Below are 72,089 nucleotides of genomic sequence, written 5' to 3'. Positions count from 1 at the left end.
GGCCATTACTGAGACAACATCTCCCATCCTCAACCATCCCCTCCTCCGCCCTCCACCTTTGAAAACCTCTTCAACGTGTACTCTTCAAGGGTTTTTCTTTATTTTTTACAATGTAAAATAATAGTGAAGACAAACTATCAAATAATACACATGGAATCATAAATATAATATATTTTAGATTCTTCAAAGTAGCCACCCTTTGCTTTGTTGACAGCTTTGCACACTCTGGCATTCTCTTAACCAGCTTCATGAGGTTGACACCTGGAATGCATTTCAATTAACAGGTGAGCCTTCTTAAAAAGTTAATTTGTGGAATTTCTTTCCTTCTTAATGCTTTTGAGCCAAACAGTTGTGTTGTGACAAGGTGGGGGGGAGGGGTAGGGGGGTGCTATAATGAAACTGGCTCTCATGAGGACCGCCACAGGAATAGAAGACCCAGAGTCACCTTTGCTGCAGAGGATAAGTTCATTAGAGTTAACTGCACCTCAGATTGCAGCCTAAATCAATCAATCAATCAAGTTTATTTTATATAGCCCTTCGTACATCAGCTAATATCTCGAAGTGCTGTACAGAAACCCAGCCTAAAACCCCAAACAGCAAGCAATGCAGGTGTAGAAGCACGGTGGCTAGGAAAAACTCCCTAGAACGGCCAAAACCTAGGAAGAAACCTAGAGAGGAACCAGGCTATGAGGGAATGCATTTCAATTAACAGGTGAGCCTGTTAAATGCTTCACAGAGTTCTACTAACAGACACATCTCAACATCAACTGTTCAGAAGAGACTGTGTGAATCAGGCCTTCATGGTCGAATTGCTGCAAAGAAACCACTACTAAAGGGCACCAATAAGAAGAAGAGACTTGCCAAGAAAAACAAGCAATGGACATTAGACCGGTGGAAATTCGTCCTTTGGTCTGGAGTCCAAATTGGAGATTTTTGGTTCCAACCGCTGTGTCTGTGAGACGCGGTGTGGGAGAACGGATGATCTCCGCATGTGTGGTTCCCAACCGTAAAGCATGGAGGAGGAGGTGTTGTGGTGTGGGGGTGCTTTTCTGGTGACACTGTCTGTGATTTATTTAGAATTCAAGGCACACTTAACCAGCATGGCTACCACAGCTTTCGGCAGTGATACGCCATCCCATCTGGTTTGCGCTTAGTGGGACTATCATTTGTTTTTCAACATGACCATGACCCAACACACCTCCAGGCTGTGTAAGGGCTATTTTACCAAGAAGGAGAGTGATGGAGTGCTGCATCAGATGACCTGGCCTTCACAACCCCCCAACCTCGACCAAATTGAGATGGTTTGGAATGAGTCAGACCGCAGAGTGAAGGAAAAGCAGCCAACAAGTGCTCAGCATATATGGGAAAAAGTGGCTACTTTGAAGAATCTTAACACTTTTTTGGTTACTACATGATTCCATATGTGTTATTTCATAGTTTTAATGTCTTCACTATTATTCGACAATGTAGAAAATAGTAAAACAAAATTTAAAAACTTGAATAAGTAGGTGTTGTAAAACCTTTGACCGGTAGTGTACACACACACACACACCTTTGGAATATAAATTGTGTGGCCTTTATTAACTGGTGACCCATCAGTTTAAAATGAATAAAAATGGCGCCGGAGAAGAAGGTAGACGTTTTACGTGCCCCCAACCGATTGTTTTTTTGTTTGTTTATTTGTGTTGTTTGTAACTTATTTTTATTTCTTATTCTTATCTGTCTTTTTTTTCAACTGCATTGTTGGTTAGGGGCTTGTAAGTAAGCATTTCACTGTAAGGTCTACACCTGTAGTATTCAGCGCATGTGACTGAACTGTCCATGTGACTTGTTCACTTCTGTTACTGTCATTTCACATCATCGATTGCTAACGAAAACAACAACAAACTTGTCTCTAATGTTCAAAGCAGCTGGACAAAGCTGGTCCTTATTTGGGGACAGCTAAGGAGGGTGTTAGCTACTTCAGTCTCACTATTACAACAGTTCAGTCTGGAAATCAGCACTCTCCCAAACATTGCCAATCTGTGTGCTGTCACAGCCTCGCTACCCGGCACCCAACTCTCTCTCAATTCAATTCAAGAGGCTTTATGGGCATGGGAAACATATGTTTACATTGCCAAAGCATGTGAAATGGAAAACAAAAGTGAAATAAATAATAAAAAGTTAACAGTAAATATTACCCTCACACAAGTTCCAAAATAATAAAGACGTTTAAAATGTCATATTATGTCTATATACAGTGTTGTAGCGAATAGTTAAGGGAAAAAATAAACATACAATGCCTTCGGAAAGTATTCAGACCCCTTGACTTGTTCCACATTTTGTTATGTTACAGCCTTATTTTAAAATGGTTTATATTGTTTTTTTCCATCAATCTACAGACAATAGCCCATAATGCCAAAACAATTTGTTTTTTGTTGAAATGTTTGCTAATTTATTACAAATGAAAATATCACATTTATATAAGTATTCAGACCCTTTACTCAGTACTTTGTTGAGTTAAGCACCTTTGGCAGCTATTACAGCCTCGTGTCTTCTTTGGTATGATGTTACAAGCTTGGCACACCTGTATTTGGGGAGTTTCTCCTATTCTTCTCTGCAGATCCTCTCAAGCTCTGTCAGGTTGGATGGGGAGCGTTGCTGCACAGCTATTTTCAAGCCTCTCCAGAGATGTCCAATCGGGTTTAAGTCTGGGCTCTGGCTGGGCCACTCAAGAACATTCAGAGACTTGTCCCGAAGCGTCTCCTGCATTGTCTTGGCTGTGTCCTTAGGGACATTGTCCTGTTGGTAGGTGAACCTTTATCCCAGTCTGAGGTCATGAGCACTCTGGAGCAGGTTTTCATCAAGGATCTCTCTGTACTTTGCTCCGTTCATCTCTGCCTTGATCACGACTAGTCACCCAGTCCCTGCCGCTGAATAATATCCCCACAGCATGATTCTGCCACCACCATGCTTCACCGTAGGGATGGTGACAGGTTTCCTCCAGACGTGACGCTTAACATTCAGGCCAAAGAGTTCCATCTTCGTTTCATCAGACCAAATAATCTTGTTTCTCATGGTCTGAGAGTCTTTAGCTGCCTTTTGGCAAACTCCAAGAGGGCTGTCATGTGCCCTTTACTGAGTGGCTTCTGTCTGGCCACTCTACCATAAAGGCCTGATTGGTGGAGTACTGTAGAGATGATTGTCCTTCTGGAAGTTTCTCTCAACGCCACAGAGGAACTGTGGAGCTCTGTCAGAGTCACCATTGGGTTCTTGGTCACCTCCCTGCCAAGGCCCTTCTCCTCCAATTGCTCAGTTTGGCCGTGTGGCCAGCTTTAGGAAGGGTATTGGGGGTTCCAAACTTCTTCCATTTAAGAATGATGGAGGCCACTGTGTTCTTGGGTACCTTCAATGCTGCAGAAATGTTTTGGTACCCTTCCCCAGATCTGTTCCTCGACACAATCCTATCTTGGCACTCTAAAGATAATTCCTTCAACCTCATAGCTTGGTTTTTGCTCTGAGATGCACTGTCAACTGTGGGACCTTATATAGACAGGTGTGTGCCTTTCCAAATCATATCTAATCAATTGAATTAACCATAGTTGGACTCCAATCAAGTTGTAAAACATCTCAAGGATGATCAATGGAATCAGGATGCACCGGAGTTCAATTTCGAGTCTCATAGCAAAGGGTCTGAATACTTATGTAAATAATATAACCTGTTTTCGCTTTATCATTATGGGGTATTGTTTGTAGAATGCTGCAGATTTTAAAAAATGGAATCCATTTTATAATAAGGCTGTAGCGTAACAAAATGTGAAAAAAGTCAAGGGGTCTGAATACTTTCCGAAGGCACTGTAAAAATGGGTTGTATTTACAATGGTGTTTGTTCTTCACTGGTTGCCCTTTTCTTGTGGCAACAGGTCACAAATCTTGCTGATGTGATGGCACACTGTGGTATTTCACCCAATAGATATGGGAGTTTATCAAAATTGGATTTGTTTTCGTATTCTTTGTGGGTCTGTGGAATCTGAGGGAAATATGTGTCTCTAATATGGTTATACATTTGGCAGGAGGTTAGGAAGTGCAGCTCAGTTTCCACCTCATTTTGTGGGCAGTATGCACATAGCCTGTCTTCTCTTGAGAGCCAGGTCTGCCTACGGTGGCCTTTCTGAATAGCAAGGCTATGCTCACCGAGTCTGTACATAGTCAAAGCTTTCCTTAAGTTTGGGTCAGTCACAGTGGTCAGGTATTCTGCCACTGTGAACTCTCTGTTTAGGGCCAAATAGCATTCTAGTTTGATCAGTTTTTTTGTTAATTCTTTCCAATGTGTCAAGTAATTATCTTTTTGTTTTCTCATGATTTGGTTGGGTCTAATTGTGTTGCTGTCCTGGGGCTCTGTGGGGTATGTTTGTGAACAGAGCCCCAGGACCAGCTTGCTTAGGGGACTCTTCTCCAGGTTCATCTCTCCGTAGGTGATGGCTTTGTTATGGAAGGTTTGGGAATCACTTCCTTTTAGGTGGTTGTGGAATTTAATGACTATTTTCTGGATTTTGATAATTAGCGGGTATCAGCCTAATTCTCCTCTGCATGCATTATTTGCTGTTTTACATTGTACACAGAGGATATTTTTGCAGAACTCTGCATGCAGATTCTCAATTTGGTGTTTGTAGCATTTTGTGAATTCTTGCTTGGTGAGTGGACCCCAGACCTCACAACCATAAAGGGCAATGGGTTCTATAACTGATTCAAGTATTTTTAGGCAGATCTTAATTGGTATGTCAAATTTGATGTTCCTTTTGATGGCATAGAAGGCCCTTCTTGCTTTGTCTCTCAGATCGTTCACAGCTTTGTGGAAGTTACATGTGGCGTTGATATTTAGGCTTAATTTTTTGTGTGCTCTAGGGCAACGGTGTCTAGATGGAATTTGTATTTGTGGTCCTGGCAACTGGACCTTTTTTGTTACACCATTATTTTTGTCTTACTGAGATTTACTGTCAGGGCCCAGGTCTGACATAATCTATGCAGAAGATCTAGTTGCTGCTGTAGGCCCTCCTTGGTTGGTGACAGAAGCACCAGATCATCATTGACTCCAGATTCTAGTAGGGTGAGGCATGGTGCAGCAGACTGTTCTCGTTCCCTCGCCAATTTGTTGATACAGTTGAAGTCGGAAGTTTACATACACCTTAGCCAAATACAATTAAACTCACTTTTTCACAATTCATGACATTTAATCGTAGTAAAAATTCCCTGTCTTAGGGCAGTTAAAATAAAGTGATGATCCTAAGAATGTGAAATGTCAGAATAATAGTAGAGAGAATGATTATTTCAGCTTTTATTTCTTTCATCACATTCCCAGTGGGTCAGAAGTTTACATACACTCAATTAGTATTTGGTAGCATTGCCTTAAACAATTTAAACCTGGGTCAAACGTTTCGGGTAGCCTTCCACAAGCTTCCCACAATAAGTTGGGTGAATTTTGGCCCATTCCTGACAGAGCTGGTGTAACTGAGTCAGGTTTGTTGGCCTCATTGCTCCCACACACTTTTTCAGTTCTGCCCACACATTTTTTATAGGATTGAGGTCAGGGCTTTGAGGTCAGGGCTTTGTGGTCAGGGCTTTGTGATGGCCACTCCAATACCTTGACTTTGTTGTCCTTAAGCCATTTTGCCACAACTTTGGAAGTATGCTTGGGGTCATTGTCCATTTGAAAGACCCATTTGCGACCAAGCTTTACTTCTTGACTGATGTCTTGAGATATTGCTTCAATATATCTACATAATTTTCCATCCTCATGATGCTATCTATTTTGGGAAGTGCACCAGTCCCTCCTGTAGCAAAGCATCCCCACAACATGATGCTGCCACCCCCGTGCTTCACGGTTGCGATGGTGTTCTTCGGCTTGCAAGCATCCCCCTTTTTCCTCCAAACATAACAATGGTCATTATGCCCAAACAGTTCTATTTTTGTTTCATCAGACCAGAGGAACTATCTCCAAAAAGTATGATCTTTGTCCCCATGTGCAGTTGCAAAGCGTAGTCTGGCTTTTTTATGGCGGTTTTGGAGCAGTGGCTTCTTCCTTGCTGAGCGGTTTTTCAGGTTATGTTGACATAGGACTCGTTTTACTATGGATATAGATACTTTTGTACCCGTTTCCTCCAGCATCTTCACAAGGTCCTTTGCTGTTGTTCTGGGATTGATTTGCACTTTTTGCACCAAAGTACTTTCATCTCTAGAAGGCAGAACGCGTCTCCTTCCTGAGCGGTATGACGGCTGCGTGGTCCCATGGTGTTTATACTTGCGCACTATTGTTTGTACAGATGAACGTGGTACCTTCATGTGTTTGGAAATTGCTCCCAAGGATGAACCAGATTTTTTTTCTGAGGTCTTGGCTGATTTCTTTTGATTTCCCAATGATGTCAAGCAAAGAGGCACTGAGTTTGAAGGTAGGCCTTGAAATACATCCAGAGGTACACCTCCAATTGACTCAAATTATGTCAATTAGCCTATCAGAAGCTTCTAAAGCCATGACATCATTTCTGGAATTTTCCAAGCTGTTTAAAGGCACAGTCAACTTAGTGTAAGTAAACTTCTGACCCACTGGAATTGTGATACAGTGAATTATAAGTGAAATAATCTGTCTGTAAACAATTGTTGGAAAAATTACTTGTGTCATGAACAAAGTAGATGTCCTAACCGACTTACCAAAACTATAGTTTGTTAACAAGAATTTGTGGAGTGGTTGAAAAACGAGTTTTAATGACTCCAACCTAAGTGTATGTAAACTTCTGACTTCAACTGTACGTACACTACCGTTTAAAAGTTTGTGGTCACTTCGAAATGTCCTTGTTTTTTAAAGAAAAGCACATTTTTTTGTCCATTATAATAACATAAATTTGATTAGAAATACAGTGTAGACATTGTTAATGTTGTAAATTAATTTTGTACCTGGAAATGGCAGAGTTTTAAGGGAATATCTACATAGGCGTAGAGGCCCATTATCAGCAACCAATGGCACGTTGTGTTAGCTAATCAATGTTTATAATTTTCAAAGGCTAATTGATCATTAGAAAACCCTTTTGCAATTATGTTAGCACAGCTGAAAACTGGTGTTCTGATTAAAGAAGCAATAAAACTGGCTTTCTTTATACTAGTTGAGTATCTAGAGCATCAGCATTTGTGGGTTCGATTACAGGCTCAAAATCGCCAGGAAAAAAAAAAAAAAATCTGAAACTCGTCAAACTTGGATTTGCTAACACAACGTGCCATTGGAACACAATCGTGATGGTTGCTGATAATGGGCCTTTGTACGCCTATGTAGATATTACATAAAAAATCTGCCGTTTCCAGCTACAATAGTCATTTACAACAATAACAATGTCTACACTGTATTTCTGATTAATTGGATGTTATTTTAATGGACAAAAAAGTGCTTTCCTTCAAAAACAAGGACATTTCTAAGTGACCCAAACTTTTGAACGGTAGTGTATGTTGAAGAGGGTGGAGCTTAAGCTGCATCCCTATCTCACACTCACACCTCTCCCCACACCTCACTCCACACCTCACTCCACACCTCACTCCACACCACACCCCACACCACACCCCTCACCTCACTCCACACCTCACTCCACACCACACCACACCTCACTCCACACCACACCACACCACACCTCACTCCACACCTCACTCACACCTCACTCCACACCTCACACCACACCTCACACCACACCACACCTCACACCACACCTCACACCACACCACACCTCACTCCACACCTCACACCACACCTCACACCACACCACACCTCACTCCACACCACACCACACCTCACTCCACACCACACCACACCTCACTCCTCACTCACACCTCACTCCACACCTCACTCCACACCTCACTCCACACCTCACACCACACCTCACTCACACCTCACTCCACACCTCTCCCCACACCTCACTCACACCTCACTCCACATCTCTCCCCACACCTCACGCACACCTCACTCCACACCTCTCCCCACACCTCTCCCCACACCTCACTCACACCTCACCCCCCACTCACACCTCACACCTCACTCACACCTCACCCCCCACTCACACCTCTCCCCACACCTCACCCCACACCTCTCCCCACACACCTCTCCCCACACCACACCACACCTCACCCCACACATCGCACTCCACACCTCACTCCACACCTCACTCCACACCACTCACACTTCTCCCCACACCTCTCCCCACACCTCACCCCACACCTCTCCCCACACACCTCTCCCCACACCACACCACACCTCACTCCACACCTCTCCCCACACCTCTCCCCACACCGTTTCCAGCTACAATAGTCATTTACAACAATAACAATGTCTACACTGTATTTCTGATTAATTGGATGTTATTTTAATGGACAAAAAAGTGCTTTCCTTCAAAAACAAGGACATTTCTAAGTGACCCAAACTTTTGAACGGTAGTGTATGTTGAAGAGGGTGGAGCTTAAGCTGCATCCCTATCTCACACTCACACCTCTCCCCACACCTCACTCCACACCTCACTCCACACCTCACTCCACACCTCACTCCACACCACACCCCACACCACACCTCACCTCACTCCACACCTCACTCCACACCTCACTCCACACCTCACACCACACCTCACACCACACCACACCTCACTCCACACCTCACTCCACACCACTCACACTTCTCCCCACACCTCTCCCCACACCACACCACACCTCACTCCACACCTCACTCACACCTCTCCCCACACCTCACTCCACACCTCTCCCCACACCTCTCCCCACACCTCACCTCTCCTCACCCCACACCTCACTCCAATTCTTACCCTGATTTCAGTCGATCACGTTGCAAAAGTCCCTCACCTTGTCTTCATTGATCTCCAGTGGCTTGTGCTCTATAAATGCAGATATCCACCTATCAGTCTATAGTAGTAGAGGAGGAGACGAGACATAGTTGGAGAGAGAGAGGGGTGACAGGGCTGGATTGATGAGCTATTGAAATCAAACCACAGTCCATTTCAGTCTATGTGAAGTTTACCTCTTTAAAATCCAGTTTCAAGCACAAACGCCTTGGCAGCAGCTAATGGGGATCCATAATAAATACAAATACAAATGGTAATAAGCCAGGGCCAAGCAAAGGGGGAAGGATCCTTCTCATCCAAACAGCACATGACATTTATTCACATTCGGAATACCAAAAATGTTCAATTGCACTACAAATCCTGTTTCTTTTTGCTACCAAAACAAATATACAATGAAATATACAAGCCCTGACATCGTCTTGTCTGTCATCCACATGCAATCTCTCTAAAGTAATGAGCATCCACTTCATCATCTATGAATGGCCTGGCCCTCTCTCAAAGTCCTCCTGCTACTGCCACCGCACTGCAGTCGGCGACCACACAAACACACACAAGTTCCCTGACAGCAGCACTCTGAAGGATCCTTTATTCTGTGCTAAACTGGCTTATCATGAGGTCTTGATCAAGCATTTGATTCACTACTATGTTATTGCAAAGTGTGCTGCACACTCAGAGGCGATTACTTATCATTATTCATTAGCTTTAGCAGAGAATAGGAATACTCCTGTATAAACAGCAGCTTCAGTACAGCTGAGCGGAGCTGACCAATGACAAAAGCTACAATCACTCACCTCTGATTTGTTGGCTATGATCTGAACGCTGAGATCATCAGCCTGCGACATGAGGCCATCACTTGCAACTTGCCCACCTCCTTTAGCTCTGGCCTGGTTGGCTGAGATGCAAGTAGAACGGGCTCAGAGTCTACGGTCATCTCCCCATCAGATGAGACTGTGGTAATCGTTTATTTCTTGTTGCCCTCTGATAGGTTGCTTTTTTGAAGATGTGGACTGGTCTTCTGCTTCCACCAGTACCCTCAGGTTGTCTGATACTGACAGTAAAGAGAGGAAACAGGATAAGAAATACGTTATGGGGAGTGGACGGTGAAGTCTCAATCAACATACACTTTCTACATCAATGAACTAATAGGACACAAAGAACAAAAAACGAAGAATACATAGAAATGCATGAACACCATTTAAAAAAAAAGATATATACACTGACAGAAGTGTTGCATTGGTACTTGCATCCTTAATTTTCGACACTTCAGATTTCACATCTGACAACACTGAAAGCCAGCATCCATTTGTGCACCTGTCAGCACATCGTTTTGAGACTGTGGTCTACCTGTAGTTTGAACATGTGCTGCTGAAGACAGGTGAGCACATGACGAGCAGCTTGAAGAGAAGTCCCATCCTCTGCTTCTATGCTGGTGTTGATTTTCAGAGCAGGTTCACCCACTTTCAGCTTGAAATTAAAAACATTGACAAAATAAATAATCACAAATCTGCTTGAAAATGGATAGCTATTTCCTTACTTCTCCCAAATTAATTCACACAATTTTTGCTGTAAGCTACTAAGGCTATAAACTGTATATTATTTTCAGGGCTAAAAAAACAAAAATAACAAGCAAAGGTAGTTAATACTACAATTAGCCTATTTGCTAAAATTACTATTATTTGTTACATTGCTGCATGAATTGTGACTTTGTTGCATTTAGCCTGCTAGATATAGGAAATCTATGTAAACACTGCTACAGCCAGCTAGTAGTCTATATGTAGACACTGCTACAGCCAACTAGTAGTCTATGTAGACACTGCTACAGCCAGCTAGTAGTCTATATGTAAACACTGCTAGTAGTCTATATGTAGACACTGCTACAGCCAACTAGTAGTCTATGTAGACACTGCTACAGCCAGCTAGTAGTCTATATGTAAACACTGCTACAACCAGCTAGTAATCTATATGTAGACACTGCTACAGCCAGATAGTAGTCTATATGTAGACACTGTTACAGCCAGCTAGTAGTCTATATGTAGACACTGCTACAGCCAACTAGTAGTCTATCTAGACACTGCTACAGCCAGCTAGTAGTCTATATGTAGACACTGCTACAGCCAGCTAGTAGTCTATATGTAAACACTGCTACAGCCAGCTAGTAGTCTATATGTGAACACTGCTACAGCCAGCTAGTAGTCTATATATAAACACTGCTACAGCCAGCTAGTAGTCTATATGTAAACACTGCTAGTAGTCTATATGTAGACACTGCTACAGCCAGCTAGTAGTCTATATGTAGACACTGCTACAGCCAGCTAGTAGTCTATATGTAAACACTGCTAGTAGTCTATATGTAGACACTGCTACAGCCAACTAGTAGTCTATGTAGACACTGCTACAGCCAGCTAGTAGTCTATATGTAAACACTGCTACAACCAGCTAGTAATCTATATGTAGACACTGCTACAGCCAGATAGTAGTCTATATGTAGACACTGTTACAGCCAGCTAGTAGTCTATATGTAGACACTGCTACAGCCAACTAGTAGTCTATCTAGACACTGCTACAGCCAGCTAGTAGTCTATATGTAGACACTGCTACAGCCAGCTAGTAGTCTATATGTAAACACTGCTACAGCCAGCTAGTAGTCTATATGTGAACACTGCTACAGCCAGCTAGTAGTCTATATATAAAACTGCTACAGCCAGCTAGTAGTCTATGTAGACACTGCTACAGCCAGCTAGTAGTCTATATGTAGACACAGCTAGTAGTCTATATATAAACACTGCTACAGCCAGCTAGTAGTCTATATGTAAACACTGCTACAGCCAGCTAGTAGTCTATATGTAAACACTGCTACAGCCAGCTAGTAGTCTATATGTGAACACTGCTACAGCCAGCTAGTAGTCTATATATAAACACTGCTACAGCCAGCTAGTAGTCTATATGTAAACACTGCTAGTAGTCTATATGTAAACACTGCTACAGCCAGCTAGTAGTCTATATGTAAACACTGCTAGTAGTCTATATGTAAACACTGCTACAGCCAGCTAGTAGTCTATATGTAAACATTGGCAGAAGATACCGGCCCTACCTTTAAGCTTGTATACACTGAGCTGCACTGGGGTCAGAACGCAATCATGGTTACATTAAGACACCGTGGAGCCGGCGCGAGATATGGACCGGAAAATGTACCTCGATGCAGGGATGGGATATGCCACTGTACTCCAAATTGTACCATTTTGGAATGGCACGTCATGTTGAACAACAAAGGTGCTGATTGTCTGACACTGCCATTCCAAAATGATGATAAAAAAGGCTGAGATGGCTACTGCTAGCTAGGATGAAGACAAAATGGCAGTTTCCAGAAGAAACTGGCAGTATTCCAATCTTCTCAATGGAGCCGTGTGGATAAAAGTACAATTTGGAGTACAGTGGCATATCCCATCCCTGCATTGAGGTACGTTTTCTGATCCATATCTCCCACCGTCTCCATGCAGTCTTTTAATGTAACCATGATTACGGTCCGACCGCAGTGCAGCTCAGTGTAAAGATGTGTAACAGTAGAGTCGTTATCTTCTGGCAAATGTAAACACTGCTAGTTAGTAGTAGCTAGCAGCCTACTGTCCTGCCGAGAAGCAAGCAAGATACAGTGAAACCATTCTTTGAACATTGTATAATTTAATATTTGACATATTTGACATTAATATATGCTGTACATCTCGTGGGCATCTCTCTTGCAGTGATCGACGCTACTGTAGCTGGATTAGATTGTGTGTAAAACCATTATTATACCAACCTCACTCCCGAAGTGTGTGAGCAGATTCAAAATCATGCAAATATTGTCTCTGTATCTTGATATCAATCAATATCAAGTTTATTTTATATAGCCCTTCGTACATCAGCTACTATCTCGAAGTGCTGTACAGGAACCCAGCCTAAAACCCCAAATAGCAAGCAATGCAGGTGTAGAAGCACGGTGGCTATGAAAACCTCCCTAGAAAGGCCAAAACCTAGGAAGAAACCTAGAGAGGAACTAGGCTATGAGGGGTGGCCAGTCCTCTTCTGGCTGTGCCGGGTGGAGATTATAACAGAACATGGCCAAGATGTTCAAATGTTCATAAATGACCAGCATGGTCAAATAATAATCAGGAGTAAATGTCAGTTGGCTTTTCATAGTCGATCATTAAGAGTATCTCTACCGCTCCTGCGGTCTCTAGAGAGTTGAAAACAGCAGGTCTGGGACAGGTAGCACGTCCGGTGGACAGGTCAGGGTTCCATAGCCGCAGGCAGAACAGTTGAAACTGGAACAGCAGCAAGGCCAGGCCATATGTCCTTGCTAGACGACGTTGTGCAAACATTTCCCATTTGTTTATCCCCTACAACGTTTTTTTCAATTAACTTCTTCCTGTCCGCCATTGTGCTGCCACGTCTCAATCATGGTGCTCATTGATTGGTTAACAGCGATCTCTTCAATACCGGAAGTTGTATTACGAAGCACCACAAAGCAGTAAAAGAAAGGGACATAATGATCATAAAACATTCAACAAGTTGGCATTAGTATAAACCTAAACTGAAAAAAAATCTATACTCAGCAACAACAAAAAAACGTCCCTATTTCAGGACGCTGTCTTTCAAAGATAATTCGTAAAAATCCAAATAACTTCACAGATCTTCATTGTAAAGGGTTTAAACACTGTTTCCCATGCTTGTTCAATGAACCATAAATAATTAATGAACATGTACCTGTGGAACGGTCGTTAAGACACTAACAGCTTACAATTAAGGTCACAGTTATGAAAACTTAGGACACTAAAGAGGCCTTTCTACTGACTCTGAAAAACACCAAAAGAAAGATGCCCAGGGTCCCTGCTCATCTGCGTGGACGTGCCTTAGGCATGCTGCAAGGAGGCATGAGGACTTCAGATGTGGCCAGGGCAATAAATTGCAAAGTCCGTACTGTGAGACGCGAGAAGCTGATCGTCCTCGCAATGGCAGACCACATGTAACACACCTGCACAGGATTGGTACATCCGAACATCACACCTGCGGGACAGGTAGAGGATGGCAACAACAACTGCCCAATTTACACCAGGAACATACAATCCCTCCATCAGTGCTCAGACTGTCCGCAATAGGCTGAAAGAGGCTGGACTGAGGACTTGTAGGCCTGTTGTAAGGCAGGTCCTCACCAAACATCACCGGCAACAGCGTTGTCTATGGGCACAAACCCACCGTCGCTGGACCAGACAGGACTGGCAAAAGGTGCTCTTCACTGACGAGTTGTGGTTTTGTATCACCAGGGGTGATAGTCGGATTCGTGTTTATCATTGAAGGAATGAGCATTTAACCGAGGCCTGTACTCTGGAGCCGGATCGATTTGGAGGTGGAGGGTCGTCATGGTCTGGGGCGGTGTGTCACTGCATCATCGGACTGAGCTTGTTGTCATTGCAGGCAATCTCAATGCTGTGCGTTACAGGGAAGACATCCTCCTCCCACATGTGGTACCCTTCCTGCAGGCTCATCCTGACATGACCATCCATCATGATAATGCCACCAGCCATACTGCTCGTTCTGTGCGTGATTTCCTGCAAGACAGGAATGTCAGTGTTCTGCCATGGCCAGCGAAGCGCCCGGATCTCAATCCCATTGAGCACGCCTGGAACCTGTTGGATTGGAGGGTGAGGGCTAGGGCCATTCCCCCCAGAAATGTCCGGGAACTTGCAAGTGACCTGGTGGAAGAGTGGGGTAACATCTCACAGCAAGAACTGGCAAATCTGGTGCAGTCCATGAGGAGGAGATGCACTGCAGTACTTAATGCAGCTGGTGGCCACACCAGATACTGACTGTTACTTTTGATTTTGACCCCCCCTTTGTTCAGGGACACATTATTCCATTTCTGTTAGTCACATGTCTGTGGAACTTGTTCAGTTTATGTCTCAGTTGTTGAATCTAGTTATGTTCATACAAATATTTACACATGTTAAGTTTGCTGAAAATAAACGCAGTTGACAGTGAGAGGATGTTTCTTTATTTGCTGAGTTTACATTATGTCCATTTAAAATCTATTCTCCACTATCTTTGTAGCGTAAATATAATCATTATGGAATAAATAGATAATAGACTATACATTTTAGAATAGCAGCAGGGACTCAAGATGATAGGTCAGAAACGCCTAACAAAGTGAACCAATGACTTGGTTAGTCAAACACTCTTCATATAATTAATTAAAATACCTTTATTTGTATGGCATGTTCAATAGAAACAAAGTTTAAAAACTCCTACGTGTTTCGTCTGCATGGCCTTCATCTAAATGCGTCAGAGGTTTTAATCTTTGTTTCCATTGAACATGCCATACAAATAAAGGCATTTTAATTAATTGTATGAAGAGTGCCTTGGTCCTCCTTTCTTTTTGATGACCAATTTACCCCTTTTACCAAAGAGCACATTCTGTCTAGCAAAATGTACTATTGTGTACATTAGCAATGCTTCCCTTCCTCCTTTTTTTCTACAGCTTATTGATTTAACATGCATCATATCTGAATCGGTACTCAGAACTAAAGTCCTAAATATTGACTAGACCACTTAAAGTTAACACTTAACTTTTATGTCCCACACTCAATGGGACATGTATTAGTAGCAAAGACCTGGTAATCAAATAATAGTCTCAGAATGTCTTTCTTGTATGAACAATAGTTTTTTGGGTTACACTTTATTTGACACCCATGTCATATGTCATAACAGCTGACATAACCTGTCATAATATGGTCATAACACTGTCCTGACCCATATATTTACACCTGTTATGACATATATTGTGTTATTTTATGACTGGTTGTGACAGAATGTCACATCCCACATTTATTCCAGTTCGTTTTGTCCCTGCCAAGAAGATTCCTTTCATTTGAACGTTTGTTTCTTAATAAGTCCTTTGTTGTTATTGTAATGAATTCTTTACAGTCATGTTTCTTTCATCATATTTTAAAAAACTTGTAGAAAACACACTTTATGACACTGTCATGAAGCATTATGACCATCCTTTGCAACTTTACTTGGACTAAGAAAATTCACTTTATGACACTGCCAAGAAGCGTTATGATCATCATAATCATATAAGCCAGATAGGCCTATCACGTACATGCCCATATATCAGTCATCAGTCAAAAAGAGGGTGTGTTGTCCTGCTCCTGAAATCTGCTCCTACATTCATCCCAGTCATCAGCAACAGAACATTGGGGTAGGTGCATGTCTGACATCAATGTGTGCACAATTACAATGATAATTTAACATGGTCAATATATTTATTTATTATATAACATAACATACTTAGCCTACTTACATACTTAGCCTAGGTGTAATGGAATATTTTGCCTCGTGTGGTAGGTTTTGTGGGTTTTGACACTCTTATGTAGGTGTCATAACCAGCCATAAAATAACACAATATGTCACAACAGGTATTAAATATGTGTCATGACAGTGTTATGACCGTATAATAAACAGGTTATGACACGTTATGTTAGCTGTTACGACATATTACGACATGATTGATGCTTTTTAAATGCATTAAAGCATCCGTTTTTTAAATTCTTTATAATCACAAGAGGTTACATACAGTGTTTTGCCCAGACAATTCCCCAGACGGGTTAATTTGGTTCATCCAAAGAAATTATATTATGCTGACATATTGCAGTATTTCTTATTATTGAAATGAGTTGTATTTGTGCATTTAACTATTCCAAGACAAATACAAATCACACTCAATTTTCCTAGTGTATACTAGAACCCTATGGGCTAAAATTATTCACAAGCATTGCACTATTTAGGGAATAGGGTGTCATTTGGGACACAGGTGGTATGATATAAAATACCAATTAAACACTGCAGTGTTACCTGAGTGAACGATCCATCAGTTTGACATAAAGTGAATGACTGGGGGTACTTACCCTGTTACCCGGACTATATTATTCACCATTTTACAATTTAGACACAAAGTGAAAGACTTGTCATTCAAGTGTGTGTGTGTGTGTGTGTGTGTGTGTGTGTGTGTGTGTGTGTGTGTGTGTGTGTGTGTGTGTGTGTGTGTGTGTGTGTGTGTGTGTGTGTGTGTGTGTGTGTGTGTGTGTGTGTGTGTGTGTGTGTGTGTGTGTGTCACACAAGGGATGGGAACCTGCCTGGCCTGGCCCACAATGGTGTATTTCTCTGTGTTGAGGGACTGTGGGAAAATCTCCTTCCCCTATTCAGGTCGACATTTTCCCCTCTTTTCATATAATGAGGGGAGACTAATGAAGGAAGGCAACAACAGAAAAAGAACAATTAACAGCAATAAGAAAGCAGTGAGTACTCAGAGCTGATCCACATAATGTCCTGGTGGAGGGGTTAATCATTTTAGGAAAGGGTTTAGAGACTAGCCTTTCACTTTAATTCATTTCTAGGGGGATTTTTCCTCTCCTTGCAGCAGGAAGGGAACTGTAACACTTGACATCTTTTGACATGCTGAGCTGTGGTTGTATATTCCCACGCCGAGAGGAGCTAGAAAATTAAATGCTGCTCATTTCATTTGTCTGATTTACTGACTGACTGACTGCATGTGTATGATTGACGAACAACTGACTTCCCTTAAATATAAAAAATACTAAATAAAATAAGAATATGATTCTAAATTTGATTCTGTGCTCAGCAAATATCTTAGAAATTGTGCTGTAAAACAAAATAAACAATCATTGAAATAACATGAAACAATCTTTGCACGAACCAGTGCACTTTAGGCTGCAATGTATTGTATGAAAGGTGCTAAACAAATACAAGTTTATTGTAATTATTAATTATTATGAACTGGATAACTTCATGGCTATGATCAATTATTTGAGCTTTATTTAGAAGAGGAATTTGGGGCATTTGCAGGTGTAAAGAGTTTGTGTTGGAGTCGGGAGGAGGCAGTCATGAGCTGGTGGTGGAGGGGTCTGAAGAGGGAGATCCTCTTGCTGCTCCACCATCAGCCACCTGCAGCACAGTAAAAAGCTGCTTATTTAGCCCATCTGTCTGGTCTCCACTAGCAGATGATCTTGACGGAGAAAGAGAAGAAACAGAAAAGGAGGGAGGGGGAGAGAGAAGGGGGAGAGAGAAGGGGGAGAGAGTGGCAGGAAATGAGAAAGACAAGCGGAGTTGGTTTCTGAAATGTTGTATTTTTGTTGGGGAATTTATGATATCCACTTTTTCCTGTTTCAGTTTGAGAGCAATATTCAGTACACGCCTATACTGGAGATGCCAGGGATATTTATGACCTTCAGCTTCTTTCCGTAGCTCAAAATAAGTGCTAGTTATACTTCACCTATTAAAAACTAAATCATGTCATTTCCTGTGTCTGGACTCATGTCAAACAACTACAATTTAACAGTTTTAAAAAAGATAAATGCAATACAGTAACAGTGTAAACTGTAAGTATTAATACCAGGCCCTATATTTCATGCCTACTAGATGCTCATCATCAGCGAGGTTTCTAAACATGCACTTGACTAATCAATGAGGGTGAACAAGCACTTAATGCAAACTGCTGTAAATATCACAGACTGAGCGTTTAATGCAAACTGCACAGCAGACAATCCATGATAGTATACTTCATTGTCTCATGGAAAATTAAATGCATATATATATATATTAGTATTTCAACAAAAAACATATTTAAAATATTTAAATCATTTTATTTTTACCTTTTCAAAAGAAGGACAGCACAAAATGTACACGAAATATGAACAGCAAACAACCAGACAGGCGAAGCAGGTGCAGGTAAATAGCCTTTAGCTTTTACATTATTTAAACAAAATTAAACAATTAGAATGGCAACGAAAATGACATGATTAAAATGCATTAACAAGCTACAACATCTGCTAAACACTTGTATGTGACCAATAAAATGTTGATTTGATTTGATTTAATCTGCTCATAAAAGTTACTTAAAAGGTGCTTCATGCTGTTGAGAGCATTAATAAGTAAACACAGAGTGACGATACTCATTAGGCTTTTAAAGCAGTCAGTTATAGTTCTGTTCTTATCCACCACCCCATCAATCAGCAGACGTAGAGGATGAAGCTAACATCAGAGCCCAGACTGTTCCGTGTTCAATTGCACCTCTTAATATAATAAAGATCCGGTTTCACATGCAGGCAGACATTCAAGAGCCTGACTGACGCTCAGACTGACTTCTCCTCCTTTTTTGTTGAGTAAAGTTTTCTTACTTAATCTACTTATTTAGCACATCTGTCTGATCTCCACTAGCAGATGATCTACTTAATAAAATAGCTATGGCAGAGCAGGGTTGCAATCAATGCCATTTCAATTTGGACCATTTTGTAATAAAACTGTCAGACCAATGAGAAAAATGTGAGTTTATATTGGTATTTTAGTGGAAAATGTTACTGTATTGACGTGAAATTGACCCCAGCCCTGTGACAGTGCTAGGTAAACACAAGTCCCTATGCCTATTGCCTAAACAAGGGAAGAAGAATCAGAAGAGGGGAGAGAAAGAAGCCCCCTCTCACCCGTCTCAGCTGTGACAGTAACCAGGGTCCTGGGGAGTCTAAAACTGGGATCAGGAGTGAAGTGCAGTGAATCGCAGAAGTGCTCCAATCACTCTGCAGGCAGACTTCCAGTGAGAGGGAGAGAGGGAGCATGTTGATGGTTATCTGGTTATTATATCCTCACAACTAGGAGCACTCCAGTCTGTCTGCCATAGATGGATATGTGATTATAAGGATATTGGATATTATTCATAGCTTAAATTATATTCAGTTGATGAAGAGATTGACAAATGCATAGACAAAGACATGTTTTTCGTTTTGACTCTAGTGGTAGCAAATAGCAATATCAACCATAATTTTTTGCCATTTGAGGTATCAATTTTAAGAAAAAACAATGTTTTCATAGAGGGAAAAAATGCTTTTGAACTTGTTTTAGTATTGTGGAATTTCAATACAATCCGACAAATTTCTCTCTTCCTCACTGAGTCGGTGGCCTTGCATGGCTTCTTACCAGCATACACCCCCCCACTCTCTCTCTCCCACTCCCCTCCCTGCCCCCACTTTGGGACGACTGCACCTGTCACCTGGGGGCCCCTGCCTGTCTGCCTCTGCTGCCTAGCCTCCACTACACTCAGGAACCATTTACATAACCTCATTTAGCAGTTCACAAATCAGGGCCATTAAGAGCAGCTACAGGAACCAAGGGTTCTAATTTAGCCTGCCTTTCACAGTGGGGAAATTGTGCGGCTCAGGCCTACAAATAAAGAGCCCGGGTCTTGGCTTTGATTGTTGATTGTGATGGTAAATGTACCGATGATTAGAGCAGATTTTCCCTTTTATTGATTTTCTGGCAAATCGCAGCGTGGGATTGGTCCTAGTCCTGTGGTGGGGTGGGAGGGGGGGGGTCAGGGAGAGCTAGTCAGGGGGGTTATGTGCAGTAGGTTTTAGTATTTGAACATTTATCAATGTCTCCTTTAGGATGAACTTCTATAAAGGTATGAAAAGAAACTCAATGATTCACATCTACCGGGTATTTATCAAGCTTCACTATATCATAAATGCTTTTTTTTATTTTTATTTACATCAATGTCAATGCATAACATAAATAAAAACCCAGGATTTGTTCATTCAAAACCTTTAAAAAAAATAGTAAATAGAAAAAAACACCATATTTCAATGAAGTCATTATTCCTCAACCTTGTTCATATGCGTCACAAATGACCATGCATAGAAATCATGTGAAGCATTTACTAAAGCCTAAACTGCTTTTATTTTTCATTAATATGACAGCAATAAACAAATCCAGTGTCAATGAATCGCACAAGTCAAGAGCTGTAAAATTATTTTCAATCAGCATTCAATTTGGCAAAGATGGGGGAGGGGGTCATAGAATAAGGGGCTTGAATGATTCAAATTTCCACTTGTTCACTGCCAAACCTGGAGGTGCCTGGCTACAGTGGTGGTTCGCTTTATGGGCCATTTTGAAGGGCCATTCTCAATTAGTCAACAAATCAGAACTTCTCTCAGTAGCCTATAGTGCCTAGACTTCACATATGTTTGCACTTCAAGCTGGAATATAGGGGGCGAGGTGGAGGCTCTGCATGCAAGAGATGTAACATAACATCAGCAAACCCACAGCTGGGATTATGTAAGAAAAACAACACCAGAAATGGACACACCAGGTGTATAAAATATAGTATATGACAACATCAGTTGGGTCAGGGGCATACCAATGGAGGCTGCTGAAGGGAGGATGGCTCATAAAAATGTCTAGAATGGCACAAATGGAATGGCATCAAACAAATGTCAACCATGTGTTTTATCTATTTGATACCATTCCACTAATTCCGCTCCAGCCATTACCACGAACCCATCCTCCCCAATTAAGGTGCCACTTCTGTGGGTCATACACAGTATAACGTTAAAATGTGTGTGTATGTGAGGTACGATTCACCAAAGTGTATGCCCCTGCCATGTCCAGCTTGATCAAGTTGCTCCAAATACCGATTGAGCTGTTTCACTTGAGGCTAATTTATGACAAGTGCACAGAGCAGGTTTGTGGGGGTGGGGATTTAGTAGAATGGTGCTTGAGAATGCTATAGCAACGGCATAGTCTAGGGGAGGTAGGCCTCTGGTACAACCACAGTAAAGTAGCTGCAGTAAGTCATGGTAACAGTGATAACACACTAAAATATATTACAAAATATATATGATGTAAGTGTGTCAAATTCAGCCCTGTTTGATCAAAATGAAAGCCCTTTAGTCACACCTGTTTCTTTCAAAGGTGATCAAAACATTATTTCTAAACAGAAAATCATGAAAAACACATTCAACATCTAGTTTTATTTTACATCTGGTTGAGTTAACAACTAACGTGAATTCAACATGAAAACATTACCCTGTAATTGGATTTAGATATAAAAAGTTGGGTGAAAAAAAGTCAATTCCCTCAGCTTGATGCCTTTCTCCAAATCCAATCAGTTGTCCACGTTGATTCACGTTGTGTTTAAAAAACAAATGAGGTGGAAACAACGTTGATTCAACTAGCTTTTGACCAGTGGGCTGCAATTGGTGGTACGTTATAGGCCTATGTTTTTAACTTCATGATGTTGTTTAGAATCCACACATGTATAAGGAGGTGGACTATAGTTTAAAAAATACAATCTGTAAACCACATGTTGTGACTTCAAGAGATTGTCAACTCATTGCCTACAAATCAAATTTTCCATCCTGGCATTCATGAATTCTTGTTAAAACGCTCTGGGGCTATAAACAACTGTTGTTTCTGTGTAGACCTAACGAAATTACATTTAATGAACAAGTAATTGCTACAGATAGAATGGACGGTTTGAAAGCGAACAGCCTAATTGATTTGCATTTTCCATTTTTTTGCCCTCGGGCTCCGCCCTTCGAACCCCAACCGGCATTGTCTGTGAGCTTCTATTGATTTGGCTGTGTGTGTATCCCTCCGCATGTGTTTCCCCTCATTAACGGATAACGGGGTCCTGATTACTCCCATCCCCGTGTTTAATGTTCCTTAATGTCTACTTTGTTCCCGTGTCATGTCGGAGGGCAGCGGGGATAATGAACGGGTGGGTGGGCCAGGATGGGATTGTGTTGGATGTGGGGTATTAAGGAGGATCAGCGGTTAGGTTAGAATATCAGCACCTTTGAGACAGACTGGGGCGCAGCATGTGGCCTGAATGCCGCCCCCCCCCCACCCGTTTCCGTTTTGGCACAAAAATGTCTTTAAATTATCTATAAATCAATAGAGAACATATGCCTTCACTGTGCACATCGTTGGCAGTATAATTAAAAAACAAAAACAAACAGTTATTTGAAAGAATAGCCTGATCGGAGTGCAGTCAATGTTACTTGAAACAAGTTTATATGACCATGGGGTGTAAAGTATTAAAGGTAAGCCTATTGAACTTGTAAACTTTGTTCTATAGGCATATTTAGCGCCTCCAAACACAGAGAGCTCCAACTGTCTCCATACGCCTAGACCTAGGCTACCACCGATTTTCGTTCCTTCAGATTTGGCTTATTACTGACCATGAAACAAATGGTAGGTACCGTGTTCATTGCATTCAACTGCTGGGCGGGAAATACAATACAAAGTAGAACTACCACGTTACATAGACCGAATTGCATGTTAGCTAATTGTTAATTTAAACGGCTCGCAACGGCTAATTATGTCTACACAGCCAAGGCTATTTGCATGATGGACTATCGCCACCTGCCTCCGCGCGAGGAGGCCCGCTGCCAGGGCAAACTATATAATTACAGAACAGTGGTGGGGCAATTTTTGACTGGCGTGCCTTTTGTGTCGCATGAATTCGTCATAATGGCATATTTCATTAGGGGGCCAATGGCACCCCTCCCGATTGGTTCTAGAACAAAACGAACGCCTTCCAACGTCTCAACAGGTTCTAATGCTATAGCCTAGCCATCTTCACACCGACCACTCCCAGTATTTTTCATTAGGCTGCAGTTATTCTGCTTATTTTGGTGTGAGTTAAATAGACGTGCTTTGCAATTCTCAGCCCCGACCATAGAATTGGTCAAACATATACTTAGGGGGATTATTTTTAGTCTGAAATCATGCTGTCATGTCATAGTAATTCTGAGGTTATTAGGGAATAAGGTGTCTTGATTGGATTGCTTGTTATTTTGGCTTGTTATCAATAGGCTAGTTATTTTAGTAACCTTTTTACCTCGTTTTGTTCACCCCTTTTAAAACACTCCCTCCGTTGGGCACTGTGGTTTGGCTATAGCCTACTTGTGCCTATCACTGTAAAACTTTCCCCTGTAAATTTACAGCATTATAATGGCAGCAGAGTTGCCTGCTAAATACTGTAACTCTTCTGACAGTAATGCTGTAAATGTACAGTACAGCATGTTACCGTAATACGTTTTATGGTACAAATACTCTTACTGTAATGTTTTATCTGCAATTGTAATGAATGGATGAATGAAATTCATTGATGGGAGGCAGGGTTTGTATTTCACAGTATTTTACTGTAATTGCATGGGATTACTGCATATCAAATATATATGTATATTTGGTCTTTAATATCACTGGCCTTAACAAAGGCTTCCAAACTTGCAGTGACTACAGGGAAAAACAGACGAGGACATGGCAAATACTCAACCATTAAAGGTTTGTGTTTTGCCGTCACTCCAATATACAAATTTAATTGTTACATACATATCAGTTAAATTTGTACAGCACTCCCACTCACTGGTGCAACAAATGTGGCCTCTTACAAAATACGTCAATGAGCCAGAAATAACAATACCATGCACCCACTACTGATCAAAAGATTTTTGGGCTTTAAAAATACAGTAGGGTACTGTATTATGTAGGGTGGAATTACAGTGCCATTTGAAATACAGTACTTATTTAGATCAATGTAATGTTAAACCAACAATGAATTGGAATTTATATGGTACATTGATGTTAGTTTTATTGTATACCTGTAATACTGTAAAGGATACTTTTTTTTTTTAACACCATCTATAGGGCTTGCAGAAAACTGCATTTTGGATATGTGGTATAAGGTTGCCATAATGCCTGCCAAATGGACAACTTATCAAGGCAAGTTGTAAAGTAGACTGAGATAAAGAGGTGGCATGGTTAAATGTCACTATTTTGACATTTAAAAATGACACAAAAATTTGATATTTAGCTGATAATAATTTCATTTAATAATTTCACCATACCAGATTTGAGTGCTTTTGAACACTCTGCTTTTTGCTAAATGTGTCATTGATCTCCCATGATATTTCGATATCCACGTTGGTCCTAATGAGGATTCTAACGGATGTTTTCTGTTGTTGCTGTTCCATGTCAATAGGAGCAACTGTCAAAACAACTTCTCTAACTTCCCGTCTACTTCCTGTTGTAAATCGCATAATGTTTTTGAATACGCACCAGGCTTATCATCAAATTCATGAAAACGTTGTCATTTAAGATATGTAAAAGTGTATTCTTATTCGTGGATTAAATTTACTTACTGATGCCTTTCGATTAAAACAAATACAAATAAAATAACGGCATCGAAAATCTTAATGAAAGGCATCAGCTAGAAATAAATTGATCCACGAATACGAATATAGTTTTACATATAATGACCAGGTTTTCATTAATTTCATGATATGCTTGAATCCCATTCAAAAACAGTACGGGACTTGAAACAGGAAGTAGGCGGGACTTTCATAGCGTATTGTTTAAATGATGCGCAAAATTGCCCAGTGCATCTTGGTTGGATCATTAATGCTGTATTAAAGCCGAATAACTCTTGTTTTCTCTGTTTGAATGTGGCAGGGGAGTGAGAGCATCCATTGCAACTCCTCTAAATACATTTATCCAGTTCACTAAACCCGTTGTGAAAGCAGACTGAAGCTCAGTAGGAGGCTTGCAATGTCCTCCAATTAAGTTCCATTATGTTAAACCTTTTGCCGTTTGAAATATAGCCGCAGCTATTTTAGTGGTGGATGGCGGGGTTCTTTTTTCCGCGCCACGCGCGCAGGCAATCAGTCTATATTAAAAGGTGCACGAGGAAGAAAACAAAGTTTGTCAGTGAGACAGGAGAAAGAGACGATTACATGCCAAAGACCTCATGTTAACACAGTTAGTAATGGCTCGGTGGCTACGAAAGGACACCCACTGGTACAGTAGCCTACAAGGCAACCTGGTCTCAGAGCAAAACATATTATATGTTACATGCCACTCGATTTTTTGTGTGATATGTTAAGTTACATTAGGTTACATTACATTGGCCAAACAATGTAATAGCAGTCATTCAATACAGTACGAATTGTAGGATGTATAGTAGCTTATGTTACGAATTCCAATTCGTATGATATGTTACGAATTTTAATTTGTACAAAATGTTATGAATTTGCAATACATATATGTTACGAAGTCCAACGTGTTGTTGCTAACATTAGCTCGGTGGCTAATGCTAACATTAGATAGGTCGTTAATAATGGGCTAGGGGTTAGGGTTAGGGATTATGGTTAAGGTAAAAAATCTAATTTTATTGGTCGCATACACATATTTTGCAGATGTTACCCCTGGTGCAGCGAAATGCTTGTCTTTGTAGCTCCAAAAGTGCAGTAATACCTAACAATACACACAAATCCCCAAAATAAAAAGAAAGGATTTAAGAAATATCAGGACAAGCAATATCAGAGTCCGGAATATAAATATATACAGTACCAGTCAAAAGTTTGGACAAACCTACTCATTCCATGGTTGTTAAAAAAAAAACTATTTTCTACATTGTAGAATAATAGTGGAGACATCAAAACTATGAAATAACACATATGGAATCAGGTAGTAACCAAAAAAGTGTTAACTTCTTATGGGCAGGTAGGATGGTAGCGTCCCACCTGGCCAATATCCGGTGAAATTGCAGAGCGTGAAATTCAAAAATACCAAATATTTAACATTCTTGAAAATATGTGTTATACATCAAAATAAAGCTTAACTTCTTGTTAATCCAGCCACTGTCCGATTTCAACCCAACCCTACCTTGTTGTGACAAGGTAGGGTTGGTATACAGAAGATAGCCCTATTTGGTAAAAGACCAAGTCCATGTTATGGCAAGAATAGCTCAAATATGCAAAGAGTAATGACAGTTCATCATTATGTTAAGACATGAAGATCAGTCAATCCAGAAAATGTCAAGAACTTGAAAGTGTCTTCAATGCAGTTGCAAAAACCATCAAGCGCTATGATGAAACTGTCTCTCATGAGGACCGCCACAGGAAAGGAAGACCCAGAGTTATCTCTGCTGCAGAGGATAAGTTCAGCCTCAGAAAATGCAGCCCAAATAAATGCTACAGAGTTCAACTAACAGACACATCTCACCATCAACTTTTCAGGGGAGACTGCATGAATCTGGCCTTCATGTTTCAATTGCTGCAAAGAAAGCACTACTAAAGGACACCAATAAGAAGAGGAGACTTGCTTGGGTCAAGAAACATGAGCAATGGTGATTAGACCGGTCCTTTGGTCTGATGAGTCCAAATTTGAGATTTTTGGTTCCAACCGCTGTGTCTTTGTGAGACGCAGAGTAGGCGAATGGATGATCTCCACATGTGTGGTTCCCACCGTGAAGCATGTAGGAGGAGGTGTGATGGTGTGAGGGTGCTTTGCTGGTGACATTTTCTGTGATTTATTTAGAATTCAAGGCACACTTAACCAGCATGGCTACCACAGCATTCTGCAGCGATACGCCATCCCATCTGGTTTGCGCTTAGTGGGACTATCATTTGTTTTTCAACAGGACAATGACCCAACACACCTCCAGGCTGTGTATGGTCTATTTGACCTGGTCTCCACAATCACCTGACCTCAACTCAAGAGATGGTTTGGGATGAGTTGGACCGCAGAGTGAAGGAAACGCAATAAACAAGTGCTCAGCATATGTGGGAACTCCTTCAATACTGTTGGAAAAGCATTCCAGGTGAAGCTGGTTGAGAGAATGTCAAGAATGTGTAAAGCTGTCATCAAGGCAAAGGGTGGCTCTTTGAAGAATCTAAAATATATTTTGATTTGATTAACACTTTTTTTGGTTACTACATGATTCCATATGTGTTATTTCATAGTTTTGATGTCTTCACTATCATTCTACAATGTAGAAAATAGTTTTAAAAAATCAAGTAAAACCTTTGAATGAGTCGGTGTGTCCAAAATGTTAACTGGACCTGTATGTATATGATGTTGTATATAGACATTATTGACAGTATATGAATAGAAAATGTGTGTACAGCAGTAGTTATATAGGATGAGCCTTGAACAGAATACAGTATATAGATATGAAGTGGGTAAAACAGCATGTAAACATTATTTAAATGACCATGAATATGTACATAAGGTAGCAGTCTCTAACGTGCAGGGTAGAGTACGGGGTAGTAATACTACTAATAGTGACCAAAGTTCAGGGCAGGGTACTGGGCTGAGGTTAGGTTGAAGGGTTGAGTTTAGAAGGGTTAGCTAACATCCTAAGAAGTAGCTAAAAAGTACTAAGTAGTTGCAATTGACGTGGCATGAATTGTAGGAACATAATGTTTTGCTCTGAGACCAGGCTGTACAACGCCATGCATGGCAACGCGCCTACTGCCAGTTTGAGCGGGCTGACGCACCTCTTTATTATTAAAAACATTCCCATACCGAGCAGCCAGTTTATACTTAGACTATGTCATCAAATTTAAAGCTATGCCAAAAGGATACTCCAAAATTAAACAAATGTAATAACAATTACAAGCGTACATTCCCCCAGCACCCCACCCCACTCTATACAACTTTAATGTCATTCCAATCTCAGCAGACCCCACCATGTGAGCCTCTTCAGAAGGAGGATGTGGAATGGAAGAGGGGCCTAGTCCCACATGGCATGCTGCTTCTCAGCTGTCTCAGAGCAGACTTTAGGTTAGCTCAGCCGGACTGCCGGTCCACAGAGAAATGTGGCTAATTAACGTATGTATCAATGAAAGCCTGTGATTGAGATTCTGCGCATGTCCACAGCCTCATTGACAGCCACGCCTGCCTGACCTGGACCTCGTGAAGAGCAGCAGTAGCTCGTGTCTGTTTGTAAAGCAAGTGATGTAGCTTTGCATTCGCAACGAACGAAAAATAAGTCCTATTTAACACTCTTGATGTTCACTATCAACGGAATACAACATCTTAAATGGTAATCAAAGCAAATTAAAATATTATTATAATAAAATAATGTTAAATATAGTATCTCCTAATATAAAGGCTACTTTATTCCTGATTTATTTAGAAAAGTATGTCCATGCAGGAAATCGAGTGCTTCGCTCCAACAATGACCCATGAAATCAGGGCCAATTCCCTGTACATGTTAATGGCCATTTGAAAATAAAACCATGAATTGTCAGTTGCGTGATAATGCATTTTCTAACCCATACAACAAAAAATGAAGACTTAACATTTCATGTCTCCTCTCCCTCCGCTCCTTGCCTCGCCCATTCAGGATTCTGACTGATTGCAGCTAGAGTAGCCTAGACTGTAGCCATTAAAAGAATAATGTTCACAGAAGAAACAAAACCAAAATGAAAAACAAAGGTATAAAAATGCGTGTTTTTGTTCCTGTCAGAGGGGGGGACGGGGGGGGGGGACTCTATTCAGCCGGGCTATAAAGGCGCTCTGCGATGCATTTCATTGCTGCAACAATTATGCTGAAAAGGTCAAGTACAGCATCTTGTATTCAGCTAGGCATGACAAGGGTCTTTCCCAATGGCACCCTTTTCCCTACATAGTGCAATACTCTTGACAAGAACGCTATGGGCCCTGGTGAAAGTAGTGCACTGTATAGGGAACAGGGTGCCATTTGGGACGTAATCAAGTTGTATTTCACTTCGCAATTGTCCCTCCCGTGCGTTGTTCACACAATTGCTTCAAAAACCAGATAAATGCAGGACAATTAAAGATTTTTTGCTACCAGTTTGACAATAAGATTTACCAGAGAGGAGGTGATTGCAGTTACAGTGTAATTGTCCTATTTGTCATGCACAGTAAGCAAGGAATGTTTGCTTGCTGTGATGTTAATTTAGAATAACTCTTAGCGAGGAGGCATGAATTAAGTCATTTTTACAAATCCTTCCTTATTCAGAATTACATTAAATGTACTGTGTAAAACTGTCTATCAGAATAGCAGACAAGCACAGCAGAGCAGAGCTACAAAACCGTCTTCAACAGCATTGCATTCATTAATCATCAGTCTGGCCTCACAATAACTCAGAGGCACATTAATAGGCCCATTAACTACATTATCTGTTTATCAGATCGGCATAAACCAGGGCTTTCCAACCCTGTTGATAGAGAGCTACGGTCCTGGTTTTCTCTCCATTCCTAATGTAGCACAACTGATTCTAATAATTAGCTGTTTGGTAAACTGAATCAGGTTAGTTAGAACTGGGGTTGGAGCAAAAACCTACTGGAGGATAGCTCCAGGAACAGGGTTGGAGCCTAAACCCTATAAAAAAGTGTCCACAAACCATTTTGCACATCGATTTCGTGCTGGTAAACAGTCAAATGTATTGACTTCAAAACACTGATTTGTTAAAAACCACATTAATCACTTGGGTCAGACCGATGTTTCCTTACGCCATGCAGACACCTATAGTCTACCTACAAATATAGTTTTAGTAGATTGACTTCATGATTTACTATAGCAGTTTGTTGTTTTCAGAACAGCACAATTTGCAGTAGACAGGATGTGCAGAATATTAGATCCTAATGAAAAGTTGAGTAGATTCTTCTCTGTGGAGTGACATAAAATATGCTTAGATTTTAAGTAGCATTCTGAAGGAGGATTGTCTTCATGGTTTTAATTAAATTAATGTTAATCATCACTGCACAGATATAGAAATACTTGAATGAGTATATACAGTACCAGTCAAAAGTTTGGACACACCTACTCATTCAAGGGTTTTTCTTTATTTTTACTATTTTCTACATTGTAGAATAATAGTGAAGTCATCAAAACTATGAAATAACACATATGGAATCATGTAGTAACCAAGAAAGTGTTAAACAAATCAAAATATATTTCATATTTTTGTTTCTTCAAAGTAGCCACCCTTTGCCTTGATAACAGCTTTGCACACTCTTGGCATTCTCTCAACCAGCTTCATGAGGAATGCTTTTCCAACAGTCGTGAAGGAGTTGTGACACATGCTGAAATTTTGATAATATGATGTAGGCTAAAATGTTAAATTATTTGTACACTGGGCTAACAAAGAGTTCATGTAGGCTACATGAGTAAAAGGCTATAACAAAACGTATTTTTTTTCAAAAAACGAGTAAGCTTATCTTTTGTTTAAATTGTCTTCAAAACAAACATTGTTCGGTGTCTAGCAAGATCTCACATATTATCTCATCAAATCTTTGATCTCTAAACAATCTAGATAGACATCGCCCAAGAAGTTGGGCGGCCGGTTGGGGTACCTGCACTCATTAGGGCCTACATCAACCCACTTGTTATTTACATCCTCCTCCTGATTGATTTATGAGCCAGCTTTGATTTTGAGCTTTTCTGAAGTCAAATGCGTAAAAATATAGAGCTTTAGGCCAAATAGTATATGGCACTTTCCAGAACATGTGAAAATTATGCTGGTTTGTTTTAAATGCCAGTTTGTTAAAGCTTTGTTTACCAAACATTTTTCTGTTCAACTTTCCCTAATTGTAAATGCGTGTGAAAATGGTCAAAAGTTGTGACACTTGACTTAATTATCGATTGAGGAGCAAAATTTGATGCGTTGGGGGACAATTATGGTTTTCCACTCAGAAGTTAACCCTCCTTGATTAGCATTGGATGAATGTATCATACATCTTAGTCTGAAGTTAACCATTCTAACGTTCTCCCTCTTGTTACTCAACTCAAATATTCTCAACTGAGGTGGTCTTCTGGCTATAGTGCACTGACAATTTCAAAATAGTGAGGTTACCACACAGGTCTTATAGGCTGTCTTAAATATAGGATTTGATTATATAGTGTTGCATTTTAAATGAGAGTAAATAAGGAAAACAAACCCTTAACTCAAATACACTACATGGCCAAAAGTATGCAGACACCTGCTAATCAAACATCTCATTCCAAAATAATGGCCATTAATATGGAGTTGGTCCCCGCTGCGCTGCTATAACAGCCTCCACTCTTCTGGGAAGGCTTTTCACTAGATGTTGGAAGGGACTTGAAGGGACTTGCTTCTATTAACCCACAAGAGCATTAGTGAGATGTTGGGAGCGATTAGGCCTGGCTTACAGTCGGCGTTCCAATTCATCCTAAAGGTGTTCGATGGGGTTGAGGTCAGGGCTTTGTGCAGGCCAGTCAAGTTCTTCCACACTGATCTTGACAAACCATTTCTGTATGGACCTTACTTCGTGCACAGGGGCATTGTCATGTTGAAACAGGAAAGGGCCTTCCCAAAACTTTTGCCACAAAGTTGGAAGCACAGAATCATCTAGAATGTCATTGTATGCTGTAGAGTTAAGATTTCCCTTCACTGGAACTAAGGGGCCTTGCCCGAACTATGAAAAACAGACCCAGATCATTATTCCTCCACCAAACTTTACAGTTGGCACTATGCATTGGGGCAGGTAGCATCCGCCAAAACAAGATTCGTCCGTCGGACTGCCAGAGGGTGAAGTGTGATTCATCACTCCAGAGAATGCGTTGCCACTGCTCCAGAGTTCAATGGCGGCGAGCTTTACACCACTCCAGCCGACGGTTGGTATTGCGCATGGTGATCTTGGGCTTGTGTGCGGCTGCTCTGTCAAGGAAATGCCTTTCATGAAGCTCCAGATGAACAGTTGTTGTGATGACGTTGCTTCCAGGGGCAGTTTGGAACTCGGTAGTGAGTGTTGCAACCGAGGACAGATGATTTTTACGCGGTACGCGCTTCAGCACTTGGCGGTCCCGTTCTTTGAGCTTGTGTGGCCTACCACTTTGCGGCTGAGCCGTTGTTGCTCCTAGACGTTTCCACCTCACAATAACAGTATTTACAGCTGACTGGGGTAGCTCTAGCAAGGCATGCATTTGACAAACTGACTTGTTGGAACAGTGGCATCCTATGACGGTGCCACATTGAAAGTCATTGAGCTCTTCTGTAAGGCAATTCTACTGCCAATGTTTTCTATGGAGATTGCATGGCTGTGTGCGCGATTTTATACACCTGTCAGCAACGGGTGTGACTGAAATAGCCCAATCCATTCATTTGAAGGCATGTCCACATACTTTTGTATATTTAGTGTATGATTGCCTTGAGATTAGGAACTAATTGCTTTTGGGTTGATGGAGATCTGGGGACGATAAAGCCAGGAGGACTTGCCAGAGTCGTACAATGTGACCGTCTAAAGACAAGCCTTAAAGAGAGCGATGAGAGCACACACGCTTCCAACAAATAAGTCATTCTAAACAGCTACAAGCCCAACACAAAGACCACACACCGTGCTACAGATATGGTAATGTAAGCCTGAGCCTCTCGGGGCTCATCCTGAACAAAACAAAAGCACACCAACAAATACCTAATAGAACGCTGTTCTGTTCTATCTGATGCTGCTGAAAAGATGTCGCTTGAAAATGTCCCGAATTGTCACTAAGTTAACGTTTTAGGTAAATGGTAGGACTTTAGGACTATAGTAACAGATCATAATAAGAGCGACAGAGGATTCAATCTCTCTGTAAATGAAAGAAGTTAAGGAAATTTGGGTATTTACCTTTTATTGGGCTATAATCATAAATCCGTGTAAGTATTTGTGAAAGATTCAGACTTCCCTTTAAATGAACAGTGCAAAATCTCAGCCAATTTAATTTCCATTCCGGGATCGGCGACATTTGTGTCAAATAATTTGTAAGAGTTCTCCAGTGTGATCACTGAATAGTAGCTATCAAATAATGTATTGAAATGGACAATAAATTGGCATGTATTTACACAATACCATTATGACCAATCAAATATTGATAGCCTACAATGCTAAGTAACCTACATAATCAAATTCTTGGTAAATGGATGGATTGTAAAAAAGCAAACTTCATTCGTTTGCAGAAAACCACCAGTTCTCCTTTTACCCATTTCGCGGGTATAGGCTAAAACAGCAGGTGTGTTGAATATGCATCTCATGTGCTTTATATTTTCCTGGCAGGCAGCCGCAGCCAGCCACTGCACAAAGATGAGAGCGCTTGTAGGTAGGTAGCCTATTGGGGAAGGGCAATTCTGGGGGCTAGAGGTTGCAAGATATAATATCAAACATCACATGCAGAACAAATAGGCACTGCAGAAGCTGAACAATGTCGTTTATATAAAGAATAATCGACGAAAAGCTCTATTGATTGATTTAATGACTCTTATAAATGAAAAGTAGAGAGCCATTACAATCAGCGCCCCTTTAAAATCCACGCACACTGCTGTGCTATATGGAGCAAAGTCTCCACAGTAAACTGGACGTCTGGTGTACTGTTAATTGCGTTGCCCATTTCTGAATTTCGATTCGTATTTCAGTCTTATTCTAAAACAAAGCTTATTCAAAACGATATTTAGGGAGATAAAGTGAACGTTGTTGATTGGTTAAGATTTAAATGACATGCAATGACGGTTGTAACTGAGCCAATAGATAGATACCAGCGACCTGTTGTTACAGACAGGGCAACATCACTGCACCTATGCCATAATGGTACAGCCGTTGTAATGGGACGCTACTATTCACCTCCCCTCGATGAAAGCTCGCGCTCAACAAAAAAAATGGCGACCAAGGGCGTGCTTCCATCAATGACTTGCCATACTAACCCCGCGCTGCAATGTAGCCAGAGTAGGGATGGCACACAACCACCTGGGCCCTTAAAGTCAAAATCAATAAGCTATATTGAAAGTCAATTCTTTTTTTCATGAACAATTGCACAAAATAATTTGAGATAACCATACACAATCTGAAAATATTAGGTTTAATATTCCCTTTAGGTCAAATGCACAGTATATAAACATGGAGCCTTGGACTAAATTTCTGTCACATATGTTTATAGCATAAATATGCGAAATATCATAACGTAAATATAATGTCTAAAGTGGGCCTAATGCATAAAATAAAGAGCACGAATCTTGAGGAGCCGTTTGCGTCATATTCGTGCTGAAATAATTACAGTATTTAGGGGCCCGGTGCAGTTAAGACTAAAGTATTTTGAGCTAGCCCTTTTGGTTGTTGTTCAATAGCTTATATTTTGCAGACTTAGGAAAGAGCACGTATGGCTATTCATATATAGCCTAATCATAAAGACTACAAAATATTTGCAATTCCCATAATATCACAGTAACATAATAATAAATATTATTATAATATAATTATTAAAATAATATATAACAATATACACTGAGTATATCAAACATTAGGAACACCTTCCTAATATTAAATTGCACCCCCTTTTGTCCTCAGAACAATTCCATACGTCGGGATATGGACAAGGTGTGGAAAGCGTTCCACAGGAATGCTGGTCTATGTTGACTCCAATACTTCCCACGGTTGTGTCAAGTTGGCTGGATGTCCTTTGGGTGGTGGACCATTCTTGATACACACGGGAAACTGTTGAGCGTGAAAAACCGAGCAGCGTTGCAGTTCTTGACACAAACCGGTGCGCCTGGCACCTACTACCATACCCCGTTCAAAGGCACTTAAATCTTTTGTCTTGCCCATATATCCTCTGAATGATACAGACACACAATCCATGTCTCAGTTGTCTCAAGGCTTAAATATCGTTCTTTAACCTGTCTCCTCCCCTTCATCTACACTGATTGAAATGCATTTAACAGGTGACATCAACAAGGGATCATAGCTTTCACCTGGTCAGGCTATGTCATGGAAAGAGCAGGTGTTCATAATGTTTTGTATACTCAGTGTATAATATCATACTATCAAAATAGTTGCAAGTCCTTTACATTACAACTAAATTACAAGAACACAGAGCTCGTCCCACACAATGGGCCTATGGGTCCGTCCCACACAATTCATTTGAAATGTACCATTTATATGTTAAAACATTCTCCAATCAATTAAAAACCACAAAATCTCTTCTCCACCGGATGCAAATGCTACCTTGACGAGCCAGGGCCAACTGCATTAACATCCTCAGTCAAAATAATATCTTATTTGATAGGCCTACATTGAAGACGCCATCCCCTTGATATAAGCAAATTACATTAAACTTCTAAAATGAAAGACTGCAGGCTATGTCATAGAATTTAGAATCGTGTCACTCTTCTACAACATGTCTATGTTCAAGTTTGCAAAAAAATAATATTTGGACTTAAATAGGCTGTAAACGAAATGGTGGCCAAGACGTAGCCTTTAAACTATGGATTCAGAACAATGGAGTAAAATCGTTCGGGCCTATCCAAAGTTTTTGTGCAAAGATAGTTAAAAGCAACTTATCAATACGTAAACAGGGGGTGCTGGTGGGTAGCCTACGCTATTCTCTTTTAAATCCCAGTTGATTTATCGATTATTGATAAACGTAGGCTTAAATCAAATGTTATTTGTCACATGCGCCGAATACAACAGGTATTCAGGTAACAGGTAACAGAATACAACCTTACAATGTAATGCTTACCTCTGATAAGAGAAGATGATTTGTCTTGCGAAGTTATTTGAGAAGAATACTGTTGTTTGGCAAGGGATTTGGTCGATAAGACGTTCTTTTAGTCCGCGCGTGTTTGATCTCCAGTGTTAAAAAGAACGCTTCGAGACCTCACCTAAATGACTCACCCAAACCAGAAACAGGCGGGCGGCAGAGAACGCTAGGAACCTAAGGGACGCCGAGTGCACACAAAGACCTGGCCTGAGTTTACCCAGCGTGATCCAAGTGAGATAGTGTGTACACAATACACGATTTGTGAGGCGCCGCGTTTTGTAGGAACGTCCACAGAGTACCACGAACCCACGAACCACGTCTACTGACAACCGTTGATTGTAGCTATAATAAACGTGACCAAAGAGCCTGGAATTGGGGTTAAGCTCTTTCAGGCAAAAGTTAGCATTAGGCTAATAGCAATTTAGCCTACCTACACAGCAACACTTAGTAACAACGATTTCGATCACACCTGGTCAAAAACACGTTTTCATTAGTCATGCATTGCTTAAAATCCATTATTGTGTGCTGTTAACATAATAAAACAGCAAAAAATTATTTCGGTCTAAATTGAGACTTACTGAATTGACAAGCTAAAGTGGACTATAGACAATATCATGCATTATTATAATTATAATCATTATCTTTATTATTATTACTACAATAATAATAATAATTATTATTATTATAATATTAATTTTCTACAGGTAAAGGCCTATAGGCCTATTCGTTTTCTGAAAATAATTTGACAAGGTTTCTCGTAGGCCTATGTATTCTCTTAAACAGTATACAAAACAATTTCAATAAATGGATCTGAATGAATTTTATTACCATAATTTATTAATAGGATTGTTTGGCTGTATTTAAGTAATATCTATCTATATAAGTTACAAGTAAATAAAACGTACAAATACCGATGGAACTCAAAGAACCAACCACAAACCATTAATAGCGCTAAAAACTTTGTACAACAGATTGCTAAAAACTATATATTCAATTCAAACCTTTTACAGAAATATACAAGCTACGTTTTACATTAAATTCTATTATAAACCAGAGCCTTCTGTGAAAAAAATTGAGCACCCACAGTTGTTCTATTGAGATCTTTATCCCAATGACCTACACACAGGAGTAGGCCTATGACCTCTTGATGTAGGACTAGCATTGTATAGCTTCAGTATAATTTACAGAAATAACAAATCCACCTTCAAAGCGAAGATTGAACTCGCATATCCTCATAACTTCATCTGTCGAGTTTCTTTCGTCCCCTCTTACTGTCCTCATATCCAATTACATTTTAGAAGAAGAGCATGAACTAAAATTCACCAAATGGTGTGGTTCAAAATGTACACAAAGTACAGTTTGTTTGATTGTTTGTTTGTTTACTTGTCTGTTGAGTGACTTTGTTGAAAAAGCTTTGACAGCAGTGTTGTATGTATGTTTGTGATCATAGTTTGTCTGGCTGTCACCATGTCCTGCCATATAACAGATCACCATGTCCTGCCGTATAACAGATCATGTCCTGCGGCATAACAGATCACCATGTCCTGCCATATAACAGAGCAGAGCACTGCAGGGCCGTCCCGTACTCGGCGCTGGAGGAGTTCAGGTGAGAGAGCCCGGCTACCTGGGTCTGGAGAGACGGTGGGCTGGCGGAGTGTTGTGCTAGGTCTGGAGAGTGACCTGCACTACCCACCTGTTGGCTCTGGTGCTGACCTAGGCCTGAACCGTTACTGGACACGATCATAACATTGGCACCTTGTTGGTGGTGGGCCTGGACAGTAGTGGTGGGAGTGTGGGCACTGCCTTGGCATGGCTTGCCGTCTTTCACTAACACAGGCACAGCCACCCGCCGAGGGGAATGCTGCTGACAGGAACTACTCTCCTGTTGCATCTGCTGCTGCGACACTTTGTCCTTCGCTTGCCTCTTCATTTTATATCGGTGGTTCTGAAACCAGATTTTGACCTGGGTCGGGGTGAGGTGGATCATGCTCGCCAGGTGTTCTCTCTCAGGCGCCGATAGGTACTTCTGTTGTTTGAATCGCCGCTCGAGCTCGTAGACCTGAGCCTGAGAGAACAGCACGCGCCTCTTCCTTCTCGGGGTGCTCGAGAGCGGGCCCATGCCTTTCCCCACGTCTACTAGCGAGCCAAGGCTGCCCATACTGCCCATGTTCATGCCCGAAGAAGAGCCCATGAAGCGCGAGACTGAAAGCAGAAATAGGCCATTGAGATGATGATAATAAGACAATAATTACATTGTATTATGTTATTTTTAAAATATTTAAGCAATGTAAATGTATTTAATTTAAAGCGTATATGTCTATAGCGTTATTTTAAAACAAAGGCTAACATGATCATGTAATCATAGTTCTGTCTCATAATGGAACAATTACTTAACCATAATTTGTATTTGAACCGAATTATATAGTTTACAAAATATTTGAAGTTGTATGATTGATTGCCATTAATTTACCTTGCAATCTGAAGAATAATAGGCTAATAACTCATTCGATTATACACCCCCACATGACAGGTGCATGAAACCTCTGTAGCCTACTCACAATAGAGGACAAATCAGCAACAGGTGTCTTTGTTATATGTTCACACACCCTCGTGACATTAAAATACATTTTTATGAATATATCACAAACTAAAGTTCAATTAATTAGCTTTCTTTGAACCCAGTCCCCTGTTCACTGGTAAACATGGTAGTGTTGGGTAGACTGGCAAAAAGGCACAGCACGTTGGGTGACTAAACTCAATAAACCAAACACTCCCAAGGTAAACCGAGGTATAGGCCTAATATGTATCTGTTCCCAGGTGCAACATTTATTTTAAATTGACAAATCAAATCACTCCCTCTTGGTGAAAAAATATCAGTATTCATGCAAAAACAAGCTGAAAAACAACACTAAAAAGTTGTAATATTTTCCATGACTCACTTCAGTGCAGACCAGAGCGTATGGATCTAGTGTAGACTAGCTAATATGATAATGCGCTAACAAAAGCTATACTTTCCCCTATTCGGCTTCATGCAGAGTAAAACTCAAAGGTATAGCCTACTTACTCGTGGAGAATCGCGGGTCTGTGTTGGCCCCGTACCAGCCAGTGGCCGTGGCGCTGCCTCTCATGCCGTCCTGGTAGGGCGTCAGGTCGCTCATGTTCCCCAGGTTGCCGTTACAGTAGCCCCCCATCGCGGTGTGTGACAGCTGGGACACCCCCGTCGCAGTCATATGGTATGCCGCGGACACCGTCCCGTTATGGCCCATGTGGTGCTGCTGCATCATCGCCTGAGACACCTGCGGCTGCCGGTACGACGCGAGAGGTGACCCCAAGTTGTTATTCTCCATACTTACTTTCTTGTAGCTCTCCTCAAGAGGACTCAAGATATCGGAAACAGAAAAAGGAGTCGTATGCCTAGGGCTCATCGACATTGTTCTTGGGCTGTTGGAGAGGGGAGAAATTAGAAGGCTAGGCAATCTCTCCTGGGTTTTTTTTGGACCAAAGCCCCTCTTTCTCTCTGGTTCCTGTTGTCTCAACGTCGATCCTTGCTAGATGAACACGTAGGTAGGAGAGTCGCCTGAAGTCCGCCTTAATTGCATTGAGTGGGAGCTGAGTTGAGCTGGGCTGAGCTTGGTGCTGCTGGCTTTCGTTTGTTTTAGCAGGGTGCCAGGTTTGAGCCAGAGGCGGGGCATCACCAACTAGGGCAACAATACAACGCAGCTCTATCCTCCTCTCATTGCACCCAAGTCATAATTTGACTTACGTGTTGGACAAGCTACAACATGAGCTCTGCAGCTCGCCTCCCACAATACCATAACCAACTTGCATGTATATACATGTGTATCATAGGCTATTAATGTGTATTATAGGCTATTGATATTAGGCTACTGTAGTAGCATTAGGTCGGTGGGTTATATATACTGTCGTGTGTGTGTTGTCGTTGACAGTATAATGGTAGCAGTGGGCACAGGCACCACAATGCATTTTATTAACTGTAGTGGTGTTTACTAGGACCTCTTGATGAAAAGGGGCCTAGACGGACTTGAGTCTCAGAGCTGGAGAACCCACTCTGCATGCTTACCAAATGTCATCCTATTCCCTATTTGGTGCACTACTGTTGATAATGTTTCACTGTTGCTGGTCAAAAGTAATGTACTATATAGGGAGTGTGCGTGCCATTTAGGACACGGCCTCTGTTCTCTGAGAAAAGCTTGAACTAGTGACTTTTAATGGGCGTAAGAGGCTTCTGGTTGATTGCAGACGTGTTTTTGCATTATGCTCGCATCGTACTCAGACATGTAAAAGTGCACTTGGGAGGAAAATTGACGGATAAGTAAATAAATACACATCCGCGTGTTAAGTGGCAGCGCGTGAATGATTACCCCCTTTTCTATTTTATATCATTGTTTGGGCTCGAGGAGAGAGAGAGCTGTGAGAGCAGCGTGTCGTCCCAAATCCAAATTCAGATGCTCCACTTGTCGTCTCAGATCAGAAGCGCATGAGCCAGTCAAAATAAAATGCTTTTCAGGAGAGACCCTAAGGTAAAGTTAACGGCGCTCAATTTAAGTAGCCTACCTCTAGGCCTACTCTCCTTCTGCAACAGAAGTCAGGCAGGGAGGGAGAACCACACCAGGCCAAGTAACCCTCCTCAGTGAGCCGCCTCTCGCCCTGATGCTCAAGGAGACATAATATTCTAACTCAATCAGGTTTCTCTTGGCTGCGTAAAAGTCAAATGCGCTTTGTTTTCCCTTCACCTTTCCAATTAAATGTTATTATAACACAATCCTGGCATGACCTACACGTATTTGCTCTTAATTTGAATATTGGTAAACGATTTTTATGTCAAAGGAAGGAATATTTGCTATTTGCTGTAGTTCCAGTTACACGCGCTATAATCACAGGTCAGTATTTTGCTCGCTTTATTCAAGGAGCATGACATAAATGTTATAGCAAAATTAATTGAAAGAAATAGGATAATTGTAGCTAATTTTGCATTGTTGAGGACATTGAACGTGTAGGTGGAATATAACACCACGAATTCTAATAATAATTATAATAATAATAATAAAAACAGACTGTTTGTTTTAGCTTTTGTTGGGACTGTAAGTAATGTCTCTCTGCTTTTGGTTGCTGTTTAATTATGCTAGTAAGACATGCTTTTTCATATTTATTATTTAAGTAAGGAAAAACAAAATGATAAAAAACGAAAGTAGAATAACTAAACGTATATAGGAGTACAAGGAGTAGATACACTTTTATCACTTGACACTCCACAATATACACAACTCACCTAAATCACCCACTATGAATAGTTATAATAATTATAATAGTTATTATTATTAACTATTATAACAATTATGAAATTATATGAACAAGTAGCCTACTTTACTGTATACATCAATAACATTACTAATAGTAAAAATACGGTTATCACTATTACTATATATTAGCTACTTTTACTATAGGCTAATAACGCCCTTATCATTACTGTAACGTTTTTAGTTGTTATCATAATCTCCTATAGGCTTTTCAACCTGAATTGGTCGACAGTCATTGGTCATGCATGGCCTATAGATTTACCCGTTGACCCAGCTTAAGCCTGCATGCTGGGGAAATTCATTGGTTAGGATAAATATGAAATATGTTATGATATAATGTTGGATGGATGTACACTTTGTAGGTGCACATTTCAGAGTGCAAAATAAATCTGATATTGCTATTTAGGCCTACCTTATAAATACTAGATACAAACTGTAATTTCCGAGATATTTAGGAAATGACAGATGTGTTAAGTTTGATATTGCAGTCATCGTGTCAGTGCTTTGTCCTTTTATTTAACCAGGCAAGTCAATTAAGAACACATTCTTATTTACAATGACAGCCTACCCCGGCCAAACCCTCCCCTAACCCGGACGACGCTGGGCCATTTGTGCACCGCCCTATGGGCCGGTTGTGATACAGCCCGGGATCGAACCCAGGACTGTAGTGTCGCCTCTAGAACTGCGATGCAGTGCCTTAGACGGCTGCGCCACTCAGTCCTTACTGCAGTGAAGTCTGGAGTTAAATCTCCGTCATTATAAAACGACAACAAAATGTTATTTGATGTAATGTCGAACAGAACACATCGACTAATGCAGGAAAGCAGTAAGTCCCTTGTTGATTAGAACGCAAGCATATATATATGTTGCATATCGTGGTCCAGGACATGCATTGGATTTATTAAGAAAGACAGCAAGACAGCGTCTTCTGGTGGCGATGATGCAAAATAGGCCTCAGTATTGAATGTCTATTATCAGTGATTCTCATCATGTCAACTTTAGACAGTTTAGTCTAGTTTTTAATCACAATTTTGAAAAACATGGTCGCATCTATTTCAAAGTTTGTATTGTCTTGTTGCATTGCATTGAGCCATCACGCGTACTGTTGAATGGAAATAATAAAATATCACAATAAAGGAAACAAGGGTGAATTATTTTGATTCTCCCTCTTGGTTTGCTTACTGCAAACTCTGAGGAGAATCGTGCATAATACCACTTTTGCTCACAAATCGCTCATTGATATCAATGCCTAAAAAACTAATTAAGCACACACATATCAAGTGAGGATTCTACCCAAAGTGCACAACAGCAATTGGTTACATAACTAATCTACAGGTATACCATGCATTCTTCAAATTCATCCCAATATCAACATCTCCTCGATGGCACTGTAGGCCACGACATCCATTGTCATAGCGTACGTCTTCACAATTGTTATCAAGGAGAACCGCATTTTAATAGAATCAATAATCTCATATCCCGTAGGTGCTCTCAATAAATAATTTATCGTAGACAGGTGAGCGCACTTTACAGTGATACTTCAGCTGCTCCACGTAGGAGGCCTACATGCAATTACGCTAAATTAGCATCATAACGCGTTTCCTCTGGGATATATGCCTTCACTAATTGCTGAATTCCAAAAGCATTTCTTAATTATCTAAATCAGGACCTCTTTTCTGTTCTGGAACACGGCTATTATGGTCAATTAACGTTAATTAGTCCAAATGCTCGCGCTAATTCCTCTGGAATAATGAGCAGACTTTGAAGTGGGGCGTGGAGGGGGCACCAAACCTCTGTTCCTGGTTCACATTGTTGTTTTGGAACTGATCGTTCATGGGGTGTCATACTACTGAAAACAATATCAAGAACGGAAATAGCATACAGGCCTATAGACCTACATAGCAGGATTGTCGATCATTGACAACCTTTACATGCACACCAATATCCCGTTATTTTTCGGGATGCTCAAGTATTCTGTTTTTAAGTTGACGCATATGAACATCATATCCCGTTTACAATAACCCTAAAAAGCTTGTATCCCGGTTATGAGAAACCCGGATAAAATGCCAGGGATATGCTGATGTAAGATGGGATACTGTGGCATGTAAACATCTTATCCCTTCTACTGTTGTTTTTGCGGTGTGCGCAGGCTCAGTTTCACATATCATGGGTGTTGTGTGATGATGGTTTCATCTGATTGTCAAGCAAATCACTTCAAAAAGTGGCTACCTGTGCAGTTTCATCCACCATAATAATTCCATAATAATTTAGACTACTATAATTTACTACTGGCGACTTTCACTCCTAAATTAGACAAGTTTCTGCTTATAATTTCCGACATTTGGTAGGCCATATTGTAGTTTCCGACATTTGGTAGGCCATATTGTAGTTTCCGACATTTGGTATGCCATTTGTTTGTCAACTGTAGTTTGTTACATGTGGCTTCTCTCCTGTCATAACTTGTTGCCTTGTTGCCCAGAAGACTAAATATAGTGCTCACCAGAATAATGTTTTTTTTAATTATTTTTTTAAACTCATTGTAAATAAGAATTTGTTCTTAACTGACTTGCCCAGTTAAATAAAGGTTAAATAAATATGTCTCTGTTCCAGAGACAAAATTAACATTTGTTGTATATTTTCACTGCAAGAAAAGCATAGCCTAATTCTGCAGGAGTAAATATGACATTAAGATATGTGAGAGGTTATAGATACAGGCATAGCTGGGGGGAGTAGCAGGACCCTCTGAAAAATCGTAATAAAACAATTATATACAGTGCCTTCGGAAAGCATTCAGACCTCTTGACTTTTCCCACATTTTGTTACCTTACAGCCTTATTCTAAAATTTATTAAATAAAAAAAATCCTCAGCAATCTACAAACAATACCACAACATTTTGTTTTGCCAATTTATTACTAATAAAAAACTGAAATACCTTTTTTGGTACCCTTCCCCCGATCTGTACCTCTACACAATCCTGTCTCGGAGCTCCACGGACAATTCCTTCGAACTCATGGCTTGGTTTTTGCTCTGACATGCACTGTCAACTGTAGGATGTTATATAGACAGGTGTGTGCCTTTCCAAATTATATCCAATCATTTGAATTCATCACAGGTGGACTCCAATCAGGTTGTAGAAACATCTCAAGGATGATGGAGTCCACCTGTGGTAAATTCAATTGATTGGATTTAATTTGGAAAGGCACACACCTGTCTATATAACATCCCACAGTTGACAGTGCATGTCAGAGTAAAACCAAGACATGAGGTCGAAGGAATTGTCCGTAGAGCTCAGAGACAGGATTGTGTCAAGGCACAGATCTGGGGAAGGGTAACAAAAAAGGCTGCAGCATTGAAGGTCCCTAAGAGTACAGTGGCCTCCATCATTCTTAAATGGAAGAAGTTTGGAATCACCAAGACTCTTCCAAGAGCTGGCCGCCCGGCCAAACTGAGCAATCGGGGGAGAAGGGCCTTGGTCAGAGAGGTGACCTGGAACCCGATGGTCACTCTGGCAGAGCTCTAGAGTTCATCTGTGGAGATGGGAGAACCTGCCAAAAGGACAACCATCTCTGCAGCACTCCACCAATCAGGCCTTTATGGTAGAGTAGCCAGAAGGAAGCCACTCCTCAGTAAAATGCACATAACAGCCCGCTTGGAGTTTGCCAAAAGGCAGCTAAAGACTCTCAGACCATGAAAAACAAGATTATCTGGTCTGAAGAAACCAAGATTGAACACTTTGGCCTGAATGCCAAGCGTCACGTCTGGAGGAAACCTGGCACTATCCCTATGGTGAAGCATGGTGGTGGCAGCATCATGCTGTAGAGATGTTTTTCAGCGGCAGGGACTGGGAGACTAGTCAGGATCAAGGGAAAGATGAACGGAGCAAAGTACGGAGAGATCCTTGATGAAAACCTGCTCCAGAGTGCTCAGGACCTCAGACTGGGGTGAAAGTGCACCTTCCAACAGGACAACGACCCTAAACACACAGTCAAGACAACGCAGGAGTGGCTTCGGGACAAGTCTCTGAATGTACTTGAGTGGCCCAGCCAGAGCCTGGACTCGAACCTAATCGAACATCTCTGGAGAGACCGGAAAATCGCTGTGCAGGAACGCTCCCCATCCAACCTGACAGAGCTTGAGAGGAGAAACTCCCCAAATACAGATGTGCCAATTTTGTAGCATCATACCCAAGAAGACTCAAGGCTGTAAATCGCTCCCAAAGGTGCTTCAACAAAGTACTGAGTAAAGGGTCTGAATACTTATGTATATGTGATGTTTCAGTTTCTTATTTTTAACAAATTTGCTAACCTTTAAAAAAACAGGTTTTTGCTTTGTCATTATGGGGAACTGTGTGTAGATTTATGAGGGAAAAAACGATTTAATCACTTTTAGAATAAGGCTGTAACATCACAAAATGTGGAAAAAGTCAAGGGGTCTGAATACTTTACAAATGCAAGGTATATATATTTTATTTTTAGGGGGAGGAAGGAAAAAATCATCACAAAAGGGCTTTTATTAGTTCTGTATTAGCTGTTCAATATAACCTTCTGTAGGGCGGGCTACAGAGTGATACATCTGCGAAAAAGGTGAGCTACAGACGAGCTTCAGAATGATATATCTGCGAGACAAGGCAGGCTACAGAAGGATATACAGTGGGGAGAACAAGTATTTGATACACTGCTGGTTTTCCTACTTACAAAGCATGTAGAGGTCTGTAATTCTTATCATAGGTACACTTCAACTGTGAGAGACAGAATCTAAAACAAAAATCCAGAAAATCACATTGTATGATTTTAAGTAATTAATTTGCATTTTATTGCATGATATAAGTATTTGATACATCAGAAAAGCAGAACTTAATATTTGGTACAGAAACCTTTGTTTGCAATTACAGAGATCACACATTTCCTGTAGTTCTTGACCAGGTTTGCACACACTGCAGCAGGGATTTTGGCCCACTCCTCCATACAGACCTTCTCCAGGTCCTTCAGGCTTCGGGGCTGTCGCTGGGCAATACGGACTTTCAGCTCCCTCCAAAGATGTTCTATTGGGTTCAGGTCTGGAGACTGGCTAGGCCACTCCAGGACCTTGAGATGCTTCTTACGGAGCCACTCCTTAGTTGCCCTGGCTGTGTGTTTCGGGTCGTTGTCATGCTGGAAGACCCAGCCACGACCCATCTTCAATGCTCTTACTGAGGGAAGGAGGTTGTTGGCCAAGATCTCGCGATACATGGCCCCATCCATCCTCCCCTCAATACGGTGCAGTCATCCTGTCCCCTTTGCAGAAAAGCATCCCTAAAGAATGATGTTTCCACCTCCATGCTTCATGGTTGGGATGGTGTTCTTGGGGTTGTACTCATCCTTCTTCTTCCTCCAAACACGACGAGTGGAGTTTAGACCAAAAAGCTCTATTTTTGTCTCATCAGACCACACGACCTTCTCCCATTCCTCCTCTGGATCATCCAGATGGTCATTGGCAAACTTCAGACGGGCCTGGACATGCGCTGGCTTGAGCAGGGGGACCTTGCATGCGCTGCAGGATTTTAATCCATGACGGCGTAGTGTGTTACTAATGGTTTTCTTTGAGACTGTGGTTCCAGCTCTCTTCAGGTCATTGACTAGGTCCTGCCGTGTAGTTCTGGGCTGATCCCTCACCTTCCTCATGATCATTGATGCCCCACGAGTTGAGATCTTGCATGGAGCCCCAGACCGAGGGTGATTGACCGTCATCTTGAACTTCTTCCATTTTCTAATAATTGCGCCAACAGTTGTTGCCTTCTCACCAAGCTGCTTGCCTATTGTCCTGTAGCCCATCCCAGCCTTGTGCAGGTCTACCATTTTATCCCTGATGTCCTTACACAGATCTCTGGTCTTGGCCATTGTGGAGAGGTTGGAGTCTGTTTGATTGAGTGTGTGGACAGGTGTCTTTTATACAGGTAACGAGTTCAAACAGGTGCAGTTAATACAGGTAATGAGTGGAGAACAGGAGGGCTTCTTAAAGAAAAACGAACATGTCTGTGAGAGACGGAATTCTTACTGGTTGGTATGTGATCAAATACTTATGTCATGCAATAAAATGCAAATTAATTACTTAAAAATCATACAATGTGATTTTCTGGATTTTTGTTTTAGATTCCGTCTCTCACAGTTGAAGTGTAGCTATGATAAAAAATGACAGACCTCTACATGCTTTGTAAGTAGGAAAACCTGAAAAATCGGCAGTGTATCAAATACTTGTTCTCCCCACTGTATATGCTAAATCATCTGCAGCACCCCCACCCGGAAACATCTTCCCGCGGCTATGCCTACAATCAGTGTCCATATTTCAGTTACTATTCCATTTAACCCATACTTAAATTAGGAAAATATTATGTTTATTCAAGGATACAGGAATACTCATGAGCGGGATACCAAAGGTGTGTGTAAACAGTTTATCCCGAGTAAGACCTTAGGCGGGATATGAACTACTACCCGGAAAACCGTGCGCATGTAAACGTGGTAATTTAGGAGGATCCAATAGCGAAACGCTTCCCCCGCTAGAACGTCTGCTAAATGACTAAAACGTAAATGTAAATGCTCAACCTAATCAACCTTTCCTTTTTCCATTTTCCAAACAATTGTAACCTGCTTTGACAATACACACCAGTGAAGTCTACAGAGTGAATAATATGTATTTTCAAAAAGTCTCTAACATCAGCCTATACACACATAATACCATATTCTTAAATGAGTGATGACGCTCCACATACATGTGATGAAGGAGAACGTCAGCTGGATGGAGAAATCTATATCATGTGTTATCCTCCCATCTAGCGGTGGTATAGCCGTCCCACATCGACAATGTTATTTACGCTATCCGGATTCCTTGGGACATCCGTACCTTAAATCCTAACCCTAACCTTAACCCATACCCTTAACCATAACATTAACCCTGACCATAACCCTAACCTTATCCATTTTAAATGTCAACGTCAAAGGGGCAACGTCAGAGTTGGGACGTCCCAAGGATCCCGGATAGAAAGACCCATCAACAAGCCTCCAGCTGTAGGCATACCGTCAGAACAAGTGACTGTGGCACCACCAATGGCTTGAATGGTTGCATGCATTTCAGTGGGCAACGTCTCTCCGAATCAGTTCACCCCTTCAAGATGGGGTCCTTGATGAGACTAAAGACATGCTACACCAAAGCCCAGACAAGAGCCTTTGGCAACCTCTGGGACTCCTGCTGAACTCCACGAAGGGTCATAAAATGGCAAACCTCATCCCTAATCGAATGTTAGTGTTACATTCTTGTCCTCATAGATTTAAAAAAAATTATATCATGTTTATTTCATGAAGATTCTAATAGTTACATTTTGAGAATCGCATGTAATTCGAACCCTGCATGTCCACACTAAAACACCTGACTCAATAAACCCATCATCAAGACATCGGTTAGCTGCATTCAATTTACTACCACTTTAGCTTGGCATCCCTGACTTTCTCCTCTGATTACCTCTGTTGGGTGAGATGTGCCCTCCAGTGTCACATGAGCCTTATGACCCTCAAATGATCTCCGATGAAAGACACGGGGGTTCCCAAATAAAACACTAGAATCTTCGGAATAAGAAGCATTACTAAGATTAGAAGCTTGGGTGCAGTTGTGCAACACACGTGGTGCAGATACTTGGGCCTGTAATTTCTCGCACAAAATTTTGCAGATTTGTTTCTCCATAGAGAAACATTGCACAAATGTAGTTTAAATAAGAGCCAAGAAGAGCTTGAGTGTTTATATCCCCTTCTGAAAAACGTGAAAGAAAACAATAGAACATTTATGAATATCCTGGTGATCGAAAAATCTATTATTGTAATATTCAATGAAAGAGGATATTCTACCAGCAATTGAATTATGGGTTTCAAACGAAAGACTCAGATTTAAAGTACAGAATCAAGGGTAACATATCCAATATTTTTTGTTACGATTGTTACATTTGTTTGCCAATGTCAATGTTCTTATATTTTGAACTAACTTGTATTCAAAAATGGACAGTCTAGTCAAGAGGGGAAGAAGACAAGGACAGATGTATGGGGAATATCTAACCAAGCATCCTATTCAAAGAAGTCGTTCTTCTACCCAATTCTAAAAACCAATGGCAACCTCATCCTAAATGCCAGTCTTTGTCAGCCTTAAAATCCGCCATGTTCTTAAACACCATTGTGCGGTTAAACCTCATAAATTTGTCGCGGGCACTGATTAAACATCACGAGAATTGAAACACTAAGGATTTTGTCTAGGTCCCTTTTGGAAGACAGACAATGGTCCATTCAGCTGGAGACAACCACACAAAAAGAGTGTTTAAGGGGAGATGTATTGCGCGGGGAGGGGGGGGGGGGTTCGGCCAGTCCCCTCCATATGTGATGCAAGGTGGCCCGAGCGCCAGGGACAATAGACCTGGCGACAGGGACGAGAAAACAACATCATGGGGTCGTGAAAGTGTGAAAAAAGAATCCATGTTACCACAGAATAACGCATATTCCATTCCAGTCAACCCCTCAGACATATTTCACTTCCATCAATGGAATAAGAAAATAGGGAGGGAGAATGAAGTGAAGTGTTTTACCCCTCACAAGGGTTCGGAACCTTTGACTACTTACAAATATGGATTCTAGAATCAATAAATAGAAATCTGATATTTCAGTGTAATGGTCCAATCCTAAAAGCATGAGATTTCTCCTCCTAAAATTATATTTTTATGGAGCAATGAAATTGTGCATCTAACTCCTAATTCCCAATGAGAAGTGACCATCATCATTTCATATTTATGTGAATGTCTACCAACCAATAACCAATTATGAAATAAAAATGCAATACCCTGAAAAAGTCTACTATATAAGTTGTTCGTATTATTACTGACATGTTCTTCTTTAAATAGGCCCGTCGCCATCCAGTCTAGACCTTCTTCGGTTAAATTGTCTATTATTTTCTAATAACTTACATATAACATTGCAAAAAAGGTTTGCAGACTTCGTTATAAACTATTGTTGCAGAGTTATGGATGTGATCAATTTATGCTTCACGTTGCTTGCACGTTTGTAGGCTAGACCAAAACAACTTTCAGTTTCAGCGTTTTGTTTCAAGAGAGAGCGAGAGTGCCCTATGACTCGAACTAGAGGGAGATAAACTACATAGTCGAATGTCTACCAAGTATTGTTATGCTCAGTGACGTCCAGTCTTTAGACAGTGATTGTGTTTGCTCAGCTTTAGGGTTTCGGGACTTTTTACATGATAAAAGCTCACATTTCTTGGTGTTTGTTTCTTATTCCTATAGGTACCTCTAAGATAAGACTTTCTCTTATTTTTACTAAAATAATTAAAAATAACATGCACTGGTAAGATGCAACTATGTTTTAGCTATAATCCTAAATAGTGTCAGGCCTATATCTATCTTATCGGATGGTGTACCTCTCATACCCAAATTTTTTTTATTGGATTACATTTCATTGCATGAGGACATTGAAAATACTTGACAATATGTGCAAAAATGTATAAAAGAAACAATTTATTCGTAATTCTATAAAAACACAAAACATGTTATCAAACAACACAACGATTTTGTTCAATAACATTTTCAGACAACAGTGAAAAACGGAATATTTAAATCAATGAGATTCTTTACTTTCCTAGTACATTTGATAAATATCATTGTGTAGATTTGAAAGTCATGCAAATAACTGAACATTGAAAATACTGATAAAATATAGGCTACACACAAATCAGGCTTACACACACCACATTATCGAATTGGGGGGGTCGAATCTAGGAGTAGAATGTCCATAGGCCTACCATCAGATTACAAGAAACTAATAACGACTTTAATCTTTCGAGAATATCACTCAATTCATTAAATAAAATACCAAAAATAAAATATGTGCAAAATACTTATCATAAAAAAATATTACTGTAGTAATTAGTACACTTTTAAGTACCTCGAAAAATAAGGGAATTCAGAAAACATTTAAAGTGGTTGTAAGTGTTTCTCTACGCATAGTCCTCTACTTAATATTTTATAGTCATTTAAAAGCACTGAATTGAGCTGAGTCATTCAGAAAGTCTCTCCAAGCAAAGGTGTGTCTGGATGCTGCCGGGCTGGCAAAGTGCTGGTATTGTTGAGGTAGAGCGAACGGCGACGGATGCTGGTAAGACTGGTACCCAAAACTGAAGGGTGTACCCGGGCATGTGTTCGGTCCAAGACAGCCTCCTTTCTCCGTGTCAATGAAACAGGTCTGATACGGCTTGCCATCCCGAACTAGGATGGGTACCACTACTCTGCGCAACATAGGCGGTTGGTTTATGTCTTGTGACTCTCCCTCCGCTCGTGACCTCTTCATTTTGTACCGATGGTTCTGGAACCAGATCTTAATCTGCGTCGGCGTCAGGCGGAGGAGATGGGCAATCTGCTCGCGCTCTGGTGCTGACAGATAGCGCTGCTGACGGAAACGCCTCTCGAGCTCAAAGGTCTGGGCCTTGGAGAAGAGCACGCGGCACTTCTTCTTCTTCTCGGCCTCTGAGTCCAGAGAAGACTCATCTGACTTGGTAGAGTGTGGGGCAGTCTCCAGGCTGCTCTCATCTGAAGCTGAGGAATTACAAATGATGTCATTACACTGATCAAGAAACCATATAAACAACTCACGATATACAATAACACCAGAAATATCAGAGTATAGAGATGTTTAAATAATAGAAGGATTTAATAGACTTGAATTAGACTACACGTCTCCTTATAAAATGTATCCAATAATGACACAAGGCTTATGTTAATTGGATACCAATTGGATTTCATAAAACAGCTATGTTGGAAATCGCAGTAATGGAATTGTGTCAATTTAGGTAAGACCCATATTTACATTTTTACATTTTAGTCATTTAGCAAAAGCTCTTAATCCACAGCGAGTTACAGTTAGTGCATTCGTTTTAAGATAGCTAGGTGGGACAACCACATATCACAGTCATATTAAGTACATTTTTCTTCAATAAAATAGCTATCAACAAAGTCAGAGCTAGTATGTGTTATGTGTTTATATGGATCATATGAAGTGGTTATCTGTTTCTATGCTCAGGTGTTAACCACGGGGACTTACAGAGACAAGGGGTCCGGTCGCTGTCCATCCAGGAGGAGTAAGGGGAGCTGGAGCAGGAGTTACCGGGGGAGGGCTGCACTGTCTCTGCGTCATTTTCAGGCAAATCCAGGATGCTCCTCACGGAAAAACTGAACTTTGCAGCACCAGCCATTGCTTCCGGAAAAAAATCGGAATCCTTGTGCGTGAAAACTATCCAAAGGAGAGAGACCGTTGATATAGGAGTAAAAGCGACGTATCAAAAAATGACTAAGCGTGCTCTGTCAGAGTCACAGACGACCTAGAATACCCTGTCTGTGTGTGGACACGAGGTAGTGCAGTGTTTGTATAAACAGTACTTCACCCGCTTATATATCCTCCTCCAGGATGCTAAGTACCTGAATGATTCGAGTGCCGTTATCCAATGATGGTAGGTGTGAACCCGCACAGAAGAATAACACCGTTGCCTCAACAATGGCGGAAGGAAACACTCGTCATCATTACAGATTCGTCCCGTATCGTTAAAAGTGGTGACCAGATAATGGTGATTGTTGCAGCTGAATCACATCTTGGGTGGCAAGTGACAACAGAGCCCAGCCCCGTCACCCCCCCCCCCCCCCCCCGTCGAAATAACATGTCCAATATTTGCATACAAAGTGAGCAATTAGTGTGAGATGTCCCTGAGTTGGTTTAACTAATTTATTTATGGGTGTGCAGCCCCATAGTCATTACAGGTATTTTGAAAAGACTTGAACAATCATGTTGTAAATAATGTCCCTGAAATATAAAGACAGGACAATAAAAATAAAAATCTTCTTAAGGACATTTTTGTTTGGATTGTCTTCATCTTCAAATAATGCAATATTAGGTTATTTTTCTTTAACTTGCGCTTATTCCGCTATCAATCTCATTCTAATTTCCCGAGGAAAAATGCGTTTTTCTGTATAGGCTACACACAGAGCACCACTATCAAATGGAGAGATGACAATGACCAATTTCTAATGAGAAGACAGAATCGTATTATGGCAATTTATCTTGTGACAGACGTGAATTCTAAGAAGCTAGCCATAAGGACAGTGTGAAATAAATTGAGACAAGTATGTTAGTATTTTAGTATTAGTGTTAGAGATGACACTTGAATCACATGAGTGCTTTTGATTCCATGATATGGCACGCCCTTCTTGGATGGGTCAAACGCTATGTCACTAAGGCGGAACAAGTGTCCTTCACCCCCAGTCAAAACACATGTTTTATAAAGGGATATAAATAGGAAGTAATGAGGCAGCTGATAAAGGTGATCAAGAATCACCAGAAGACGCATTCATATTCTGGGGCACTTGTAAGGAGGGCTGTAAAGGGGAAGATGAGACATAAACGTATAATGCATGTTTGCTTTTTTTCCGTTCGTTTTTGGAGTGTGTTTAACTGTACTTCAGACTGAAGAGAGGTCTAATATTGGCTCTTGTCCCACACTTCAGATATACTTGCACGAGGCACAGGCAGGTCCGTGGAGTTCCATCTAGTTCCCATGCCAGTCCCTCTCATCTCTGCTCTGCTCCGCGCACCTTGCCTTGGTGACAGAGCCTACCCTAGCGAGGAGAGTGGACAAGCCTCAGCCTCCCATTTCAAGTCGTCCTGGGTGGTCGGCCGAGGGGGAACACAAATACACGCCAACCAGAGGCCGAGAACAAAGGAGGGAAATGTAGCTCTGCGTCCGAGACCCGTTGGAAGCATTTGTTCCATTCGAGATTTTGCATTTGTTCAGTCCTGCAATAATACGGTGATTGACGCCCTGCAACAATGTCCTTTAACTTTCCAGAATAAATCCGAGCTTGTTCCTTGTTGTCATGGTTTTGAATGGAATGGGATGCGTGCAGTACTATCTTCTGCTGCTCTACGTCGAACACCCGCCAAGTTTATAGTGAGCAGAAATATTACTTATGCATTTCCAAATGAATTAAAAAGCCTTTTAGTTTCCACCACACAAACGGAGTCGTTGACCTAGATGATTTGGATAATATGGCGTATCAAAATAGTGGCCTTTCACTTCGCTTTAATCTTTACGCACCAAGATATTGCATCTTTATGCACTGAATACAACTCTAAAAACAAGCCTGGTAACAAAAAACAGAATGGACAACATTAGATCTAAAACACACCCCAGAGACATCAAGAGAAAGGCTACTTTTGTTTAATCATAGTTTGATAATCCTCCTATAAAAAACATGGATAATCCTCCTATAAAAACAGGGATAATCCTCCTATAAAAACAGGGATAATCCTCCTATAAAAACAGGGAAAACGCAGATCTGTGCAACAAGGTACTCAGTGAACAACTGCTCAAATAATGTTGACAAACACTACAGCCAGGTCGCAAGAACTAACAGATTACTGAATGCAAGTAGGCCTACTACGGTGGCTCAAGTGGGTACGTTTGAAAAGGACTCTCCATTTAAGTGCAAAACTTCGTAAGGCAAAGATAAGTCATGTTCATGATAACGGGAATGTTTCTTTCCACAATGACCTCGCGAGCCCTCTATTACACCCTCAGACTTCAGCTTCAGCCGGAGAGGAGAGGGGAGGACAGGACAGGAGAGGAGAGGAGAGGAGAGGCCTCAGGAGCTCTTCACATCCAAATATTTACTTTGGTTGTTAGGCTCTCGGTTGGTTCCAAATTTTCTCAACAAAATTGAGATTTTCTTACTTGAAGTGTATAGTCATTTAGGCACATTTGGTAAGACAATTAAAATAAATAATATGTCTTACTCTATCTAATTACAAACATTATGTAATATGTGTAATAATACAAGTTAAACAAATTATGTTGAAAAGATGCGGCTATTTAATCTCAATTTAGGTCTATCTGATTTGATCTCTGCAACTGTCCTCTGGCGCTTTGCATAAATATTTTGATAATGTAAAGAAAATATTTCATTCTAAGCATCTAAGAAATACCACCACAAAAACAACGATGTATTTTTTTTAAATGAAATGTGTGCATAAACCTTCAACGATATTCGCAATTCGAATCCCAAATATTGATGGTTGCACTTAGAGCCATATTTATCTGGTTGCACCTGCAAGCTATGGCATTCACTCATTACACTGTACATTTCTTTCGATTGCCTCTTTGCCATAGGTCTAAAACGGTTTAAAAACGCACGGCCATAGTTAAGATCGTGCCAAAAGTAAAGTAATTCGATAAATGGAACAACGCGTGTTAGATCGAACACATCCTTTATGGAATACCACGATGTTGGGGCATTTGCAATGAAGACATCAGGGTCCAAAGAAAAGTGCTGGATGGTACTGCCCGCTGCTCTGGTTAAGTACTGCGTGAAGAGTAGGGCGATCTATTTTTATGTAGAGATGAAAGCTGAATTGAGGGCACGCTTATTATCAACGTGGCTGCCTACATTGTTTGAATAAATGGTGATATTCCCTTTTCTTTTAGGCCTATTTCTCGGTTTAAACCATATACTGCAGGCTACTTAAAACAACAAGTTGACAAATGTTTAACAAATGTGCTAGTCTGGATAACATAGGCAGTGGTGTAGCCGTTGTGTCCTTGGGCAAGCTATGGTGTGTCTAAGTCTGTACGTTGTTACTGATAGTTGATATTTGTCTCAAACATTGTCCCTGCTGCTGTCTTGGTTGGACCAGGTCTTTCTTTCTTTTTTAAATATGTTTTTTTTATCTCAATGTGACTAACCTGGATAAATAAAGGATACATAAATAAAATAAAACAATCTTATTCTTACCGTTTCAAATAAAATGGCGAGAAAACGGACACCAACATTTACTTCTATAGGCCTATTTTACGGGCCCACCCATTACCTCTGCTTGTACCAATAGAGCATGAGCGTTGAACTCCCAACACGGTCAATGGCCTGGAGGTCACTGTGGTAACATGCTGCCCTCTTGAGGCCACAGTCTCCACTCAACCAGACCCAGAATGCAGCGTGTAGAATTAGTTAGTATAGGCCTAATTTGCTATAGGTCTAAATGAACAATTAGGCCTAATCTGAAATCCAGAAAGATAAACATCTGAAACAGATTCAATATCCGTAATCTGGTGTGCAGTTATAAAAACATGATGTAAATATCACAATATGGTCATCAGCCTATAACGAAACACAAATGCAAAACCTAATTTATCATATTTTTAAACGACTGCATGTATTTTCCAAAAAGGTATTAAAAGTACAATTACTTAAAAAAGATATATAAATAACATAAGTTATGAGTGTATTTATACTGTAGTTGGATTGGTAGTGCCCCGTAATAACTGGGACAGTGTGGCATGGTTTCATCTTTTGGCTCTATTCTCCAAACGTTTGGATCTGAAATCAAACAATGACTGTGATCTTAAAGTTCAGACTGTCATCTTTAATTTGAGGGTATTTTCATCCATATCGGGTGTGCACCGTACTCCCATTTTAGGAGAGCAAAAGTATTGGGACAAATTCACTTACATGTGTATTAAACTAGTCAAAAGTTAATTATTCATAGCAGGCAATGACTACATCAAACTTGTGACTGCTCAACTTGTTGGATGCATTTGCTGTTTGTTTCGCTTGTGTTTCAGATGATTTTGTGCCCAATAGAAGTGAATGATAAATAATGTATTGTGTCATTTTGGAGTCACTTCAACATGAATGTGGATGCTACCATGATTACGGATAATCCTGAATGAATCGTGAATAATGATGAGTGAGAAAGATACAGACGCACAAATATATACCCCCCCAACCTCTCACCATCACAATAACAGGGGAGGTTAGCATTTTATATCATACCCCCAAGACATGCTAACCTCTCACCATCACAATAACAGGGGAAGATAGCATTTTATATCATACCCCCAAGACATGCTAACCTCTCACCATCACAATAACAGGGGAAGATAGCATTTTATATCATACCCCCAAGACATGCTAACCTCTCACCATGACAATAACAGGGGAAGATAGCATTTTATATCATACCCCCAAGACATGCTAACCTCTCACCATCACAATAACAGGGGAAGATAGCATTTTATATCATACCCCCAAGACATGCTAACCTCTCACCATCACAATAACAGGGGAAGATAGCATTTTATATCATACCCCCAAGACATGCTAACCTCTCACCATCACAATAACAGGGGAAGATAGCATTTTATATCATACCCCCAAGACATGCTAACCTCTCACCATCACAATAACAGGGGAAGATAGCATTTTATATCATACCCCCAAGACATGCTAACCTCTCACCATGACAATAACAGGGGAAGATAGCATTTTATATCATACCCCCAAGACATGCTAACCTCTCACCATCACAATAACAGGGGAAGATAGCATTTTATATCATACCCCCAAGACATGCTAACCTCTCACCATCACAATAACAGGGGAAGATAGCATTTTATATCATACCCCCAAGACATGCTAACCTCTCACCATCACAATGACAGGGGAAGATAGCATTTTATATCATACCCCCAAGACATGCTAACCTCTCACCATCACAATAACAGGGGAAGATAGCATTTTATATCATACCCCCAAGACATGCTAACCTCTCACCATCACAATGACAGGGGAAGATAGCATTTTATATCATACCCCCAAGACATGCTAACCTCTCACCATCACAATAACAGGGGAAGATAGCATTTCTGGGGGGTATGATATTTGTGCGTCTGTATCTTTCTCACTCATCATTATTCACGATTCATTCAGGATTATCCGTAATCATAGAAGCATCCACATTAATGTAGAAGTGTTAAGAAACATATTATATTCTTATTTACAATCAAATGTACTCTAAAATGACACAATGCATTATTTACCATTAATTTATATTGGGCACAAAATAATCTGAAACACAACCAAAACAAACAGAAAATGCATTCAACAAGTTTGCAGAGTCACAAGCTGACTTCAAATCCAAACCTTTGGAGTAAAGAGCCCAACGAAATAAACATGCTTCACTGTCCCAATAATTAAAGAGGACACTGTAGTTGGCCTCGTTCAAGGGTTCTCAAACGGGGGGAACCTGGTCAGTCTACAGGGGGTGGCCTACTTGTGAAGACTCGTAAGAACGTAGGCCTAGTACTCAGTTGTACGTGAGGGGATATTTCAGGCTGAGAAAAATGTAATTGGGAGTACAGTAACCAAAAAAAGGGTTGATCATGAGAACCATTAGTAGTGCAGCGTTTCAGATACGCTCAGCTGCATATCCACCAGATGGCGCCACATAATCGTGGAATAGAATTCCAGTGTAGAATTTCAAGAATTCTCTACATTCTAAATTGGTGGCAGGCAAAGTAAACCATGTGGAGGGCATGCCATGTCTCTTTAAAATCTCCTTTGTCATCTGATGGTGCAAAAAGTCATTTGTTATGGCAAGCACTTTAACAGACTAATAAAACAACTAAACAAGACAGCACCCGAGTTTCCTTGAACCCATTGCTATTCTTCTGTAGGCTATGCAGGAGATCTGATCAAACGAATTCGTATTCCAAAACCAACAGGAATAGGAGGAAAACTAAAAAGTTACTTAGAAAACTTGGCAACCTATGGAAATCAACGTGTCAACTTACTTCATCATATTCGTCCCATAGATAGGCTACATAAGGCCTTTACTGTTTTGTTTGAGCTCGACAACGCTGCTCTTTGATCCGGTGCATCTTGCTAGTACACAACCTCATATTTAGCCAACGTGTTCTTAGGCAGTGGTGTAAAGTACTTAAGTAAAAATACTTTAAAGTACTACTTAAGTTGTTTTTTGGGCTAACTGTACCTTACTATTTATATTTTTAACAACTTTTACTTTACTCTACTAAATTCCTAAAGAAAATAATGTACTTTTTACTCCATACATTTCCCTGACACCCAAAATTACTCATTACATTTTGAATGCTTGGCAGGACAGGGAAATAGTCCAAATCACACACTTATCAAGAGAACATCCCTGCCCCACTGCCTCTGATATGGCGGACTCACTAAACACAAATGCTTTGTGTGTAAATTGTCTGTGGGTTAGAGTGTGCCCCTGGCTATCCATACATTTAAAAAACAATATAATTGTGCCTTCTGGTTTGCTTAATATAAGGAATTTGAAATGATTCAAACTTTTACTTTTGATACTTTAAGTACATGGGCAATTACATTTCATTTTGGTACTTAAGTATATTTAAAACCAAATACTTTTAGACTTTTACTCAACTAATATTTTACTCGGTGACTTTTACTTTTACTTGAGTCATTTTGTATTAAAGTTTCTTTACTGTTACTCAGGGAAATGTACTTTTACTTCATGCCACTCTTCCAGATGTGTCCTGTCCTTGTGGTGTTCATCAAGAAACTCTGGGGAGGGAATGAAAAGGGACACAATAGGCTTATCAGTGATCATATACTATAATTGATGGTGTTATGTTTAAAATATATTTTGGCCTTTAGATACATGTATTGGACAAAATGTGACTTTATATACATTTTTATTATGCATATTTATTTTTAAGGATGTTTGACATCATTTTCAGGTTTAGGATTAAGGGTTTGAGGTTATGGGTTTTGGTTGAGGTTATGGGTTTGGATTTACAGTAGGTTAAGTCTACATTGGGCTCCCGAGTGGCGCAGCAGTGTACGGCATTGTATCTCACTGCTAGAGGCGTCACTACAGACCCTGGTTCGATTCCCAACTGTATCACATCCGGCCGCGATTGGGAGTCCCATAGGGCTGCGCACAATAAGGCCGTCATTGTAAATAAGAATGGGTTCTTAACGTACTTGCCTAGTAAAATAAAAATGATGGTAATTGTTTTTTAAAGTAATTTTTATTTAACCTTCATTTAACTAGACAAGTCAGTTAAGAACAAATTCTTATTTACAATGACGGCCTATCAACAAACAACATGCTGAATTAAAACGAACTAATGTTTACATTAACTCGTTTTGAAGAATTACCAAACATAAACGAAGCATTCCACTGGGCAAAAACTGATTGAATTAACGTTTCCACGTCATTTCAACAAAAACATTCAATGTGATTACACTGAATCAATGTGGAAAACGGATTACATCTGTCATCAATATAAAATAATTTCCAATTTTTTTCAGCCAACTTTTAACCTAAATCCAATGACAAAAATCCAATGTATTGATTTCACGTTAGTTGACAACTCAACCAAATGTAAATCAATACTAGGCCTTGAACTGACGTCTGTACCTCGGGGCAGGAAGCGGTTAAAAGCGTTGCACCACTAACCGAAAGGGTGCTGGTTCGAATCCCTGAGCCGACTAGGTGAAAAAAAATCTGCCAATGTTCCCGTGAGCAAGGCATTTAACCCTAATTGCTCCTGTAAGTCGCTCTGGAAAAGAGCGTCTGCTAAATTATGTAAATAGTATATTATCACTCATTTGACTGTTGTGCAAAATAGATTTTCCAATATTTTTGATTGGCCGAGTTCTGCTCTTAATGTTAATGAAGACCAGGTGCCAGACGTACAGATGTCAAAATGATGGATGCTTAAAAGTGTCGTAAATATTGTTTCTTTTGTCCTTCTCACGTGAAATCCAGCCCTGGCCCTCTGAAACACGACTATATGTCGTTAACCTGCAGTCGTCCTCATTACGGCCGTACTAAAGTTCCAGGGCACTCAACCTTTCCGAACCTTTCAGAAGTGTTAACCTGTAAAGGACTTTAATGGTGTCGGATGAGAGAGGTTCGAGTCATCAATGGGACACTTTAAAAAGGTCCCAAGCTGCGATTATACATTTGCTAAAACCACGCAGAGACCCCCCCCCCCCCCCCCCCCCAGAGATAAAAAAATATATGATAGAATATAATATAACTCATATTTAACACATCTGTGAAACATGAAATTAGTTAGAAACTAATGTTAATAGCTCCAAAATGTTCCTAACAACTCAGAAACACTATCCTTCCTCTAGACTCTAGAGTCTATTTAGGGTTGAAAGCTGAGTTCCCACAATGGAGTCCATACACTCATTATAGCAAGTGGGAAACTGTAGTGGAGTATGCCTATAGTCATCACTAACTCATTTGCCATTTCTGCAGATTTGTCAGAATCTCAAGGACCAGGAAATATACTTCGCAACCCAAAACACAGATGACAAATGTGCTGTTGGATGCTACCATCATGCACGTCCCCATCTTCACTGGGAAGGTACAATATAATATTCGCATGTAGCCAGGGGAGAAATCAGGATCAAAGTGGTCCAGACAGAGTACAACTTTTTAGGACCTTTTTCATACTATATATTAGTCTAGTCGTTGGCTTCAATACATCAGTAGCCTAAGTACATTGTCTGAACTAGGCCCACTAAATTGTAGTGTAACAATTATTTTGGCTCTGAGACTTGCACTACAAGCAAGAAGCATGGCAAACTAGGCTAACTTCCCACTGGGCACGCACTGGTTAAATCAACCTTGTTTCCACGTCATTTCAATGAAATTACGTGGAATAGATGTAGAATTGGCTTCTGCGCCCAATTGGTTCCTTTGACCATCGCATATATTCAAATAAATAACAGCAGCAATACACAGTCACAGCATGATAACATCAATGATAGCCTGTAATAATATGTTACTGTTGTTGTTGTTATTATTGGCAAATGTTATATTAAATGACAACCAACGAATAATAATGGTAATAATGACTATCTTAACAATTAATACGGATCGTATAATAATCACAATAATTACAGTAGGCTGTCACAATAATCCTAGCGATAGTAGTAGGCCTGATCACAATCATCATAACCATAATAATACATATTATAATTGTCTTATCGCTGCAATCTTAAACATGAAATATGATACAGCTTACTTTCCCAAAACATTCTGATCATTAAGAAATATTCGATTATAGACCGACTTAAATAGCATAATTCATATTTAGACCAAATCATATGATTTGATTTTATCTCCTCCTTGCATCTCAACTACAATTTCAGACTTAAAGCTCAATTCACATCATGAGACTTTGGATCAAAACTTTTTATCGCCAAGTACATTTTGATGTTATTTGACATGATCCACTTGATATTATGGCATTATTACTGGGGCAATTACAGTCACCACATACCTGAACGTAGTGAAGCCTAAACGGCCTGCCGTGACCAATTTTCCTTTTGGGTAAGTCTTTTGCCGTTCGACCGAAATAAACATTTCACAGTGATGGCATAAGAGTGGCCTAGTCTACATACTATGTTGCATCAATGTTAAACTCTGAAAAGGAACGATAATATTTTAGCAATAGGCAAATGATTCGTTGATATCAAGTTATTGCCTTGCGTCTTAACATGTGCATTCTCTACTGAGCAGCATAGAGAAAATACAAAGTTACATCTACACTAGTTGTATGTACAACCTTTACAAATTCACCCAGAGTTCGATTCATATTGCCACTTCGTCATGCTGTCAAGATTTCACGTTAAAGGATAGGCCTACTGTATGTGTAGGTTATTTGTTGTCTTCGGTTATACATAAAGCCTAACAATTCTAAAGGAGTCCGTTTACACCAGAACATTCTAATGTTTCTGCTTCTGTCTGTCCAATAACATGTCAAACGTCCATCTCTCTTAGTAGAAGATGATGATTCCAGTTGGCCATTAGCGTCAGATACGTTATAGGCGATTTATCACAGTTCCTTAGATCTACTGTAGTAATGATTGTCACACGATTTCAACTATGATAGTTTGATTTGGCAAAGAGACACAATTAGGGTCCGGGACTTATCCATTTAACAACGATCAGTAGAGGCTATCCCGAGACAGAAAAATGAAGAGAATCCTAATTACTTTGATTATAAATACAGTACCCCAAAACGCAATCGCTGATAGACGAATAATTTGGCTGTTATGAGGAAAGGCTTTTAGTACACTCCATTGACTTCTTCTCAGACGTTCTTTGGATCAGTCTCAGTGGAATTCTAAGTGAACGCCCGCGCACTCATCCTCTGGTTCACATTTAGTTGAGAGATTGTTATTCATATACTGTGGTCATATACTGTGTCAAATGAAGATTCCATTCACTACATCAATGTTCATTCAATTTAAAATCCCCACACCTAGTCTATTTCATAAAATGGTCATGCTATGAATAAGCAAAACACGCAATTTGAAGAACGTCATCATAATAACGTCAAATGGCTTTAATTAGGACAAAACGCCACTATCATGTAAAGTTGATTACTGGTCATCAAGTTATTAGGAGCGCGTTCTGTCCGTCCATAATATCCACTTACCCTGCTATAATTCTGGATGTTATAATAATATATAAGGCCATCTTAAATCTGAAATCAATCTGAAATCAATTTTTGGACATATAATTTAATTATATATGGGCTACCCATTGATATTTTAAGAATATAACTTGCTTCAATTCAACTGTCGTACCCCATCAGAACCCAAAATCCAAGCTTGTTTTACGCCAATGTTTGTAAACAATGTAAACAAACACTGTATAGCCTCAAAACATGGTTAAAACTATCATTGTGATGTCATGGATGGTCAGTTCTTGCATCCATAGGTCTGTATACATTTGAGAGTGGTTACATTATTTTCTCCAGGCCCATCCCTCAGCTTTTTACCATAACAGAGGCGAGGTGTCCACGTTGTTATTGTTTCAATAAAGGATTCTATCGTTAAGATACATTATCAACAATAAATATGCAATTAAATAACCAGGAATGTATTACATTAGGCTACAAAATAGAAAATATGAAGCGACGATTTTGACGTTTGAAGAAATTGGTCGAATTATGATATGTTTTATCAATATGAATGAGTAGCCTATAGCCTAGACCATTATGCATGGGCTATATTGTTTTATAAAGATGTACAAATAGCATTGAGGCAGTAAGTGTACAGTACAATCTGTAAGACATGGTGGTAACGTTGTTTTAGTGCTATTCACCATGGACATTATGAAATAGCCTTCTGTTTGGAACCGTGCAACCTGGACACATGTTGCTTGCTGCGCACGTCTCAAGTTAATTCAGAGACTACACAACGACATATCAAAACAGAGGTGCCGGGCCAAGCACCGCTGGGAACACGTTAGACTCTCCCCATAGTGGATTGTGCAATAACATTAGGCTATATGATATTGTATATGAAACGGATCCCACTGCTTGATAGTTTATAAACCGATAGGAAATGTATAGCCAGCATAAATAGGCCTACACTGAATTAGATTAGTCTGTTACATAACAATTATATTGTCTGAGAAATATTTAATACAGGCAGGGATATAAATGATAAACTGGGCAATGCAAGGAAATCGTGTATTAGATATCATGTGATATAGCCTAGAATGGTGCAATATCATAAAACATGTACACTAAATGATATAGGCGAATGTGATATAGAGGGAGTCACTCAGAAATAGCTGAAACACAAAACAGATGAAGTGCGTAAACCGATAATAGCCTATTCCTCAAAATGCATCATCATCTATGGAGTGACTTACTTAATACCAGTCAAAGGAGTACTGGTCAAGCATAATCATGCCATTATCGATATCAACTTTATTGGCATATTGGTATTTTGAGGATATGAATGAGGTGCAAACTAGGGTAATTCAAAGATTTTAAAAATATGTAAAATTCAAGATGGGTTAAAATGTGAAGAGAATCACTTGAGATACCCAGTCAATCTGGTAGGGGGCGCTGCTGCTGCTGCGTAACGTCTCTCTAAAAATACTGAACCAGGCGAACCCTCGTTTTCTACAGTTTTCTACAAGGGCTTTGCCGTAGACAACCACAAATTACCATGTAGAAAATTCAGTTCTAGATATTTTTCAGAAATATTTTAGAAAATAGTTGGACAATAAAATCTAAACATGGCTGTTGAGAACATAAAAGTATTGTGTTGTCTCGGTTAGGCAACCTCAATATTGGCCCATAGTCCATGTGGTGAAGGAACTGTTTAAACTATACTGTAGGCTTGCTCTGGTGACAATGCAGTCTATAATACAGTGGAATAACCAACATGACCTCACGCCCTGAATAAAAGCAACACACATAGGCCTATTCTCTTTTAGAATTTAGAACGGCTGAGGCTGCATTATCCCTTTCCTCTTTGGGTATAAAAGAATGTCACGAGCCACCCCAGGAACATCATGCACGCGCTGTTTAGATTCACCGAGAGGGCTACATTAGCCTGCCTTATAATAACTTGTATCGTTTTAGAATGAAATAATGGTCGAGGGGTACGTTAATCCTTACCTTTATGGGAATAGAAGGCGATACGATCCCAGTCACCCTTGGTCAGGTACATCCTCCTGAATTTACAGTAGGTCTACCAACCGAAAGGGACATTAGTCTGCCTTATAAGGGCACATATAAATAACTCCAAGATCAGTCCAATATGCTCTGTGTTGCTTGGCTTCAGCAACCCGAATAGCACATCAGATGTCCACTGCTTGTTACGTTTTTGTCTCGTCGAAATATCGGAATAGGTCAAACAGAAAGAAAACTAGGTTATTTGGACCATATTGATTGCACAGTGCAAATAAAACGAGGCGTAAGCCGATAATAAATAAATACAAATCTGTCTATCTGATGCACTCAAAACTATTATAAAAAAAATACTGATCTTAGCATAGGTATACCCCTTAATTAAATCAATATGTTGAATACTTCATACATGTAGCCTAGGAACATAAAATAATGTTATCACCATGCAGCCAAAATAGCAGCAAGGTGCCATATGATGAGAACCCCTCTGTAAATAAATCACAGTTAGGCTACTTGTAAATTACTGTAACACGTTGGTTTAAAAGTACATTACTGTAAACTTTAATTTACGATAACATACTGTACCTTATTTACAGTAACTTACAGGTAACTGTCAGCCACTAAATTACCTTAAAAACAACAGAATTATAAAAAAAGGTATGTTTTACAGTGCATGGCTTGCTTAAAAATGCATAGGCCTACAATAGAGGTAAGGTATATAATGTGTATGTGCAATTGGCAGCGGAATATTGATAATTTAATGGCTCTATTCTTTTAGCGTAAAAAAATCTGGATTTGGTGCGTGAAGTTGAAATGATTTTTGCACCATTTTAAGCGTAAAATTAAGGATTTCCGCATGGGTTACAAGCGAGCTCAATGGACAGAAACGAAAATATTGAAATTGGGTTATTACGTCGACTGCCCCGTTGGTCCGTATCCCCCAAAACCAGTTAGTCGTGTTTTACAGATCAGAAAGGATGCGATGCGTTGACTTGCGGTTAGGACCATTCGACACGGCTAATCGTGTTTTAGTCAACTATACGATGCATGCCTTAAATTCCTTTAGTTCAAATAAGCAGAGCACCGCTAGTATTTAACCTAGGCCTATACCATGCGCGAGGTACATCGTCCTAAACTGAGGACATGCATGGAGAGCAGAGTTGAATTCATTGTGAGTCATGCCTTTTAGATTTCCACAAAACTTATAGGCCTACCTATTTAGTCAACTGTGTAATATATTGGAGAATATCGGATTAAAATAATAGGCTACAAATCATGGCAACATAGATATCAAAAGATCCCCTGCTGATCTGATAGATTAGATGATGTACCGTGGTAATTAATGTGATCTCCATCGATACATCGCTCATCACCTTTAATCTCTTCAGCGGTAGGCAATGTTATACAGAATTCATGAATTTACAAATTGAACTATTTTGGTGATTGCAACGCATAATGTAAAGCAAAAAGGCTGGGTTACAGGAAAATACATAGAGATAAGATGTAGGTCTACTGTAGCCTAGTAGGCCTGCACATGGAATACACAACGTTTTTTTATATGGTAAATTCCTACCATGCTTGGCTATAACAAAAATATAATAATAATAATAATAAATAATAATAATAGGTCTATAGGCCTACCACCTTTATACAAATAATAATATTTTTCAGGAATACAGTTATAACAATAATAAGACAGCCAATAACAACAACAACAATAATACAAACATCTGATGTAATATCGTTTCGGCTGTAATACAATCTGAGCCTAAATCTCGCTGATGAAACACGACCATTATTCTCTCTTTAGGCAGACTTAAAGACCGCATATATATCTCTTCACATTCCTCTACGCACATCGTTAACACTTATCTGTCAATGCCCAATTTACCCTTCAGATTTATGTCTCACTGCGATAAAATGACGTATGGACAGAAAGAAGAATAGAGCTAAACAGCCGAGGGACACATCACAAGACATCCATTCTATCAGAATGTTACGGAGGTGGAATGGATTCAAGCGAATTCCCTCGATGCCTTGATTGGCCCCAATGCACGCGCGTCCCTGGGGAATTGAATTGGCACTTGAGGCTGGATCTGCTCGTGAACTAACGGTTAAAAAAAAATCATAAATAAGCCTACTTCGAATCTTGATCAACATTGCACCATGCATGGTCCGAATGGGGCTAAATAATATAAGTATAATATTAGTAAAGTAAATGCTTTTTAAATACCATCACATGAATCTGAAAGTATCTACACTACTAATTGCTGAGCGGAGACCTCTGATCCCTCGACTTGACTCTTTGTTATTCCAGACATCCGAAGCACCTCAATGGAAACAAGTTGAGCACGTTTTCCAACGGTAAACATTATCCTTAAGGCATTAGTGGCTGCCATCGAGAGCGGGGGGCAGGGGAATCGGCCCGGTCTGCACAAATACGTACACCAGGAACACCCTTATGCTGCTTTTCGACTGTAACATCAGTGTTACGCATTAGACCTAGTGTTACACTAGGCTATACTAGGGACATAGTTTTCCATAGCTAAGGCAGACAGTCCGGACTTGTGAAGAGCAGAATCAAGAACCTCTGCATAATCAGAACAGTTTGTGAGAAGGTGATAAGTTCACAGTTGGCCATTGTTATGATGTAGGCTAAATGCCAGCTGAAAAGTACCAGTGGCCTGGCTTTGGCCCCAAGTGAGAGCGGTTCCGCCGGAGCCATGGCCCAGTGAGACACGGGTACCGGCCCGCATAGATGGAAAGAGAAAAGTCTGAGCCTTTGGGGTAAAACACTGGGGTAAATCCTGTATGGAAATGCACCAATAGAACAGCTGGAAAACGAGCGAGAAAGACTTTAGAGTTCAGTGATCACTAACCTGGAATCTATCGTTGCTATAACAGATGAGGGTCCTGGAAGACACGGACAGTAAGCAGATGGACAGTCTAAGCCAATCTTGACAAAATGCAGTGCAGAATAAGCTTGAGCGACATATGTGTGTGTATAGACGATATAGGCTAGTGTTGATACCCTTAAATCTGTTTCTAAGATGCCGAGCAAACTAAGCTTACTGTTGTGAAGTGACCCTTAGCAACAAGAGAAAGAGAAAACCGTGAGCACAGGTCAACCAACCACCGAGCGCTTTCAGAGCTATAGTTTCTCCTGTAAACAGGAAACAAAGCGTCCGATTACCTACGTGTGGAAGGCGTTCTATATTGCCTGTCAGATGAGTGAAATATAGGTGTATGGTTAGTCTAGCGCATTCATGGTATGTATCTATACGTTGAATAAATAAACATGACATAACAGCAAACTTCCATATGCTTACTGTTTCATATTCCTTTTTTTAATAACATATTTCATAATAATTGAGAATATATTTGAAATATGCAATTATAAGTAACTCAAATACATGTTTTTTAAATAAATACATTGTGTTGAATATGCAAATCTAACATTTATTCAAGCTATTAATAGCAAACACATAGTCTGCTCTCTAGGCCAAGTTTTCTGAGATTACGCATTAGACCTATATATTTTTTTAAATATATACACTCAGTTGAATATCAACATACAACCTAGAAATATTAATTTGTTTCGTATTTCGATTATGCAAGAGGAAAGAGATGAATCAACATTTGTTAAAGTATACACAAATTAACAATCAAAACAAGGCCTGAGCTACTTTGGAATATAAATTAAATGTTTTACACAAGGATAATATATATTTAAAAAAACATTGAAATACAAGTGTATTAGTTGCCTAAAAGGAATGAGCAATATAGGCAATGACCTAACGACCAACTCTGACAGTAACTTATTTTGTTTGTTTTTGTTTGTGTATTTATAAGTCAAAGTCAAGGCCTATGAATACTACATCATAAGATTCGTTGGCCTTACTCTGGGCGCCACTTCATGGTGTGCAAATATTCTCAATGTCTCCTGTTATTTATTTGGTTGGTGAGTGAAGACAGCCTTTACGGACTTTAGACTGTCCATTTGAATTGAGGGAATGGAATATCAATATGTAAGATGTTATTTTCACTTTCATAATTTTGTGTTGATATCACATCAATTCCTCACTGACTATATAGGCAGCAAAAGCCAAACACTTGACTGTATTATTATATTGGGATTATTACATTGGTGGTTTATCCTGTAGCCTAATTCATTGTTATGTATGAGTCCTAATCACTATATTAATATTATAACTTACCATTCCTGTGTAGTGCAACTCATAATTGCAATTCGTGGTGGTAGGGTAACCCTGTCTGTAGTTCCTGTGGAAGAGAGGGGGTTGCCTTGCTGCATGAGCATATGTCATGTCAAACTTTCAGTCCAATAGGAAAGCTGCTCTCTACAAACTCAAACTTTCATTGGCGGACCGAGCCTCCGGGAGAAGCAAAGTTTTGGAAGTCCGGCCCATGATTGTCTGGATTGAAATGTAAACCTGTCTCCCCTGCCATCAGGAAACACATCGCGGATTTGTCCTTCTCGCTACTATCGTAGTTCGGTTATTGCAGTAGCCTACCCGTGGCAGAGGAGAGTGAGGATTTGTGCTCCCCTAGACAGGTTTCCAGACACCAGCGAAACTGGACGCGGAACTGGACGGAAGGTGTAACTCCGAGATCCCAATAATAATTTGTGGACTAAACGCAATGGGTAAGTTTATATGAAAACATTGTGTGCCGATGATGGAGTTAGTCTATAACAGTCACTCGGCCCCGGGTATTCCTGCCTCAATTATGATTAGTCCATATTGCTTGTAAGGCGATTGTATGGATACACCGAACAGTTGTTTTACGCTTCAGTTGGTTTTTACGATGGGATTTTCCAATTACCATTATTAGAAGCCGATTGGTAAAACTAGCCTATAGCATAGATATGCGTAAAACACATTTGTACTGCAACTGTATCTTGAAAGTAAAACACAACAGTATTACAATGTAGCAGTATGTTATGGACAAACGGGAAAAAATTGCGGGGTATTTATGAGCGACTAAAGGTAGAACATGTTTTAATTTTCATCACGCGCTAAATTGGGTTTTACGCATCTGTTTTGAGTGTATTATAAAGACATACATATTCTATATACATCCCAATACATTTAAGACAATCTCATATGCTGTAAATAAGCATTTAATCCGTCCTTAACCGGTTGGAAACAACATTGCAGACCGCATTAGCATTTAGGCATGATTAACAACACTAGTCATAATAGAGCATTGTTGTGATTACAGGCTACTACAGCTACAAGTTGTCTAACTTAAGATGTGTGTTTCATTTAGCTGTCTCTGTATATGTTTCCATGACACCAGAGCCAGCCTTCGGAGAGGTGAACCAGCTCGGCGGTGTTTTCGTCAACGGCAGACCGCTACCCAACGCCATCCGGCTGCGGATTGTAGAGCTCGCTCAGCTGGGCATCAGACCTTGCGACATCAGCAGACAGCTCCGGGTCTCCCACGGCTGCGTCAGCAAGATACTGGCCCGATACAACGAGACCGGCTCTATACTCCCGGGAGCGATCGGGGGCAGCAAGCCACGGGTCACCACGCCGTCAGTGGTCAAGCACATACGGACATACAAGCAGAGGGACCCGGGTATTTTCGCATGGGAGATCCGGGACAGGCTACTGGCTGATGGCGTTTGTGACAAATTTAATCTACCATCTGTGAGCTCCATCAGTCGGATCCTCCGCAACAAGATTGGCAATCTATCCCAGCAGAGCCAGTATGAGTCCAGCAAGCAGTCGTCTCACCAACCACCTCAACCAACGCTCCCATACAACCACATATACTCGTATCCGACCCCCATCGGAGCCTCTGGGACCAAAGTACCGACTCCCCCGGGCATGCACTCCCTCCCTGGACACATGGCTATGCACAGGATATGGCCCTCATCGCACTCGGTAACAGATATTCTGGGGATTCGGTCGATAACAGAGCAACAAAGTAAGCATGATTTTTACTTTGGTACATGGGCAAAGAATTTGCATTTGTTAATGGTTAAAATAAATAGGAAAACGCATGGGTCAGCAGGGGGTGCGGTGCGTGTGCGTACTTTGCGTGTCTGCGTGTAGTGGGCCTTGTCGCAAGGTAGGCAGATGTGTAACTTTTTAAATGTTGAGTTCTGCAGTTTTTTATCAGGATCATTATTCTACTAATGAAATATAAAATAGTGAACAAAGTGCGAAAATAAATTGGCTTTCTAAGTTAGTGATGTGTTATTTGCCAGAACCGGTGAGTGCATGTATTGGTAAAGTTTAGTTCCTAGTTCAAACGGTTGCATTAAAACAGATGGTTGAAGGAAGGCTTGGGGCGGATGTGTAATATTAGTGGGATAACGAAGGGAAGGCGCAGCGGTGCACGGGGAGATGAACTCACATCAAAAT

At 40.4% G+C, this 72,089-nt stretch overlaps 3 protein-coding genes and 1 long non-coding RNA gene across 4 annotated transcripts in view; 1 reads left to right on the top strand and 3 right to left on the bottom strand.

Moving 5' to 3' along the window:
- Window positions 1–17,677: 17,677 nt before the first annotated feature.
- Window positions 17,678–44,372, bottom strand: LOC139563672 (uncharacterized). Its single transcript, XR_011672611.1, has 2 exons — window positions 44,276–44,372; window positions 17,678–17,916 (listed from the first exon to the last, which is right to left on the bottom strand). It is a non-coding gene; the product is annotated as an uncharacterized lncRNA (long non-coding RNA).
- Window positions 34,334–39,800, bottom strand: LOC139563671 (homeobox protein Nkx-2.1-like). The gene is made up of 2 exons (XM_071382524.1): window positions 39,089–39,800; window positions 34,334–38,226 (listed from the first exon to the last, which is right to left on the bottom strand). Exons 1-2 carry the CDS (start codon window positions 39,453–39,455, stop codon window positions 37,559–37,561), a joined length of 1,035 nt encoding a protein of 344 aa, XP_071238625.1. The 5' UTR covers window positions 39,456–39,800; the 3' UTR covers window positions 34,334–37,558.
- Window positions 44,373–50,853: 6,481 nt separating the features above from the next.
- LOC139563536 (homeobox protein Nkx-2.8-like) lies at window positions 50,854–52,931 on the bottom strand. Its single transcript, XM_071382275.1, has 2 exons — window positions 52,458–52,931; window positions 50,854–51,952 (listed from the first exon to the last, which is right to left on the bottom strand). Exons 1-2 carry the CDS (start codon window positions 52,606–52,608, stop codon window positions 51,390–51,392), a joined length of 714 nt encoding a protein of 237 aa, XP_071238376.1. The 5' UTR covers window positions 52,609–52,931; the 3' UTR covers window positions 50,854–51,389.
- Window positions 52,932–70,163: 17,232 nt separating this feature from the next.
- LOC139563618 (paired box protein Pax-9-like) overlaps window positions 70,164–72,089 on the top strand; it is a 13,162-nt gene continuing 11,236 nt past the window's right edge. Inside the window, 2 exon segments of the mRNA XM_071382452.1 lie at window positions 70,164–70,360; window positions 70,987–71,649. Of these exon segments, the coding sequence (XP_071238553.1) occupies window positions 70,357–70,360; window positions 70,987–71,649 (667 nt within the window). The 5' untranslated portion in view covers window positions 70,164–70,356.

The sequence above is a fragment of the Salvelinus alpinus genome, chromosome 34 (genome assembly GCF_045679555.1).
Source record: "Salvelinus alpinus chromosome 34, SLU_Salpinus.1, whole genome shotgun sequence".
In the NCBI taxonomy this organism is placed as follows: Eukaryota; Metazoa; Chordata; class Actinopteri; order Salmoniformes; family Salmonidae; genus Salvelinus; species Salvelinus alpinus.
This window is presented reverse-complemented; position numbering and strand designations above follow the sequence as displayed.

Coding starts and splice junctions, on each gene's coding strand:
- LOC139563671 (XM_071382524.1), bottom strand. CDS start 39,455: ATGTCGATGAGCCCTAGGCATACGACTCCTTTTTCTGTTTCCGATATC. Junction 38,227..39,088: donor AGACCCGCGATTCTCCACGA/GTAAGTAGGCTA, acceptor TTCTGCTTTCAG/TCTCGCGCTTCATGGGCTCT.
- LOC139563536 (XM_071382275.1), bottom strand. CDS start 52,608: ATGGCTGGTGCTGCAAAGTTCAGTTTTTCCGTGAGGAGCATCCTGGAT. Junction 51,953..52,457: donor CGACCGGACCCCTTGTCTCT/GTAAGTCCCCGT, acceptor GTAATTCCTCAG/CTTCAGATGAGAGCAGCCTG.